General features: G+C 36.7%; 5 protein-coding genes, 1 long non-coding RNA gene and 1 pseudogene across 11 annotated transcripts; 1 reads left to right on the top strand and 6 right to left on the bottom strand.

Annotated features, from left to right (window-relative positions):
• Nucleotides 1–1,744: 1,744 nt before the first annotated feature.
• LOC137720180 (uncharacterized) lies at nucleotides 1,745–3,470 on the bottom strand. Its single transcript, XM_068459200.2, has 3 exons — nucleotides 3,084–3,470; nucleotides 2,815–2,944; nucleotides 1,745–2,704 (listed from the first exon to the last, which is right to left on the bottom strand). Exons 1-3 carry the CDS (start codon nucleotides 3,217–3,219, stop codon nucleotides 1,831–1,833), a joined length of 1,140 nt encoding a protein of 379 aa, XP_068315301.2. The 5' UTR covers nucleotides 3,220–3,470; the 3' UTR covers nucleotides 1,745–1,830.
• An 11,089-nt stretch (nucleotides 3,471–14,559) lies between these two features.
• On the bottom strand, nucleotides 14,560–20,228 carry LOC137734721 (branched-chain amino acid aminotransferase 2, chloroplastic). Of its 2 annotated transcripts, none has more exons than XM_068474001.2 (10): nucleotides 19,744–20,228; nucleotides 19,543–19,631; nucleotides 19,085–19,259; nucleotides 17,949–18,125; nucleotides 17,728–17,859; nucleotides 17,077–17,175; nucleotides 16,491–16,607; nucleotides 15,671–15,766; nucleotides 15,346–15,458; nucleotides 14,560–14,957 (listed from the first exon to the last, which is right to left on the bottom strand). In XM_068474001.2, exons 1-10 carry the CDS (start codon nucleotides 19,870–19,872, stop codon nucleotides 14,843–14,845), a joined length of 1,242 nt encoding a protein of 413 aa, XP_068330102.2. In that variant the 5' UTR covers nucleotides 19,873–20,228; the 3' UTR covers nucleotides 14,560–14,842. The 2 variants fall into 2 exon arrangements, with proteins under 2 accessions (XP_068330102.2, XP_068330093.2); XM_068473992.2 differs by having other exon boundaries at nucleotides 19,085–19,262; nucleotides 19,744–20,095.
• Nucleotides 20,229–28,687: 8,459 nt separating this feature from the next.
• LOC137736444 (protein CROWDED NUCLEI 4) lies at nucleotides 28,688–35,379 on the bottom strand. Its single transcript, XM_068475713.2, has 8 exons — nucleotides 34,860–35,379; nucleotides 33,907–34,116; nucleotides 33,570–33,823; nucleotides 32,929–33,199; nucleotides 32,757–32,840; nucleotides 30,781–32,657; nucleotides 30,345–30,650; nucleotides 28,688–29,258 (listed from the first exon to the last, which is right to left on the bottom strand). Exons 1-7 carry the CDS (start codon nucleotides 35,070–35,072, stop codon nucleotides 30,401–30,403), a joined length of 3,159 nt encoding a protein of 1,052 aa, XP_068331814.2. The 5' UTR covers nucleotides 35,073–35,379; the 3' UTR covers nucleotides 28,688–29,258; nucleotides 30,345–30,400.
• A 9,725-nt stretch (nucleotides 35,380–45,104) lies between these two features.
• LOC148690668 (uncharacterized) lies at nucleotides 45,105–46,102 on the top strand (annotated as a pseudogene).
• A 932-nt stretch (nucleotides 46,103–47,034) lies between these two features.
• LOC137732576 (uncharacterized) lies at nucleotides 47,035–48,753 on the bottom strand. Of its 2 annotated transcripts, XR_015956463.1 has the most exons (5): nucleotides 48,577–48,753; nucleotides 48,120–48,399; nucleotides 47,880–47,966; nucleotides 47,339–47,450; nucleotides 47,035–47,230 (listed from the first exon to the last, which is right to left on the bottom strand). It is a non-coding gene; the product is annotated as an uncharacterized LOC137732576 (long non-coding RNA). The 2 variants fall into 2 exon arrangements; XR_015956464.1 differs by lacking the exon at nucleotides 47,880–47,966 and having other exon boundaries at nucleotides 48,577–48,750.
• Nucleotides 48,754–50,052: 1,299 nt separating this feature from the next.
• LOC137743060 (Serine carboxypeptidase S28 family protein) lies at nucleotides 50,053–55,784 on the bottom strand. 4 transcript variants are annotated; one of them, XR_015956721.1, is made up of 11 exons: nucleotides 54,805–55,393; nucleotides 54,545–54,731; nucleotides 54,325–54,458; nucleotides 54,111–54,223; nucleotides 53,884–54,007; nucleotides 53,078–53,230; nucleotides 52,813–52,968; nucleotides 52,083–52,162; nucleotides 51,945–51,994; nucleotides 51,570–51,812; nucleotides 50,053–50,783 (listed from the first exon to the last, which is right to left on the bottom strand). XR_015956721.1 is itself a non-coding variant. In XM_068482981.2 (10 exons), exons 1-10 carry the CDS (start codon nucleotides 55,234–55,236, stop codon nucleotides 51,673–51,675), a joined length of 1,569 nt encoding a protein of 522 aa, XP_068339082.2. In that variant the 5' UTR covers nucleotides 55,237–55,784; the 3' UTR covers nucleotides 51,405–51,672. The 4 variants fall into 4 exon arrangements, 2 of the variants coding, with proteins under 2 accessions (XP_068339082.2, XP_068339086.2); XR_015956722.1 differs by having other exon boundaries at nucleotides 51,584–51,812; XM_068482981.2 differs by lacking the exon at nucleotides 50,053–50,783 and having other exon boundaries at nucleotides 51,405–51,812; nucleotides 54,805–55,784.
• LOC137743073 (pathogenesis-related protein PRMS-like) lies at nucleotides 50,179–50,478 on the bottom strand. Its single transcript, XM_088684982.1, has one exon. It carries the CDS (start codon nucleotides 50,476–50,478, stop codon nucleotides 50,179–50,181), a length of 300 nt encoding a protein of 99 aa, XP_088541108.1.
• Nucleotides 55,785–71,411: the final 15,627 nt, after the last annotated feature.

The raw sequence follows: 71,411 nt of genomic DNA, 5'->3' as shown, positions 1-71,411 counted from the left end.
AAGAAGAACGCCCATAATGGGTTTGGGCTTAGAAAAAAGGGCCCCAACAGTAGCCAAGCGTCGGCCGAGTGAGCAACAAGCCCAATAGGGTTGCAGGTTACTTGAGAGAAAGCCCATCAAAGATGGGTGTGGGTTTAGCTGAAGAAGATCAATGGCACTGCCTCTAGTGACAGTATTCTTAAACAGAAGTGGCATATGCAGGTGCGGCCCATTGGCCTCGAAGGTCAGCAATGTCTTGAAAGACGGCATCGAGGGTTAGTTCGTGACGGATGGGTCCAAAACCTATGATATTTGAAGTGAATCCCACAAATCACGATGAGATTTGAGTTGAATCTCAATGTATGTCGTCGAAGACGATGATGTTTCATAAAGGAGGTCGTGGATTGACTACAGGCGAGCCCAAATGGGCGATGATAGAGATGACGCAAAACGACGTCGTTTTTTATTTTTGGAACAGGAGTGGCTTGGTTCTGTGTGCGGCACAGCTTGGCGGCTTGACACTTCACCCTAGCAATATTGAATAATACAATATAATATTACATATGCATGAACAACATATATTAAAAAAAAAATATTGTGTATTCATGAACAAAATATATAATAGAGCAATATAAGCATTATATAAAGCAAAATAAATTTGGAGTTCATGAATCATGGTAAATATTTTCATGCTATCAAGGCTTATAAAATATTGATTATGTGTTTGGGAAGTTACTTGATTGAATGGAAACGATAGAAGCTTTGGGTTGTAGAAGATCCTTCTCCAAAATCCTTCCATTCCTTAGAGCAGCAACATGAGCGTGCTAATATCATATTGTAAGTCTATTTTACTGAACGAAAGAGAAAGAGAGGGCTGGCGGCGGGGAGAGAGAATAAAGAGAGTCTAGGAATTTTGTGGTGTCTTCTTTGTGCCTTTGTTTAAAGTGATAAGGAAGAGAGAATCTTACTCTTCAAGTAATACAAATACAACAAGGAAAGATCTCATAGAATCCTATACATAATTTAGTAAGATTTACAAAATTACAGTCCTAATGAAATTAGAACTGCAACAAAATATGTATATATTTCCACTTTCTAGTTGGAAATACACATAAAATGGACTAGAAAATGTGTTTTTACAGCTCGTCACCATTGAAGACATGAAGAAAATTATAAAGGAATGCAGCCACATTGTGATTCCCTGCATGCTAGAGTCGAACCAGTCATGGCCAAAATGTCAAAAGCACTGACTTTATTGTGAAGGAGGGTTCCGATGTACTTTCTGCCACATGGAATTCAACCAATGTGACTGGAATGAAGAGAAGGGAAGAGAAGTACTAGTAGTCTAGTCTAGTACATTTTTACCATGTAAAAGTTGTAACTAAGAATTAAATCATAAAGTTGCTCAAACTGCACCTGCATATCAGACTAGTCAATAGAATATACATGGTATCCCAACTGATCTCATTGCCATGCAGGTGAACAGTACCATATTGATCTATGTTCAAGACTTCAAGTTCCTAAATTAGTTAAACACAACAAGCAACATCGTCCACAAGTATTTCAAATTTGAACTGGGAGAGAAATTGAAGCTTATAAGTCATAAATAAAAAATTTGAGAAATAGATCGTCGATCCCCTTGTAACTTGTTGGCTTAGTGGTACAACCAGAGGTCAATAGGCATTGGGTTCCACTAGCACCCAGTTGGATCATCGTTGAATTACCAAAAAAATAATAATAACTAAGAGAGAGGTGGATCAAAGTATGACTGCAAAGGGAAGAAATTCTACTGAATTCAGACACCAAATCAATGTACAACCCGTTAACCCCAATTACCATGCATTATTGGTGTTATTTGAGGCCAAAGTAGTTTGCCTCTGCAAAAAAAGAATGTTGATCTTGTGGTACTACAACTGCTTGTTGGCAGCAGGTTTCATAGTCTGCAACCATTTGAGTACTATAAACCAGTGAGTTTATGTCTCCCCAACTAATTTCACTCTCTGCAGAAGCAGTACTGGTCCCTGCACTGCTACCGTTGTTCAACGTCTCCTCGGAGGCTTGATAGTAAAAACCACCCAGTTGCTGATGCTGATGAGCAAAACTGTTGTCGTAAACCTCCAATTCAGTTAGCTGGTGAAGATGATCAGCCTGTAGATTGTTATTCTGATTGTCGAGCCCATGAAATATGGTTGGACTACTTGAACCCCCAGTACCGTTACTAGCATCAAAGTTTGTGCTTGGAAATTGAGAATAGTTATTACTGTTGGCTGCTGAAGTAGAAGCAAGAACATCAATGGAGCTCTGATAGAATTGGTGATCTGATGACGAGGTGGATGAAATATCAACCGGGTACTGAAAACTTGTGGTGCTAGTGTCAGAATCATGGGAAAATCTTCCTCCAAGATTGATGAGCATGGTCTTAATGGAAGCCTCATCCTGCATGAGTTGAAGGTCATGTGTTTGATAATTAGCCACTGGCACTACTGGTAGCTCTGGCCAGTTATAAGGGTTTTGGTTGAAAAACCCAGCTGAGATATTAATAAAATTTGCGTTATTTTCTGATCTTTTGATCATCTCTTGCTTAAAGATGGCAGCGCGGCGACTCTGCTGAGCCTCCTGTTGTTTACGCTGCTTGCCCAAGAGCTTTTTCTTCAGCCTTGTGTTCCAGTAGTTCTTAATATCGTTGTCCGTTCGCCCTGGTAACTGGGCTGCAATGACAGACCACCTGTCCAAAAAAAAAAAAAGTACTACTTAAAATTCATAAAGTGATAAACTTCAAAATTTGAAGAGCATTAAAAACTAAGAGATATAGCCTTGAAATTGTTAAAAATATACCTGCTTCCAATACTCATGTAGAGGCTGCAAATGATGTTATCTTCTTCCTCTGAGAACCCACCGTGCTTGATATTCGGCCGAAGATAATTCAACCATCTAAGTCGACAGCTTTTGCCGCACCTTCTAAGGCCTGTCGTTGATCATGAAAAGTAGTACAATAGTATTGATGAAAAGTGATCAGCTTATAATTAAACACATAGGTTGGATCATGATCAATAATTTTGTTAATTAACTGGGATGAGGAGGATCTGAAGTGATTAATTACTGACCTATCTTCTGAGGCAAGGTAATCCAGTTGCCGCCGGTGCCATGCTTCTCGATATAAGCCTTGAGTGTAGCATCTTCTTCAGGTGACCAAGGGCCTTTCTTAACGTTGGCTTTGTCACAGCAAGGAGCTCTGCCCATGGCTTTTGCTTTAACCTGGTTTTTTTTTTTTTTTTTTTCCGGATGTGTGGTTATGTTGTGATGAGCCTTGGTTTAGCTATATATGTATCAGCTAGCTCCCCCTTTATGATTACCAATTGATGATAATTTCAGAAAGTTTATGATAATGTTAATATAATATATGTAAGAGAGAAAGAGAGAGAGAGTATAATAGCTGGAGAGCTGAGGAGATGGCTGGGGACATGGAAGGGGTCACAGAAATTCAAAAAGTTGAATTGAAAAAAGGGTGAGCCTTTACCTATAGAATATTAGAGAATTGGAAATGCCAGAACAGGAGACCAGAGTTTCATCTCATTGTCTCTCCCCCCCCCCCCCTCTCTCTCTCTCTCTCTCTCTCTCTCTCTCTCTCGAAGAAACGTAAGATAGTGGATGATGATGAAGATCAAAAAATAAGTGACGCAACTAGAAGCTTTAAAGAGTTGAAGCAAACATCAGCTTGGTTTGAACTCTTCCACTGGTTTATGACCGAAAATGGTTCCTCAAGCCTTTAGTAAGAAGTTAAGAATAATTCGTCCAGGCAGCCATTATCATGGTCTTGGTATGCAACACAAGGAACGTGTGAAATGAAAACACCATTTGACAGTGTTTCATGCACACATAAAAATTCTATAGCTAGTCAGGATCTTATTTTAAGCATGAGTTAAGGTATTTTTCCATTATTTAAACTTTTGTTTTGAAGATAAAAAAGGTTTATCTATATAAGTAGAGTCTATGACTTATATAGCAAAAATGCTATTCTTACCATATTTTTACACTACAATTTCACTTCTAATAGAAATGAAACCCACATATGTTAGTGGCCCTACCTCTATTAGAAAGGTGATACAAATGTATTATGTAAAATATAGTAAGTGTAGAATTACTGCTTAAATTATATATTTACTTAGATGACTATTGCAAGTCCCTTTCTCTGGTTTTGGAGTCGTTGGGGTTGGTTTTCGATGAAAATACCAAGAGGGTTTTGAGGTGTTAATTAGGGACAATTTCTTGTGAAGGAACACACCACTATATGTCAGCCCGCCATGGTGGATGAAGCAGTAACAGTCGCTATATACTTGACATAAGAAAATTGTGTCCTCCATCTAATATGGGAACAAACAACCAAAATATATTTTATTTACTTGAAAAGGGAAAACTCTGTATGAAGTATTATGTATTCGGTTCACCTGGATAACATAGAAGGTAAAGAAATGGGACGAGTCCTGTAAGATGAGAGAGCAGAGGTTACTCCTTGGATTAGACTACATGACATTCTCAATTGGACTACTGGCGGCTTCTAGTGTAACACAAGTGGGGAATTCTTTCTTGGCTAGCATTATTTATTGGCACTCTTTTCTAACTTCTTACATCCTGTATATAATATTTCTTTTCATATTTACACGTTAGCATCAAATAAATATTTCTAGACCGTAAGTTCGTAAGTATGGATAACATATGCATGAAAAAACGAAGTGTGATCAATGATTTAAATTTATAATTTAACAAAATAAACATCTTATATTCTTAAAGTCTGGAAAAAAAAATCAAACTATTTAGCTATAATTTATTTGACACATAGATTATTGCACCAATTATTGTTACTACATGTTAAAAAATAAATCAACTGAAACGTGTTGCTAATGTTGTCATAAAATATGATAACCTTTTCTTATAAACTTTGTAGTAGTAAGAGGTTAAGAAATTAAAAGTGTATTATACTCGACTCATTTTTCCATTATGTACACTAGCCTTCATGCACACGGGTGAGCGCGTGCAAAAGGCATTTTTTGAATCATGGCGTGTTACGCATAATTTACACGTTTTAAATGTATTTAGCGTAAATTGACAAAAGGAAAGTCAAATATTGAAATAAATGAATAATCTTAGATCATGCTAAAAGTGTCACATCCCGGCCCTGGACGGATCATTTCCCGGGCCCGCTCCACCACCGTAGCACGATATTGTCCACTTTGGGCTTACCATTCCCTCACGGTTTTGTTTTTGGGAACTTACGAGCAACTTCCCAATGGGTCACCCATCATGGGATTGCTCTAGCCCCCTTCTCGCTTAACTTCGGAGTTCCTACGGAACCCGAAGCCAGTGAGCTCCCAAAAGGCCTCGTGCTAGGTAGAGATGGGAATATCCATATAAGGATCACTCCCCTGGGCGGCGATGTGGGATGTCACAATCCACCCCCCTTAGGGGCCCGACGTCCTCGTTGGCACATACGCGACCAGGGTTAGGCTCTAATACCAAATTGTCACATCCCGGCCCTGGGCGAATCATTTCCCGGGCCCCCTCCACCACCGTAGCACGATATTGTCCGTTTTGGGCTTACCATTCCCTCACGGTTTTGTTTTTGGGACCCATCATGGGATTGCTCTAGCCCCCTTCTCGCTTAACTTCGGAGTTCCTACGGAACCCGAAGCCAGTGAGCTCCCAAAAGGCCTCGTGCTAGGTAGAGATGAGAATATACATATAAGGATCGCTCCTCTGGGCGATGTGGGATGTCACAAAAAGAAAGCCCTCATAACCAATTAAAGCAGTTGAATTCACATAATAAAATCGGTCTCTATAGAATTTACATTAAGAATAGAGAAAATAATATTTAATAAACAATTGATTGAATCACATTATTACTAGCCCATTGTGAGGCTAAGTCTATCCCCCTCCCCCTTAGTGTAGATAATATCGTTTATTAAAAAAAAAAAAAAAAAAATCATTTGATAACTAATTTAATCACATTATTATCCGCGAAAAACCTTTTTTTATAACCAGCATTACACGCATCTTCAGATGTTTTGAACGTGTTTTAAAATAGAGAAATTGAATCATATTATTGCTAGTCTATTGTGAGGCACTAATTAAAAAACAAAAGCACAAAAAAAATTAATTATTAAAAAAATACTGTTAAAATGATGAAAATACCTCTGCCTTATTTGATGCATTATTTTGGGATGCCTTTGAAGTTTTTTGTCTTAGGTGCATTTTTGTCCAAATTTTGTTGTTGAAGCTTGGTGACACCAAAATCACTATTCACTTTTCCATTCTCTTTATATATAGATATTGACAATTAATTTAATCACATTATTATCCACGAAAGACCTTTTTTTATAACCGGCATTACAAGCCTCTTCAGATGTTTTGAACGTGTTTAAAAATAGAGAAATTGAATCACATTATTGTTAGCATATTGTGATGCATTAATTAAAAAAAAAGCACAAAAAAATTAATTATTAAAGAAATAATATTAAAATGATGAAAATGCTCATGCCTTATTTGATGCATTATTTTGAGATGCCTTTGAATTTTTTGTCTTTGGGGGCATTTTTGTCCAAATTTTGTTATTGAAGCTTGGTGACACTAAAATCACTATTCACTTTTCCATTCTCTTTATATATAAATATTTTGAAAGATCAAAATGTCCGGGCCGCCACAGGTACTACCATTGTGTGGAATATAATGGAAAGATTTTTCGTTACGGTAGGTGAACGAAAAACACCACCAATAGAAGAACTAAATCACCGTGAAATTACCATTACCATGAGATTAAATCAGAAACTGTGATGTGATAGTAAGATATGACAACGGGGTTATATATCAGTCGAGTGACAATATTGCCTACAAAGATTTCAAGAAGAATAGTGTTATTCATACATTTATTTTTATCTTCTACACACTTTTGTTAATTTTTTATCGTTAATGTACTTCAATTTGTTCAATCTGATAGTTAAAAATTGAAAAAAACATGTGAAAAGTAAAAATAGGTATATAAATAGCACTACACTTTCAAAAACTTCTCACACACACCACAGAGAACAAACTTGGCACCAATAATGGGTAGCTTTTTATAGATGACAAAACAAGATATAACAAGGGTTTAATTAATTAATTGAACACTGATGGACCATTGTAGTTTATAAAGCAGCCAATTATGCTAATGACACATGCCATTTTTGGACCCAATTGGCATAATAAATATGATCAAAGACTTTACAAGACAAGCGTACTTGTTTATATTAGCATTCAGCCACCAGTCACATACAGGAATTCCACTGTCAATTTTATTATATCACATATAGACCTTCTTGTATGTCGTTTATCGTTCTGATTATAATTTATTGTGGAGTCTTTTTTTTTCATGATTTTGATAAAGTGAGTTAAATATAATAATTTAATATCAAATTCACCAACTATAAGAGTCGAATCTAAAACCTCTAACTTTTAAATGAAGATTAGGAATACGGCAAGATTATAGTACTAAGTGAAAATTCATTATGATGTAGCATCAAATTTGAGTTATTTTAGATGCAATAAAATTAAAATGAGGAAGCAAGGTCTAATGAAAAAAAGTGATTGAAAAATTAAAAATTCGAATACTATTTGTTGTTGTCATGTCTTGAAAGTTAATGTTCTAGACTTTTTGGTAGCTCCACAAGAGGAAAAAAAAAAAAAAAAGAACAAGGTTCGGTGTTAACAAATGTCTGAGACTTTAGTCCCAAGACTTGTTTCCAAAAACTTGCACTAAGTTTCTGGATTATAGGTCTTGTGACCATTCCACTATAAACACTTATGCCGTATTTATTATATTTTAGGAAGTGTTTATAATTTTATTATTTCATCTTTTAATTTTCTTTTGGAGCCAAGACTATATAAAGGTTGTATTTCAACATTCATTCATATTTATTATCAATTAAACTTTATAGAGATTTTAGTATTTTTTGTTGTATTCCGGCAGTATGCTCTTCCGCTTATGTTTTAGGATTTGATGATGATCGATCCTATCTATCTCATTTCTCGTTGTATCCATTATAGAGTTTTTTTATTTCTCGTAATCGATATTTTACACTAATTTACATATATATATATAAGGGAGAGAGTTTAAATTTATTATGCAATAAATTGAAAGATTTTTTTTTTTTTTTTTTTTTTGTTGAATCTGAAAGAAAATTCACATCACGACAATCGATCATTATCATTCTTTTGATTATAAAATTATCTTTAATGTTCTTCATGAGAGGGCCAGCTTAATTATTGAAGGGAAAGAACATAGAAAATGAGAAAATGGACACCAAGGAAGAAAGTATTGGCTGAATTGACTCAGTATGAAAGGGTAAAAGTCAAAGGTGGGCTTGTACAAAACGGTGGTTGATTTTTTATGATGCTAAGATTTGCCTTGATTTTCCTTTTTTTGTGATTTGTTGTCGGTATATACGTAGTTTAGAATTACTCATGTGGTCCCAACAAGTCCATGAAAGTTTTTGGAAGGAAAATAATACATAAAGTTTAGGAATCGTGTTTATAATGAAAGAAAAAGGTAGCTAGTAATAAAGTAAGGTTGAATTTGAAGGAAGAACATTTTGATAAAATGAAGGAAACGGTCTTCATGTTAGGCCAAGTAAACTGACTCTCTCTCTCTCTCTCTCTGTGGAAAGTGGAAACGGTCTTCTTGTTAGGCCAAGTAAACTGACTCTCTCTCTCTCTCTCTCTCTCTCACTCTCTCTCATGGTGTCTTATTCAACTTTTTGATATCTTCTTTTTTCTGTGTCTGATCGTAGACCTACTAGCGTGAAAGGGTTATTTTGACAGGGTTCAAAGCGCAATACAGCTCAAGGCCACTTCCTTCTCGAGGAATTTTTCTAACCAAACCAAAGCAATACAGCACAAATACATTCAAGAAATGGAAACAAAACTGTTCTTCATGTGTGAGCTAACTTTCATGAATTGCTGCAATATAATCAACTAATTTGACAACCACAAATTAGAAACTTAATTATTTGCCACCAACAATCGAGTGGAATTAACCTTATTTCCCGAACAAGTAGTAAGGTTAGGATATGCACTACATATGGATGACTAAATGCTTCAATTGATTATGTACAAATATGATATTTGAATGGCGAAAAAGAAAATAAATTATTATAATTAGTGTCACATCTCGGCCTGGACTCCCACCACATCCCGGGCTCAACTCCACCATAGCACGATATTGTTCGCTTTGAGCCCCGATCACGCCCTCACGGTTTTGTTTCTGGGACCTCACGCGAGCAGAACTTCCCAGTGGGTCACCCATCCTGGGAATGCTCTCGTGTGCTACTCGCTTAACTTTGTAGTTCCCATGGAACCCAAAGCCGGTGAGCTCCCAAAAGGCCTCGTGCTAGGTAGAGATGAGAATATACATACAAGGCTTACAGAATCCACTCCCCTAGACGATGTGGGATGTTACAGTTAGGACCTTACTATATGATTTGAATACAGTATTCATTTTAGTTGGTCTACAACGAGGTGCACCTATATATGCAAGAACACAAGTATTGCTGGAAAAGTTAATTAGTTAGGTTTTTTTAGTTTATTATTATTTGGGAGTTTATTTGTAGGATGAGGGTTTGGGTTCCTTGCCTATTAGAATTGGGGTTAGTAAATAAGATGTACGTAACTCATGTAGAAATAAGTCTAGAAAGATGTAATCTCTTCAGATTATGTTGCTTTCTTAGAAATTTTGTAACATTTCTTTATTTTTAGTTAGTTAAATAATATTCATAATTTTGTAGTCCGTTTGCTCGTATGTTTAGCATACTCTGATTTTTAGCTAGTATTGTTTTAAAACACCTTGTTTTCTCCTTGGACGACTGAAGGGGATTTTAATTTGTGTTCTAATACTGCTTTGAAATTGGTTTGCTTCTAATGGAAGTGAATGCATATAAGGTTCCCACCATTGGACTTTGCACTGAGAGAGAGAATTCTATATATATAGGAGAATATCAATTTAGTCTGAGAATAAATTCTAGGGTCATTTTGGTTCTGGTCCCTGATCAATCTAATTGTTAGACTGAAACCTTGTTTAGTTACATATATTGATCGAGGTCCTTAACATCATTTAAAGAACTTTACTTATGCATTTATGCATTTAATGTCCCACAATTATGAAATTTAAAAAAAATTCAAATAATATTTTTAAAATATAATAAATACTTAAAAATAAATATTGGAGTAATATTGTTCTTCACAAAATTATAGCAAAAAAATAATGTACCCACATAATTATTAACACATTTTACAAAATAACTAATGACAGATTTTAAAACATAAAATAAATACATATAATTAGCATGGGTGCATTTAGCAAAAATAAAAATGGGTACAAATAATACAAATAAAGCTTTAAAAAATATGGGCATAAAAAGAAATTAATATATGGGTACAAATTAGAGATGAAAAGAAAATTGGTACAAATTTAAAAAGGGTTGCAATTAAAAATGGGTACAAACTAAAAAAATATATATGAAAAAAAATTTAGTCATAAATATAAATATTTCAAATGTAACATTTCTAACACTAAATAAATATATTTAGAAATAAAAATTATTTTATTTATTGAAATAATTAATGACATTTATTAAAACCTAAGGACCTTGATAAAAAATTGAAATGGAATAAGATTTTAATCAATGAAATAGTAAAAAGAGGGATGAAAATCTAATTTCTCCTAAATTATATTATAAACACGGATTGTCCTGTTTTTTCTCGTTTAATTTGTTTCTAGAAGTATTGTCTACTGTAGTCCACTAAAAATTTAATTTGGAGTTTAGACGCCATGCATGCATCTTCTTGCCTCTAAACCAAAGTATTATTCTTTTTTTTTCATATAATTAAACCATATTGTAAATAAAACGACGAATAGAAGTGGAAGAAGATATGAATATCTAAAAATTAACCTACAAATCCTCAATTCAGTAGTTGGAGCAGTGGCGAAGCCAGGATTTGCCGAGGAAAGGGGCGAAATTCAAAAGAGTATAAGGTTCAATCGAAGCAGTTGTTTTCACATTGAAGAGTGCAAAGTTTTGAGTCAATATTCATAATAGAAAATAATATCTCCATCAAAACGGTTGTAAGCAATAATATCAAAGCCAATGTAAGAAGCTTAAATTGGCTAGGATATCCTAAAAAATGTTAGGCGATAGTCAAACAGCGGACTGGGACCTAGCAGCTTACCTGCCTAGGCGAAATCTAGGCAGGAGCCTAGATGGATTTAAATTATCGTAAAATAAGCGTTAAACAATATTTACATTGTTTTTAAAAAGTAATACAATATTTATAAATAATATGAGAGTTTAAGATAAATACAGTAGGAGTCTTAAAAGAGAAAATAAATATAAAAAAAAAAAAGGAAAAAAACAAGAAGAGAAATGGGTTAATAAACCACAAAAAAAGGTGGGGTTAGAAGAGATAAAAAAGAGGGGAAATGGGTAAACAAAGAAGTGGGGAAGAAAGATAAAGACCTGAAGAGAAGGGTGGGTCAATACTTAGGTAATACTTGGGTAAGGTGTTAGTACCTAATTTTTACTGACTTATTAGGTGGTCCAATAATTGTTTAACACCTGTCTTTAAAACTCACATCTAAATAGATAAGACTTGGGTACTCATCCAATGAAGTGTCTATAAAACTTTGGATTCTGAAGACCGACAGTCTTAGACTGCACTGATCACACTTTGACCCTGCAAATTACCCATGCATGGAAAGTTAACCTAAAAAATGGACTTCCAGAAGTTGAACTTTCTATATATGCAAGGATTTTATCACTTCAAAGGAAGGATGAATACTGATCCGCACAAGGGGTTAGAAACAGATTTAATTTTTTTGAAACACGAAAACTACAGTTTAACTATTACATATGATTTTATGATATGCGTTACACTGTTACTAAGCTTGGGAACTGTATATTTTTAGGGACAGCATCCCTAGTTAATTATATCCGAAAGTTTTCTTATAATTTAATAAAATAAAAAAAGTGTAAAGGGCTTGTAACTCAAATGGTGAAGAGTATTTACGATCCACTTTGTATAAAAAAGAAATTCAAAAGTAGTTCCCCCCTTGTGCTTTGTGAAAATTTCCAACGCATGACACCGGCTTTGTTGCAGTCTACTTATAAATAGCATCTTCTAAATACAAACTTGAACAGTAAAAATAGAAAAAAATTTGAGAAAAAATCTGTGCAATCATAATTTCTGTAATGACGACAACGCCGGACAGCGACAGATCTCGAATGCTTTGTGAGTGTTGTGACAAGGGGGTCGGAGGAGGGAAGCATTCCCCATAATTGACTGCAACAAAAAACTTTCTAAGAAGAAAGCAATTGAACCTTTCTCTTACGAAACTCATTGGTCTGCTCAACTTTGCCTTGCTTTACTTTCCATTAAAAAAACGAAGGCGGCAACGCGGTTTCTTCCTTGTTCTTTCGGGGAGGAGGAAGAGAGGGTGCAGAGGCATTGAAAAAATAGATAAGACAAAGATGCAGATAAACTTTACATATATTTTAGCATTTACTTTTGAAGGTTAGTGTTTTAGCTTTTGCATGTTGATAACCCGGAGATTGTGTTTAGGTCTGGGGACGCTAAAATCTTCCATTCAGTGGAAACTAGAAAGCAATTTGACTCGTGCAAAAACGACAAATACAGCAGATTGCTGGAGTTGAAAAGGACTCCAATATATGGTGTTTTCCAAAATAACAAATTTTGCAGAAGCCATCGTTTTGAGTAATTGAGTCGCATTTCCCCTGTAACGGGACTGATTTATGAAAATCCTTTTTAACATCGTCCACGTTCTTTCTTTTTAGTCATTGGATCGAACAAATCAAAAGAATATTAAAAGCTAGAATTAAAAAGAGGAGAAGAAGGTGAATATATGTGGAAAAATCACTTCCTAGTAATTTAGGAAGAAGGATGGTCAATAATCACGAGGAAACTCATTTACACTACGCTTTTGATCTTGGCATGTCACATGCAATAATATTGCACAATCCTTGGTTTAACCTTAACTTTAGAGATTAAGAACCATCTTATGATGCAACGGCAATAGAGCATATGATATGAATAGCTCAAGGTAGAGCACTCAATGGGCTACGGTAGCACATTTTGCTTTACCAACCTTAAGAAAACTCCAATCTAGGATGCTAAGATCCAAAGTCAAGGAAAAGGAGCTAGCTCCATTTGTTCTTGTAGTGCATAGCATGACGGAACACGTAAAGTGTTAATTGTGGACACTCCTGAGAATTGGCTTCGATTGAATGGGGCGACATGAAAATACACAAATAATATCTATTGAGAGTTCTATTGATAGTTAGAGGGATGTTATCTTTTTAGACGATCACAGTCACAACTTAGACAACGAGGCCACAACAGGTGGCCGGAGCTACACAACCCCGCTATGCGGCACAAACACAAAACATAAATAAAGCTTAAAATTTGGAAAGAATAAAAAATAAAAAAACTACCTAATCCGAGAAAGGACCACCAATCAACTCGTCTCCTTCACAAGGACAACAAAGCTACAGATTTGGCCAAGTAAGGCGGGACAACCACGGGTTGGCTGATTAGCGCTCAAACACCATGGAAATTGGGTCATAAGAGGTAGATCCGACCAACCACAACCGCAAATCTGACCCACAGCCATGGATCTAGTCCAGTTCTAAGGCACAGGAGCGTTTGAGAAGATTACTCCGTCCAACTTAGAAGGTTGTTCGCAAAATGGTGGAAAAGAGAATAGGAACGGGCAGACGCAGGTTACGATTAGAGGGCCTCGTAGGCGCAGCCATGGAGAAGGGAGGAGGAAGGGAGGTGAGGTGTGAAGGGGTTAAGGGGTGGAGAGACGAGCCACACGAGTGAGAGGGGAGCAAGAGACTGGCGGGAGAAAGAGTAGGAAAGGGGCTACCACCGGCCCCAAGCTAGAGCAAGGTGTCCGCGACTGCAAAATGTTAGGGCTCTGTCAAATTATATCTAAAGAATCTTAGACATTGAACGTGTCCTGAAAAAAAACCAATGTCAACACAGAAAAGAATTAGGATCCAGTTTGGATACACTAAGACAATCATCCGAAGCAAAGGTTTAAAAGGCAGTCGTTGTTCTGAAGTTCAGACAAAGTTGCAAAGAGCTCGTAACTCAAGTAATTAGAGCATTAATTCTTCATCCAAAATCATGAGATCGATTCCCGTCTCAAATACTCGCTTGTTAAAAAGGAAAATTTTGGTCACTATGAGAGTTCTGGTTTTATGGTTTTGGCAAATGCTCATTAATTTATACCACTGAATAAGACCTGGGGTAGAAACTTTTAGAGAAGCCCTCTAGTTTCCTACCCCTCCGCCTTGCCCTTCCAAGGTGCCGCCAATGCCTTGCGCTTAGAGGCACCATCATGGGACACCTCTACAGCAGAAGCGTTGGTGCCTCAGGTAGCAGCCATTGTTACTTCCGTGACTGGAACTAATTTAGCTCTCACAATTGGAAAAATGAACAACGGAATAATTAAACTAACTTAATGAAAGATAGTAATTGAAGTAATTTCCATGTAGAAATCTAGATTTACCATAATGCGGCAGTTTATTATCTCTCGAGGCTGAATTTACCAGCACACAACAAAAACCAATATGTAGATATTGAGGTTAGTGACGCACACAAAAGAAATTCTAACGAAACGCCAAATACCGGTTCAAGAACCAACTTTCTACAAACTCAGGAAATAAGAAAATAACAGAACCAAGCAAGATATAACTGGGACCGACTGGTTTGCAGCACCTACAGCGAGATTGCTGAGTGGAATTCACTTCAGTATGCTTTACCTTAGCTCAACAGTCCAATCCATCTTGTCCTCAGAAAGACCCATCTGTAATCTGGTAAGCACAGAGTAGAGCTTTTCCGATACAACTCCAAAACCATCTCCATAACAAATCCTGCACAAGAAAAAGGTCACAATTATGTTTCTTTGAATGTGGTATGGATGATCCCACCTAAACCCAATCTTCTATTATTATAAGCAGGAGTGCTACTGAAGACACATTTTACACGGAATCTACTTTTAGCCAGAGTTTAATTTAAAGGGCAATTTTCCACTTATAAGAGGATGACATAATCAAAGATTACGTTAATTTCTTCACCCGCAAACAAGAAAAGGCCAAAGAAGAAATCTCCGCTTCCCATTTTGAGGAAACATTTCAAAATGTTAACACTTTTTTACCGTTTTGTTGATGGACAAAGAAAAACTTGCTTTGCAGGCCAACAAAGAAAATGAAAAAAATTGTTTTCTTTCTCTGAAACTTTTGCTAGACAAACAAAACTTACCTTTTTCCAAGATACGTTATGCTGCCAACAGGTGATACAACCACAGCTGTTCCGGTACAAAAGACTTCATCAGCATCAAGTAAATCCTCCACTTCCACTTGGCGCTCCTCAACCTGCACATTACAAGATGAATTCAGTAATGAAGTTATTGAATAAAACATCAAGCTATTATTTTAGCTCCATAACTAGTAGTGTATGCCTTGCACTATCTAAACACCAAAAATAAAAGGTCAATAACAAATGAACACCAAGAAATGTCTTCCCCATCCCCAACTCTCTGATCATATATTACTATCATACGGATTGATAAGTACCATATACGTACCTGCAATCCTTCACTACGAGCAACATCAATTATACTCTTTCGAGTAATGCCAGGTAAGATTGTCCCTTTTATTGCAGGAGTAGAGATAACATTATCCTAGGAAAACAATAAACATGGACAAATTAGGTGTGACCACCTCAAACGAAAACATAAGACACATATGCTTAATGAAAGTACAAATGACAAGCAAGATGCAGGGGCCTTTGTTGCAACAAACATTAAGTTCCACAAAAAGAATGTACTTGAATATGGGAGAGCAAACAACAGACCATCTACAAATAAGCAAAATCATTAATAATTGGCTAATCTTGAAAGCACTAGGCTGCGTTTAAATTCAAGAAACAATGCTGCTGTTCAAGTACCAAGCAAAATTACACTAGAACTTGTCCCAGAACCTAAAGGGGGTAAAAAATTCTTCTTTGATTATGAGACACAGCAATGACGCAATGCTACAGCATCCATTGTAATGGTAATGGTATTGAGGAAAGGTTGCAATTCTATAAGTCGATTTCAGTGCTTAAGGTTATCAGACATGCCAAGTGATACAGATATTTGGTAAGGTTCTTAAAAGAAAAAGTTCTGGCTTGGATACTGGCATACTGCTGCATTTGTACTAGTGGTGGCATGAGGATCCAGATTGCAGTAAGTGCAGGTGGATGGTTTTATTCAGCATGCCATTTTGTGAACTCACAAACACAATGAAAACATAGCACATAGAGTAGGGAAAATCTAGGCAGCCAATAATCAATAGTAACATATTGTGCAAATAATAATAACAAATAAAATAAGACGTGCACCCACTAAATTCCAGTCACATTACCTTCACAACAAAAATATTGCACGAGGAAACCTCCTCTAGATATCTTTTGTGAACACAGTCGAGGTATAAAACATCTGAATAACCTTTTGCTTTTGCGGCAGACTGTGCCTTCAAAACCTACAGATAAACGATTTAACATTAGAAGTTTAACAGGTCAGCAGCTACATACTCTAGTTTTAACTTTTAAGTTTAACAAAGTAAAATGATAAACATTTAGAAGCACTAAACCCCAGGAAAATGGTTGGAATGACTCTTTATTCAGTCATTTGACTTAATTCACTAAAGAATAAATATTTGATTTTCATTGATGGACACAGCCGGAGCCTCATATTTAAAGAGAGAATAAAAGTGTAAGTGATCACTTTGCAATTAACATCTATGAAAGTAAAAGGGTTGTTGCTTTTAGTTCTTGACGCACTAAAGAAGAACCATATGCACAGGGAAACATTAGGTCACAGTTTTATAACCTCACACCAAGAAAAGCCAGACCATAGTTGTAGAAGCAGACAACTAATAATTTGCAAAGATGAATTTGGCCAAGATTCAGATAATTAAGAACTAAAGAATAAGAGAAGCACTAGCTTACAGCGGCATAATTCCCTATAGTCTTGACCCCTCCAGTACCACCGGGAGTTGCACGATGCAATTCATGTTCGACAATCAAATTTATTGGTGCAACGCCTTCCTGCCACCAGATACATAGATATAAGACACTGAATATTTGTAGGTAGAAATGCAACAAAACTAGCAAAGAATTAGAGGACAAAAAGATTACAAAAGGGTAAAACCACATAACAACTACCATTTACATTAAAAAAATGGAATAAGACAAGAACGTTGAAGCTAAAAGTAATGAGAAAAAACCGCATACCCAATGAAAATAGCAAGAAGTGTTGTCCTATAATTAATTGAATCATACATTCAAGCACCAAACACTACGATAAAAACTTAATATGTAAATTGCAGTATTCACGACCATGACTCACTAAAAAGATTTCAAAACGCTCGTACCAATCATGACTACATCATATTGTACAATCAATCAGCAACATTGAATTTGCTTTAAATTCAAATAAATCGTTAGTTAGCAAATTATACAAGACTGCATTAAGTGTGAAAATAGAATGCCAATATTAAACTTGGTATAACAAAATCAATTAGAATAAAATTCCTGAAAACCAAGGGCAGTGACATGGCATTTTCCACCTTGTAGCAATATGCAAGTACAACAACAAACCTTAAAATAGTTTCCAACGGGTGAAACATAAATAAGAAATGTGTACTCAGGAGCAGGTGCAAGACCAAGAACAGCACCACTTCCCATTAGCAATGGCCTGATATATAGGGAACCTTTGCCTGGAGGGGGAACCTGAAACGAGAGATTGACAACTCATGAACAACTTTACATATACTATCATTCAAAATGAAATTTTCTTACCACAGGAGTGCTTATATTACCCAACGTTTATTTGCTAAAACAGTAGCCTTTACAGCTTCGACAAACTGTTCGACGGTTGGTGATGGCATACACATCCGCTCTGCGCCCAACCTCATCCGCAATGCATTTTCCTCGGGACGAAACAAGAGTATTGTACCATCTTCTTTCCTGTAGGCTTTCAAACCTTCAAAAAGTCCCTAAAGAGATAAACAAAAGAAAGATTAAAGTGAGATTAGTCAATATTCAAGAAGTCCGACTAAATTATTTCCCTAACTTTTCTTTCAGTTTAACTGCATTCCTCAAGTTTCTGGGATCACCACCTATTTGAGGTGGGTGTGCCCTCAACATGAGGTGATAACGAATCTCACCCCCTTGACTTATCCTCCATATATGAAACCAATCACTTTAATGCCCTGCTTAGCTACAAGACTGCTACAAGGCTCAGCATGTTCATGGTAATACCTTAAGATTTAAACCTGATACCTTAAGATTCAGACTCCTATATATCTCAAACTCCAAAATAATTAAGAGAACATCTAAACTGGTGCAGAATATGATACTTGTTCAAAGTTTGCTGTATAGCAAACAAGCTATATTTAATTCATTTTAATAGCTCATCCAACTCTATATGCAAAGCGTCAAAAATAAAAATTAAAACAGGAAACATCACACCATATGGCGCAGTTCAAACACTGAACACACAAAAAATGTGCATATTTAGGGCTTAGGTGTAAGGGTATAACTCTCGAACTTTGGGCTAACATCCAAATAAGAGAGTGAAACCCTAAAACATAAATCCTACATGGAATTTCTACAGCCTAGGGTTATAAACCCTGTCATAAACGAATAAAACTACATGAGGAAACGCTAGATCGCCACGCCAGTATACGATTAAACAGAGAATGTATACATAATCATATATGCTCCAAATCAGAAAAAAAAAAAGAAACAAAAAAACAAAAACAAAAAACAAACAATGTTTAGACATCGCACACAGATCTCATGCAATAGTAGGCACATCAATGGACTATTATAAACTCCGATACCCCCATTGAAGTTTTGCACCCATAATTTACTATGAAAGTAAGAATCCAAAAGTACAAAACTTTATATTGAATAAAAATAGCATTAGGGTGCAAAGTTTGAAGTATTTAACCTGCCCATAATTCAACACTCCAGCTGAGGGGCTCAATTCGATGTTCCCAAAACGCTGTAATTCACCCTTGGAAAAGCTTCCGCCTTGAGCACATTTCATAACGTACATGTAGTCGGTAGAAAGAAACGCAAAGCCGAGGTTGTCCCATTCGATGCCAGCTAATTCGCTTGTTTCACTGCTGAGCCCAACAATAACATGTAAACATAGCAAATCTAATCACATAAACCCGAAAAACGAATTGGACAACGAAATCAAAGCTAAGTAAAACAGAACACATTAACCAAATCAAAACTACGTAAAAGGATCAAATCAAATCTAAAAGCAGGGATTAACTAATGTAAAGTTTGATACAACAACATAATCAAAGCAAACAACGAGTTAAAAATCAATCAAATTCACCATTTTCACAACGATATCAAAATTTAAAAGAAACCCAAATGGAAATGAAGAGGACTTACACGAATGTATCGGACAATGTGGCATATGGGCGAATGGGAGAGAAGGCGGCGGAAGCTCCATGAGAAGTCAAAGGAAGCTGCTTCTGGAGCTGCAAAACAAACAGTGAGCAAAACCCAATTTGAAAACAAAATCAAAATTAAAATAAAAACAATGTATGTATATATATTTGAGATTAAAAAGTGGAGGATGAAGGAGGGTACCTTGAGGGAGAGAGGACAGGAATGGGAGGTGAAGAAGAAGGGGCGGATGGGAAGAGAGGAAGAAGGATTGCGGGAGGGGCAAAGAAGGTAATTTAGCTGAAGACCTCCAAGGACGGCGCTGCTCTCCATCTCTCTCTCTCTCTCAACCTCTAAAGCTCTCTCTCTCCTTCTCTCTCTCTGAACAAACACTAGAACCCTCGCTCTCTCTCTTCCTTTTCTCTCTCTATCTCTCTCCTCCGTATCCGTCGATTTGAATGTAATATACTAGAGAGAGAGCGGAAGCTGAGTCAGAGTGTGAGGTTTTTCCTCAATAGAAAACGTGATATAAATCTAATTTCGTGAGTCAGCGATTATTAGGTATAGTCAAATAACTTGATTATTAATTGGTTTAAAATTTCTATTAAAAATTCATAAACTATAATAAACTTATTTATAAAATTTTATCTATCCTTAATATTTTTCGGATGAAAATTTTATCTCTTATAAGTGTTATTTCTCATTGCTTTGCATTTTCTTTGAGAGAGAGGGATGCTTGGGAGTGGCGAGGAAAATCAACTTGAGGTGGATATTGGGGTTGGAGCTGATGCCCATGAAAAATAAATTTGAAGAAATGGGTGGAGAGCAGAGAGAGGTGTCGACCGCTTTATGTTTTCCTTAAAAGTAATATGTAAAATTCTTTTTTTATGAGTTTTTTTACTCTTAAATATATAAAATAAAATAATAAGAATGAAAGTTCTTTTAAAATAAAAATATTGGAATAATTAAAATTCTAAAAAAAGGTTTTAATGTACATTGTAGTATTTTTAATATTGGTAGAAAAGTGTATTTGATTTTTTTTTATATTAATTAGTAAATAAAATTGTTAATTTAGGGTGAGTATTTTAGTAAGCATATTAGTTTCAGTTCTCATTCAAGTAGATTAGTAAAAACTTATATGAAATTAATTACGATTCATTCTCTGAATCCAAAACACTTTAGCAAACAACTTTAATAGGAAAACAATTCTGACTCATTCGAATTACAACTCATCCTCAATTCAATTCATTTCATTCTAATTATGTATTAGTAAACTAGTCATAATATAAATAATCAAAATAAGCTGATAAATTGCTCCACCAACTCATACTCATGATTCAGTCACTTGCACTATGATTTAGCAAAAAATTTCACCACTTGTAAGTAAAACGTTATAAGTTCGTTTCAAATCAATATAAATGGCTCTTCGACCAAAACAATCATTATAAATAGTTATTATACAAATTAGCTTAAATCCTCAAGAATGACTTTACATCTCTCTCTCTCTCTTTCTCTCATCACACGAGTAAACTAAACTAGATAACTATGACTTTAGCCCTAAATTCTAAAAATAGTAAGAGCCAAAATCTAAGGAACCCTAAGACCATCTCCAATCCTTGGGTTAAAAGCCAAATTTTTTAGCCCAGAAACAGTTTTTTTTCTCCAATCCTTCTGGTCTAAAATTTTAGCCCAGGATTATTAAAAAATGAACTTGGGCTAATTTTTTTCTTAAATTACTTTTAAAAAAAATAAAATATGTAACTATCGTAAATTAATTTTATTAACATTTTAATCTAATAATATTTAAATTCAGATAAATATTGAAAAATCACTAAATCGATATATGAAATGACACACCCCGACCCAGAAAGTCCACTTGGACCCTGAATCGAGCTGTGCTGGCCGACACCTGGAAGGTGACGAAGCCATAAAATGTGATAGTGTATAAAAAGTGAATAAATTTGAATCTAAAAGTGTCTAAGTACCAGAGTGCGCTGCGAGTGGGAGCGAACCCATTTCACACGCGATGTCAGAGCATAGGTAAGGTACAGTAGTGCGGGTAAGAATCATACCCTCAGAAATATCCATCAATACTAAGATTCGCCACAGATTCTTGTCGATACAAACTCAGCAGCTAAAACCTGGAGGGCACCAAACAGAAGGTGTGAGTAAGCAATAAAACCAAGCTTCCCAAAGTTATTACCTCTCTAAAAGTAATGTCCCTAAATGTAAGTCAGAGTCATCTAAAATGACATGTACACCTATAGTGACATGTACTCCCAAAGTTAGAGTCATCTAAAATGACATGTACACCTATAGTGACATGTACTCCCAAAGTTATTCGCTCAATCTCATCAATCATGGCTAGCATATAAGTCGGAGTCACCTATAGTGACCTGTACGACTTATCCATATCTTAATCTCATCAATCATGGCTAGCCAATAGCTCAATAAGTATACCTGCACACGAGTCGGAACCACCTAAAGTGGTCTGTACGACAGGACTGGGTGTAAATAAATACGCTCAAGTGTTACGATCACGTGAAGACTGGGCGAATAATCGCGGGTCACCTATGAGTCGGAACCACCTAAAGTGGTCTCTACGACAGGACTGTGCACCTACCTTGAATCCAAGGTGAGCGTAAGGTGCGGGAGGTGAACATCACGTGAAGGACTGTGCCCTGGCCACGGGCGGGAGCACTAACACCGGGGTGTAGGTTTATGAGCTATACTATATCTCAACACAATCGTACTCACTACCATCACTAACATCAACATGTACTCACCTGAAGCTTACCTGGGTGTCCTGCGTCCACCTTTGCACTTGAAAGCATTCCCAATAATTATATGCAAGTAATATACATATGGATATACCATGATGCAATCTAATACTCAACAATGTCGTAGCATTTTCAATTATACACAATACAGTGAGAAGTGTACAATCAATAACGCCTTACACCCAAACTACTTATTTGCAGGGATAATTATCCATAACAACCCAGTTAACACTAATTAACCAACTAATTCACAAAACTAAAACTTGCCTTTACCAAATTTCCTTCGCATTACTCAATTTCCCAAATAAGGCTTTTGTCTCCAATATATTATGGTTGCATCTAACGTCTCGTTAGACTGCCTACGTACCCTAAACAAGGATCAAGCCATTCGTAGTTCATATAGTACTTCGAGCATTCACAATAATTATATATGAAAGTAATATGCCTAATCAATTTAAAAGTGTCGATAGAACTCTCAACAATATGTACGATAAAAAGGAAAAGATCCACTCACCTGAAGTCCACGCTATGATTCTCTAGCGCACACATCGAGGCGTCCTGAATGATTGGTCCCTGTGACCAATTATCAAATCACATCTCAGAACTCTTATCCAAAGAATACGTAATTCATATAAAACACAACCTCAACGACATTCTAAAATAGTTTGAGATTCATTGAACACAAGTCAACCGTCGATCAAAGATCGACGGTAGGGTTTACAACCCTGTATAACTTGACCCGGAAGATCCGCATATCAGATTTCCAATCCGCAACTCCTAACGATCTACAATATGTTTCTAGAATAACATATTAAAATTTCATTACGATCCAACGGTCAAATCTCCGCCAATTGCCCAAAACAAGTGGCCGTGAACATTTATTTTACTAACTTACAAATCCAATTCAGGAAGATCCGTAAGTCAGATTCCCGATCCATAAATTCCTATGATCTTTAAATATTACATATTATAATGTATCCAATTTTGTTGACAATCCAACAGTCGGATCATCGATTCACATTTTTATCAAGTAACGTATCGTAACGAATTTAGGTTCCAACTATCAACCTACGTCATTCAAATGACAAAAATGAATTCAAGACATTTGACATAGCCTAAAAATAGCATTGGCGGCCCACTGGCCACGCGCCGCCGCGGGTGGCGGTCGGCCGCCCCGACTCGCGGGAAAATCCAACTATTTCCAAAAATTCTCAAACTTCACAAAAATGAAGATCTCAGTGAGTGGAGCAACTTTCATACCTGTCACGAAGTCCAAAAGTGGACGAAAGATGGTCAATTTTTCCCACAAAGCCGGCGGGTGCCTAAAACTTCCCGATGTCGATTCGTCGTCTACGGTGGTCCAACGGGGTCAAGGTTGGTTGGGTTTTTCTCCTGGGATGATGGGATACAAAGCCCAAGTGGTGACATCAGCCATTGCTTTGCGAATTTGCCGGAAAATCGAAAAGGGTGGCCGGAGCACCATTGATTTTCGTCAACTTTCGTGGCCTCAAACCGCCCCATACCATGGTTAATCAAGGTGGTTCTTGGGTGGGTTTTGTAGAGGGGAATGAGAGCTTCAAGATGGTGGTGGTGGCATCCAAAAACTCCACCGGAGTTGGCCGGAATCGGCCTTGGGAGATGGACCCGCGGTGGGTGCAGGTGGACGGAAACCACCTCCGTTTCTTCTTTTTTTTTTTTTTTTTTTTTTTTTTTTTTTTTTTTCCTCCCTCCATTTCTGATTTTGGGCTTCCCCCACAAAGTGGGGATTTAATTTAAATAAACACTAAACCTTGAATAACCAATTTCGAACGTCCGTAATTATATCGTTATAATCCGGACTCGCAAACGGCTTTCGCCTATACGTTCGTACCAAAGAGTACTACAAGGGTATGCTTAAAGAATAAGTCCCACATCTCTCAAGTCGATGGTCAACGGAAGTCAAAGTCCTTACCTCTAGGGCAATTTCGTAAATTCACGCTTTTAAAATAAAATAAAAACGTAAAATTTGGAACGGGTTGTCACAATCTACCCACCTTAAGAAAATTTCGTCCTCGAAATTTAAAATCATCAGTCCAAAGTAGAATACTCAAAATTAAAGAGATATATGTATGTAAATACATACACGAGAACGACACAAAATGATAGCGACTACATAAAAGAGGATGACATTCCGTCATGATCGGAGTGTAGTGACTCTTCTTTCATGCCTCCAAATTCCTACTATCCTCTCATAAACGTGTTCGCACTTCGAAATTAAGCATGTAATATTTTTGGGTCAAGCCCAAACAACCATTAATGAATTAAATAAGTAAATACGAATATTAACGTAGAATAATCTACTTGTTTACTTGCTTAACAACCCAACGAATAAGTTATTAATATTACGGTCTGCACCCCGCAAAACCGACAATTCACTGTTGTCTTGATAAGCAAGTAACAATTCCCGAGGGTGCAATATTACTATCTTGCCCTTCAATGGGAAATACACATACCAGCCTCGATCGTACTCATTCACTACCTTCTGAGGCAACATCGTCAATAACATAAATTTTCTACATCACAATCTCAATCAAATATTTGTTCGCAATAATCTGCTGTAAATCACAAGCTGCACATACAATATTTGTATTATATTTCGAAGGATACCATACTCCTAAGTGTTATTTGTAAATCACCAATCTTTCAACTTTCAAAGTGTTATTGTTTCCTAAAAATCCTCAATATCTCATCAATGGGTTATAGAACAAGGTGTAGTAGTGCAATGCAGATGACACAATACCAAGCAAGCCTTGACATTGAGGATGCAGAAATGATCAACGCAGAAGCTAAACTTACAAACTCGTTTATGCAATATGAGCACCATGCCGAATCTAACTATCGTGGTTCTGTCACGGAGCGTTCATTTGTGCAGCATGATAGAGAAGAGTGTCTTGACTGAATGATGAAAGATTATTTCATCAAGCGTCCAAGATTTCCTGCTCATGATTTTCGAAGGCGGTTTCGGATGAGAAGAGAGCTTTTTTTAAAGCATCTTGAACGCAGTTGTCAATCATGACCATTACTTTGCAAGGAAGATAGATGTCGTTGGCCGAAAAAAGTCTATCACCTCATCAGAAGCTCACATCTGCTTTTCGGATGCTAGCTAATGGGTGCTCTAAAAACTCAACTGACGAGTATTGCTGATTTGCAAAGACTACTGCTATTGAGAACCTGAAGCGCTTATGTAAGGCAATTGAAGTCATGTATGGAGCCACATACCTTCGCAAACCAAATCGTGAAGACTTGAAAAGGCTTCTATGCAAGGCAGACAAAAAAGTTTTCCCTGGCATGATAGGAAGTCTCAATTGTATGCATTGGGAGTGGAAGAATTGTCCTACTACTTGGGCTAGCCAATTCAAGGGCCGTCATAACATGCCAATCATCGTGCTCGAGGCTGTGGCGTTTTATGACACTTAGATTTGGCATGCATTCTTTGGCTGTCCTGGATCAAACAACGATATTAACGTTCTTTGGTCTGCTCCTCTGTTCAATGATGTTGTCAATGGATGGGCAGTAGAATTTTGGTACAAGATAAATGGTAATAAGTATGAGCTAGGTTACTACCTAACTGATGGTATTTATCCTAGTTGGTCTTCCTATGTCAAAAGTTTTTCTCATCTCAATAATGCAAAGAAGAAATTATTTTCGCAGAGGCAAAAGTCTTATAGGAAGAATGTGGAGAGAGCGTTCGGGATCCTACAAGCTCGATGGACCATTGTTAGAGGGCATGCACGACTTTGGCGTACCAAATACCTCCATTCAATCATGATGACGTGCATAATTTTGCACAACATGATTGTGGAAAATGAGTACATCGAAATTGAAGAAGATTCAGATGAAGATGTGGATGATGACTAACCAACACATGTAAGAGCTATGACAAGAGATGTTGAATATCTCGCTGCAACCACATATGAGACTCGACAGGATAGGGTCACATTGAGTGAGTCTATGAGACATTTAAATAGAAATCAAGCTCCTCAAGGTCATGACACACTCCGCAGGGATTTGATTGAGCATGTATGGCGCCGAGAAGGTGAACGCTGATGATGTTGGTATTTTAATGTGTTCTTGTGTTAAGTTGAAGTGTGCTATGTTGTTATTTTATGTAATAATTTTAAGTGTACTATGTTGGTATTTTCTAGTAATAAATTTAAGTGTCTTCTTGTGCAAAGTCTTTTGTTTAGTACGTTGGATAAATTATTGAATGGAAGTTGAATTATTGAAGGCATCTATTCTACATCAAAGTGTGGAATAATAAGTACAACAATTATTGAAGGAATCTAGATTAATAGAAACAATAATTAATAGGCCATAAATTTAATACACACGATAATTAATAAAGTACATAAATTTAATACAAACGACAATTAATAAACCACATAAACCACATAAACTTATTACAATCGATAATTCATACACTACATAAACTTGATAATGATATCCACCATCTTGACTTCGTGGTGGACTTGGTGGTGGACTTGGGATATAGGGTTGAGATGATTCATCATCCTGAAATATACTCCTTATGGCATACTTTCGCAATATTTCCTTTTACTTACCACGTAAGAACTTCTTCCTCTCTGGAATGTATTTGTTGAGGTCCTCCATCATGAAATTAATTTCAAACCTATCTTACTCCCTATCCCCTTCTTCCTTCATTTGCAAACGCACTCAGGCTGCTTCTTCTTGGTGAGCGCTATGGGTTTCGCTCAATCTTGCAATTCCGGTAGCAATGTGTCCACTCATCGGATCTTGGGACTTCCCTTTTCTTTTTGCTTCTTTTTGCTTATCTCTTCCCAGGGGCCTTGCAAAAGAAGGAGTTGGGGTCATTTCATTGACACCTTCATCTCCAGCATTTGTCGGTGTGGCTTCACGTTGAAATAATCTTCCCCATTGTTGGTCGGTTCCCCACCTTGGACAATCCGTGAGGACGTCCCAAGCAAGTTGCAACTTAAAAACTTGATTTTTTGGTGTTACTCTTGTCTTGTAAATTTCCATTGCTTTGTCACCCTATGCAAAAAATACATAAAAAACAATTAGTTGCAAAATAATATTATGTACATAGACAAATAAAATATCAACAAAAACACTCACAATTTATGCGGCGCTCCTTCCACTAGCCACGCCAACCACGACTCACTCCAAGCTTCCCTTCCATAAAGTGCATGCTTTGTTGATAGTCTTCCACCGATCGTAAACACCATCACCGTCCTTCCTGCAGCCGTTGCAATTTTCATGAAACTTTTCAATGATTTTATCCCACAAAACCTTTTTATTTTGATTTGTGCCAACTGCACCATCTTCGCTAACAAAAACCCATGCTAAGCATAAAGCAACATCTTCTTTACAAGTCCAATTACGACCTCTAATATGCTCTCTTGGCATGTTGAACAATTTGGAAATGGAAAGAAATGGTAGAAAGAAAAATTGAAAGAATTGTAGGAGAAATTTTAGTTGTGTGGATGTTTGAACAAATACATAGGTATTTGTAGAGTTTTTGGGTGAATTTTGAGTTAAATAATTTTTTATTATTATTTTAGCCATTGGATTTAAATTTGGGCCGTTAGATCTTTTTTTTTTACCATTAGATTTGATTATATTCGATCTCAGCCGTTGGATTCAATGTATTTTAAAATTACATTTAAAAAAAAAAATTGACTCTGGACTGTTGGAATCCAACGGTCCAAAAAACCCAATCATCGAATGATAAAACGAGCTGTTGGGCTCATGATGGTGGCCGACAGTGGCCCTAATAGTGGGTCCCACCCTATCGGGCGCTGAAGGCCTCAGCCCACGTGGGGCGAGTTGGGTGCGTGATCGGGCTGAGAGTGGGCTCCCTTTGGGCGAGTCCACGCATTTCTGGGCTATTTCTTGCAGGGTATTTGGCCTTGGTTTGGCATTTGGCTTTTAGTCCAAAAATTTGGCTTGGGTTGGATTGGATTGGGTTTGGAAGGGGAATAAGTGGAGAAATTTGGCAAATAGGCCGGTTGGCTTTGGTCTAAATTCAATAAGAATAATGGGTAAATGGAAACAGGGGTCCAAAATGGTTGTTGGGCGTTGTAAACCATTTTTCATGTTTAATGAAACGTCTATGTTGGTTAACTCCATCTCTAAAGCATAGTTGCCTTGTCAATTTGCGTCCTCTTATCCTTTTCAATCATTCAATAAAAAACGATCAAAAATTTAAAAAGTGTATAGAAAATAAAAATGTGTTTGTGGATAATTCTAGGGCCGTTCCGTCCTTATCCAAACCATGAAAATAAACTCCAAAACTAAACCCTAGTCATAAACCAAGTAATTAAATACAGATAATCGGCACAATTAGCTGCTACGATAATTAACTTACTCAACTAAGATTAATTAACGCTTGGCAAATCACATACTGTTTACAAATGGTACTGCAACTTAAAATATAGTTGCCCTCTCGAAGTGTAGCAGCAACAACCAGACAAATCCCTAGATCATCAAACAAAATAAGGTACTATATCTTACAAATGACATGCCACACTAAACTCCACGTTTCCCCTGAAGCACCAACTCCAAAAGGAAAACAAAAGGGAAACGAATATCATACCGGACGAACCAAACATTCACAAATTGTCCCACTCCAAACTAGATCCAATCAGCAAGAACGACTTCGCATTACTTACACGCACCTTAATGAAATTCAAAAAGCGATATCCAGTAGGGGTGGCACGAAAAGTACGCTGTTTGCATCTATTTCACCATCCAGGAAACAAACTACAGTACACTATCAACAACCAAAGTTCTACCACTACTCTTTTTTTACTATGTAAGCCTTCTGATTTGTCTCTTCATATCTAAGCTTCTGTACACACTTTTCCAATATCATCTCACTCGGACTGCAAATTCTTTTTGGTTATCTTCCTCTTGAATCTGCATATCAACGCATTCATTAGTTTCAAAGCCATAACCGCGAGTAAATAAAGAGTACAGAAGCAGCGGTACAATTTCATAAATAGAAGATGCATGGTATGCACAGGTCGCCTGGAACTGCACAGTTCCAAAGATTTTTGTCTAAAACTATTTTAGCCAACTCATAAACTATCATGAATTTGACTCCAGTACAACTAGACTAAATTTTAGAGGGTTGGGAAACAACCATTCAATGCAGGGCATAATATCTCCGCAAATAATGGTATGGAACAAAAATTGCAGCTCTGCTCAGATTCCAATAGAATTTATAAAATCAAAATTTATAGAAAATAGATTTTCCTTCCGCCATAACAAAAGTGATTAAACATCACAAGCAATAATTGACATCAAGCAAAACGGGTAACCGACAAACTTTATTGGGGAAATGGGGTCTGGAATGACAATCACAGAGAAATTAAAACTAACTATTCCTTCCAGTAAGATAGTCTTCTGAGAGATATCCGCACACTCCATCAGATCCCATAATTTATGCATACTTTTCACAGCAAATTTATAGGAACCATTGAAGAATCCAAATATGTCTCAAACAATAATAACCGCATAGAATGAAAAAAAGTTATCTGGATATCAAGCAACTCCAAAGCATTACCAGAACAAAATACCTTTTTATAAACCTAAATCCGGTTTTATATCAATCCTATTCAACAACTGACATCGCCCCACAGCCAACAAAAGCACAAACGATTAATTTATATAATCCAAATAAAAAATTATTGATGTTAAACAATCAAAAGCACAACTTCAAAAAATAATAAGAAACACATAATCATGATTTTAGTAGAGGCCTTCAAGAAAGTTCAAATCAGTGGGGGCAACAAAATCCTGCTTATTGTTAACTTAACTGACACAATCAATTCCATGTCCTTTCTGTTGATGCTAGCAACGTAAACACTTCAAATTGCAATATATGCAAACATAATTATCACACAAAGCATCCCATGCAAAGACATTATATGATTAAGAAGCAGAATTTAATGTTTTACATCCGCAAGGAAAAACATCAGAGCAGGCATAATTAAATAATACCTGGCAGTGGTCAACAACTTGTCCAGCATCCCCCAAGTTCAATTCTTGTATCTCTTTTACTGAGCCTTAGTGTCACAAGGCAAGACACCATTCTTTACATGGTGTGTTTCCACAACAGAATTCTGTGCCTCGAATTTGTCTTCATTGGAAAGAGTGCCAGTTACACTCTCCTCAAAAATCACTTCAGTAACCTTTGTGACTTTATCTACTATTAAAACACTACCCTCTTCAGCACCTTCACGAAATTGATCAGATAGCACTGATACATGCTGATCCTCTAGCACTTTTTCCTGAGTTGATGCAACACTGAAGCCAAAATACATACATGACTCAGTTTAAATTTGCTCAAACAATTGAAGTAGATGAATTGATGAATTATTAAGGTACTTTTACCAGAGATACTGGCAAAAGACAGTAAAGAGTTTAAGTGTTATACCAGTGGCTAATGGCATGTTCTGAGGAGTTCACAATGGCATCCTGCTGTTGCCTCCTTTTCTTAACATTCTGCCTAGGCTCAAGTACTGGATCAAAACAGCCATTGGATGATGATTTGTCCACTCTTCTTTTTCTTCCTCCCTTGAAGACTTGTTCAGAGACTACAGGGTCACAACTTTCACCATCAACTTCCTTAATTTCAGAATCCTTTGTTCCATTTGCAATGTCACCAACAAAGGGAACTTCAACAATAACCGTTGGTCCACCCAATGCACTCGGTCTCTTGCTGGAAAATGCAGGTGAACTGCCATTTCCCATGTGCCCATGCCCATCATATTTACTTGATGTTTCTACCTGTTCAGTTACCGTCAAGTTTGTTTTTCCCTGAGAAATCTCATGGCTTTCTTCAAATTCCAATTGTTGCTTCTCAGAAGAGTTTTTAGAGAACAATTCTGTGCAACGTCTTAACCACGAGAAACGAGCAGAACTGGAAGGAGACAACCCTGTCTTTAGCATGGATGGGTTGCTAATGTTGGCAGCATTTACTTCATTATGTGAATTAACATCGGTGTCTCGTACAGAAGTTGTCTGCTTCAAATATCGTCTAGAAGTTTTCCGGCTGCGAGGCCCCAAATTAGATTGTTGCATCTCAGCCACAGATGCACTATCTAAAGCAGCCTTCAAATGTTCCAGTTCCTTCAGGTGTTGGATATGACCAAGAATCTCTTCTCTATCAGCATGCAATAATTCCCTCTGTTCTTTTAGTTTCTCCCTCTGAACCTTCAGTTCCTCAATCGAATTATTTAGCTCTGCCCATTCATGATCCCTTCGCTCACGATCCAAATTTATCTCTATTCTCTCAGACTTGAGCTTTTTCCTTTCTAGAGCAACCTGCTCTCTCTCTTTTGCTGCTTCTTCCTTAAGGGAGCTGATATTTTGAACTTCATTTTTCTTTTCTTGCTCAAAGACAATCTCCTTTTCCTTCAATGAACATTCCAACTCTTCATGTTTTTTATCTATACAGTTTTCCAACTCTCCCTTCCGTATCTCAATTTCCAGTAAGAAATCTTCACGCTCCTTCTGCATCTTACTGAACCACTCAGTACGCTCATGGACCATCTTACTCATGAAGTCCTCCCGCTCACTAACAAGTGATTCCACATCCCGTTTGTGCTGATCTCGCATTTCATCCTTCTCCCGCCTCAGGTTGTCATGCTCATCCTTAATAAATTTTGAGAACGCCATCCTCTCCTCTGATACACGCTCCGCTTCCCTACGCAGTTCTTCTCTCTTTTCATCAATCAATTCCCACTCAGATTCAAACTTGGCTTTCTCTATAGCCAATTCATCTGCCTCCGCCATCAACTCTAGCTTTTGAGCCCTGATTAAATCTATTTCTTCTTTAAGCTTCATCTCAAGATCCGATAGCTCACTTGTTTCAGATTTCAAACGCTCAAACCTCTCCCTAGCACAATCAAGTTGTTTCCTTTTTTCTTCAAGTGAATCCAAGGACCTTTGAAGTTCTAGCTTCATTTTGATAATTTCTTCCTTTTCTCTTTGCAAAATACCACTATTCATCTCAAACTCCTTCTCAGCCTCTCTTAAAGTTTTTTCTTTCTCGCCAACAAGACTTGACATGCCTGTCACTTCTTTCTCCCTATCCACCAATGCCCTCAATTGAACTTCCAATTCATGCTCCCTTTCATGCAGTAGGTCATCCCGTTGATTGAGATCCACCTCCCTCAACTCCCAAGCCCGTCTCTTGGCCTCAATTTCATCTTCAAATGATTTCCACTTGATGTCCAGCTCCTTTTCAAATTCAGATTTCTTTTTCCTCAAATCAGCTTCGTGACTTGCTATGGCTTTCTTAATCACATCCTGGACCATCCATATAAGACTGAGGTTAAGAAAGAATTAACAGATATTAAGTCAACATCAGAACAAATTTAACAGGAAATAGACTATTAAATTACTCACAGATTCCTTGCTCACAAGTTTTTCCTGCAAAGCAAGTATCTCTTGCTCTTTTTTGTTCAAAAGAGCTTCTCTTCCAGTCAAAGCCTGCAATCAATCAAAACAGAATCACATTAGTGAAGATTTCAATAAACAAATAACATTCGGATTGGGAAAAGAATTTAAAAATGTGAACCTCCTCTCTATTAACAAGGGAAGCCTCAGTCAGATCCAGATTCAATTTCCCATCATTTAGGGCTCTACGCTCCTTCTCAATATTTGCTTTTACGTCTTCTAACTCTTTTTCAAGTCGATTCAGTTCCTGAGATCGACCAAATATGAAATCCTCCCTTTGGTTAAGCAGAGCTTGTGCATCAAGTAATCTGTCTTGTTCTTGCTGCACGGATTTCTGCCTTTCACTTAAAGATTGTCTCTCAAGGCTTATCTCTTTCTCTTTTGTTTCGCAACTACAAAATCAAAAGAAAATCAAAATCAATAAAGTCCCAAAAAAAAATTTCTACTGATGTTATGCATAGAATACACAGAAATCGTGTATTGAGCTAGCCTGCCTTGAACAGCAGTCACCTAAAGGACCTACATTGAGGGATAGGTGGGGGACAATGCATTTAATGGCAAGATTTAATACAACTACTGAATTAATAATTCATTTTAAGTGAATCCATCCCTTGATGCATTTTTCCTCACTTGTCCCTCATTCAAGCCCCGCAAATGAGAATTTGTCTGAAGTGTATTTATCTGACAGGTGATGGTAAAGCTGACAGATTCTAAGATTGAGAACAAGTTAATCATTATTTTAAAAATAACTTAAACACATACTCCGTCTTGAAGGCCAGAATGTTCCTCCTAAGATCATCTTCACGAGCTTCGACTTCTTGCATCTTTCTTTCAGCTATCTGGTGAAAACGACAAGCTTCTGCTTGCAAAGATTCCGCTGCATGCAGCTTTCCCTCAGCATCAGTGAATTTCTTCTGAGCCTCCTCCACCATATTTCGTGCTTCAGCCAATTTACAGTCAGCTGCAACCTTTGTTTCAGCAGATTCTGCACGCAGCTCATGCATTGCCTTCTCAATCTACATTTCCATGCAAGAACATGTTATCATCACAGGCAAATGAAGGAGATGGTTACCATAAAGATTCTCAGTCGAAAGCTTACACTAGCTATGCACTCTTCCTTGACCCCTACTGTCTTTTTTAGGCACTCCTCCCGTTTCCTTGCATCAGCCAAAGCAGATAAATGTGCAGCTTGATCACGCTTATGCAGAAGTTCAGCTGTCTCGGCAGAGGCTTTAATTTGATCATAATTGGATGCCAACTCCTTTCTTTCCAATATGAGAAGGCCCATGTGGTGTTGGTGGTCGAAAATCTAAATTAAACTGGTCAGCAAAACAACAAAAAGAAAATTTTCTACCACACAAAAAAATATATGAACAACATATTCAAGTTTCTCTCTTCAAAAAATAAAAAAAAAATTAAAGAACATCCCCACCACTAAAAGTAATACCACAAAAAAGACTCAATGTAGAATACATACTTTCCTAGGAAAAATAAAAAAAAAATTCTGATCCATTCATTATAATGGTTTTCTGTGGTCCAAGTAGAAAATGATAGAAATTGATATCGATAGAAGCCACGGACTTATGTCATTTCTTCTTCGGATCAAATAGAATAGTTTTCTTATCAGGACTCATTGTATACATACCAACATGTCCGAGCACATTCTATTACGATATTCATTTTCTGAGACAAATCAAAACTCACTAGAAAGGATATAAGTTTTTTTTTTTTTACTATTTCATTTATCTATCTCCAACCTCTACCAGCCATAGAATCAAATCGAATCAAACAGAGAAACTAACAAGAAATTCATCTATATAAAAAATTGAACTCAACCTCCTATTTGGGCAAATTGTATTCCTTATTTAAAATTAAAAAAATTTGAATTCCGTTAAGTTCCAAATCCTACATTCGGCCAATACACACCTCCCACAAACTTTATCCAAAAAATTCAACTAAACAAAATACCCACGGTTGGAATTAGAGAGTAGAATTCAAAAATTCAAGTTTCAAAACACAAAATTCAAAATTTTACAGAGTTGAGAAAGCAACCTCGGCTTCAAGCTTCGCAATATACGTGATGAGCGCCGCCTTGTCCCTCCGCTTAATCGATTCTTCGTCAAAGCCGGCTTCTTTAAGGTGCTTCCAGATCGTTTCATCACTTACGGGGCCAGGGCTCTGCAAAATCCTAGAGCCCGGAGTTATTGAGAGAGCTCTGCCGGAACTCGGCGTCCTCCCGAAGGGTTCCGACTGTGGAGACGCCATTACGACGTCGGATCACCGGTTCAGTACCACGAAACGAAACCCTAGATTCTCTCTCAGCACCTTTTGATCTCCCACTCCTCGGCTTTTTCTTGAACTTTCTCTCTCCTCACTCACTCTCTCTCTCGCTTTCTCGAAGTTCTTTCTTCTTCCTCTCTCTTTATCTCTCTCTCCTCTCTGTGCTTTTTGGATGCCTTTGTCCTGTGCGTTGGGTGAGCTTTTTACTCGTTGGACTGAGTTGGGTGAGCTTTTGTATGATAGGAGAGGCGACGTCGTTTAAGAGGGTATGGTAATTAAGCCGCCTTTTAATTCTCGGATTAGCGGCACAAATTGTGAATTAAAATTCAATTTAGTTTTGGGATTGCGACGTGCGAGACGGGATCCCACTCTTCCATAAAAGCTAACTGGAGTCAACTTTCCACGTCATCAATTTGGTAAAATCTTATTTAATTTGGATTTTCAACAATTTTTTTTTAACTATCTACATTAGCTTCGCAATGAACTAGCACTAATGTGGTTCAAATTCGTTTTTAGTGAGAAATCGAACCTAAAACCTATAACTTACAAGTGAATAAGAATATCACTTAATTGTAGTACTAAGTGGCTAGATTTTCAACATTTTGTAGAAAAGGACAAAAAATGAATCGAAAATCAAATTGACAAATTTAATATAGAAGGTATTCCGCCACTCAGTACTACAGTCTGGTGGTATTCCTCTTCACTTGGAAGTAAGAGGTCTTAGATTCGAATCACATGAATGACGAATTCAATACCAAATTAGGCTGCCTATTATGTGGTTTAGCCGAACTTTCCCTTTCCTTAGTATAAAAATATTGATGTACTCAAAAAAAATATATATATATATGAAGATATTTCACCACAATTGATGACAGACTAATTCTTCTTTCTATGTAACCCTACACCACTTGAGACTGCAACATATTTTTAGCACTCATATCAACTTCTAAAATAGTGTCGATAAACCAATAAATAAATGCGTAGAAGGTAAAACTCAAATTGAATGTCTAAATCTTTGTTTGCTTTCTAATATACTAACCCCTCGAGTTCACGAATTTAATATGTAATGTCAATAGAAAGAATGTGGGGCTCTAGGGTTTATGCGTAAGATTGATCGGGAAAGGAAATAAATTAGGAGTATTTAGAGAAAACTAGCCTCTCCACATGCGCGAGAGGCTTTTTTTCTTAATTACGAGCGATACGCGCTTCTAAAAATATGTTGAGTTAGTTGATACTTGATAATAAACTCTGCTACATGTTAAACTTCTTGATTATCAATCTCTTTGTTTCTTTAGCTAACATGTCTTCCTAAATGAAAGAAGGTGAATGATAATAAAAGTTATGGAATTTATCCCCATATTTGTTTGAGGTTATCTCGTTGAATATTTCTTTGTAATGCAAAGCTTGTATAAGTATATACTGAATTTATCTTTGTGAATGAATTTGATTTTAATTGTAACAAATTCAAGCTACAATGAACAACTTTTGTCATTAAATAGTCTACAAAGATAAATTTATGCCCAAAATGAAATTATGAAATGAGATTCACTACTTTCCTAGGAATACATTGAAGTAATACTTCCAGAGTCTCATGTGATCCCTCAGCGCCTCAATCCTTCTTCGTAAATATGCAAAGGAAAAAGCATAAGCCGCATAACCATATTAGTGAAAACAATAATAGAATAAATATGTTATTGTATTACAACATTACATAATTACATGTTTTGGGAGAGAAATCGAGTAATAGGAATCAGAGGTAGCAAAAAAACATACGACAATAAATATGAGCAGCAATTACAGTTACAACAGACCTCTTGTCTAATTTTCATACTTTTGTCCTTGAAAAAACATGATGCATGTACAGAAAAATAGTTTAGTGAACATCAGCGAAGTTGTGAAATGAATACCAAACATGTATGACAATCCTATTTTCATCATTGAATAACAACTGAACAAAAAATTTAAAGGAATGAAACCCGAACAAAACAAAAGATGTTCTACAAAGTCTGTAAATAAAAGCATGATTGATATTATCATTAAGACTTTGAGGATGTCACGTCCTGCGAACCAAAAGTGAAAAGTTATTAAGAAATGAAAATTAAACCAAAGAATTAGCAAGAAAATTAAGGAAAATTAAGCATGCACTATTCAAATTAAGGAAAATTAAGGAATATTACGCATGTCACTTTTGGCTTGGAAGTTGGTGATTGGGTACGCTTGAAGAAAGTATCACTCACCAGCAGGTATTCTTCATTCCATTACTCGTGATGGTAATGTAGCCGTGGGATTTATAGGGTTGGAAACTCTTTGGAAGGGGAATTATTCACAGTTTCAGATGGCAGAGTCCTATTGCCAGGCTGAAAGCTAATGTATTGAGCCCTCGATTTGAATGTCCTCGTAAGAGGAGAGGGACGTGGGCTACCGAGGAAGTATAATGGATCCTGCCACATAGGTGTCTTGGTGTCAAGTTCCCAGGAATGCTGACCTTTGTGGAAGAGAACTTTACCTTTGTAGATGATCCTGCTGAAGTGGAATTGGTTACGTTTGATGCTTGTCTAGGATTTGTGAAGAAGTACCAACATTTTGAGGATTTTCATTGGGCAGTGAGAGAGACTGAAAACAATTAGCAACTTAGAAAGAGAAAAGACTTGCCAAAATCTGAATGAAAAGTTAAACATCAAAATCACCTTCCCAATTCAATCCCAAAAGGAAAATCGCCCGTTGACTAACCATGACTGGCCTGCTTCTTTTTGTCCAATAATCGAAAATTTCAAGAAATATCGGAAGGAAAATTTGAGATATATATGTAGGAATTACCCATCGCAATTCTTTCAATTCCATCTTCTCCTCGCAAAATTGCTCATTTCTTTTCTGATGTTGTGTTTGAGAATAGTATGAATATCAAAAGTACATAAAACATAGAGAAATAATACATGTAAACTAGTAGTTATAAAAAAAAAATAGAGAGAAACAATATCTCCAAACAGAATTAGCTAAATCGTTTAAAACGCAAAATTAGCCAAAAGCAATAAAGAATTAAAACATAATCAAAACCTATTGATGATTGTCCGTGCATGTTTGCTTTGCGTTCCAACCAAAATCTGCATTGAACAACAGTAAAAAAAAAAAAAAAAAAAACATAGAGAGTTGCATTATGATTGATTATTCCAACATCAAAGCCAAACAATGAAGGAGTGGGAAGGAGAGAGAAATATAAGAGTAAAAATCCAAAATAAATAACTTAAGAAACCAACGGTATAGATTTAAAAATTTAAAGCCTTTGTTCTCTTCATGAGTTCGTATTCCTGTGTGGTAGTCTGGTAGATGAATATGAGGGGCAATTATGAGTAACAACCATTTATGAAAAATTGAGTTGGAAATAAATCCAAACTTATGCAATATTGCTTTGCAAAGGGACAAACATGGAGTTTATTTGTTTACATATGAATACTAACCTGCAATTTTGAGTGTGACAAACCTTGTTATGCTGAATCCGGTGACAACATACAAAATATTCCAAAATAATAACACAAAAGAATATATGATAAAAAAGACAGCAACAATAGAAACGAAAATACCACTCAAACACCCAATAGCATTGGGATCCTTTGTAAATGGGTTGAAAGCCTCATCACCTCTTTATGCTGCAATTCAAAAAAGCACGATCAAATCTCGGAATTGAGTAGCAATAGAAGAATCTAGTGGGTTAAAAAAAAAATTCCCAAATAAATTAAAAAAAAAAGTAAACAAAAATAATATTTGAATACGTGAGATGATTAAAGAACTAATGGAGGAAGAAAATGGATGAGCTTTATGCTGGCCACAGGTTAAGAAGGATGAGTGAAGTTTGATTCAAACTGTAACTGGCACGGGCAGTTGTGAAAGAGTGGGAACGTGTTGTAGTAGCTGTGAAAGAGTGAGAACGTGTTATAGTGTGTTTCAGATTATATCTCAACTCAACTCGATAATTGCTTTTATTAAACTACCCTTTGGGATGATGCGTTTTGGTTTTTTTTACCAGTTTGTCCTTATTTTCTGGATTTTTTTTTTTTTTTTTTTGGGGTTTGATTGTGAAGAAAACAAAGGGGCTTTTTTGGCATTTTGAAATGCTTCACCTAGTTGGGTTTCTCCCTTTATCTATCTATACTATTAAGATAATCTCTACTAATTAATAAAACACTCATTTGTCAACAAAAATCCTATGAAATTACCAGTTTAACCCTTTAATTAAAACAGAACATGAATAAGAAATATGGGGCAGAAATGTAACTTCACACAATCAAATTTTACTGTTTTTTTTTCAAAGCCTCAACTACATGTAATCCTAACATATCTCTAATTAAAAAAAAAAAAAAAATTCCCACTCCCACATTTTCTATCACTCTCTTCCTCTCTCCTTTTATTTCAAAAACAAAAATAAAAAAAAATTTCTCACACACTTTGTGTGTGCCCGTATGCTAGTCTATGCTATTAAGAGAACCCTCATTGTCAACTTTTTCCCCCTTTTTCCCTATTTTGCCCTCACTTTTGATAAACACTATTGACAAAAGAAGGGCAAAATAGTAATTTTGTACCTTTTGACAAAATGACAATCATATCCCTATTTTTCCTATTTTACTTCTTTTTTTTTTTTTTTTTTCCATAAAATGACAATCATATACTTATTTTTTCAATTTTACCCTCACTTTTGATACACAATATTTACATAGGGAGGACAAAACAATAATTATGTAATATTAGAAAAAAATATGCACTTATTAAGAGAAATTGTTCATACACACAAAGTGTGTGCTCCTATATATAGATAAAGACTTTGTTCAATAAAGGGATTAAATGGTCTCCGATCATAAGTTCGAAGAGGATTATTCATGAACCTACCATTGAACCTTCGAAAATCGTCGGCAATGAGCCATTTCAGTTGGATTTGCAGGTTATTTAGATGTCTGCAATCTACTTGTGCAAAAGTCTTTCAATTTGACTGATTGTGGGAGGTGTGTACCTTGTGGTGTTCAGGGTTCTATATGGTTGAGAGTATTAAACGACAATTGAGTAGGGTTATTGGTTTTGATTCAATTGACTGAGGGCTGGAACTTGACTCGCCTGAATATGTTTACTGGTATTTGTATGCTTAATCACCAAAATGTAGTAACTCATGAAGGAAGTACTGGACCTTTTTTGTTTATGTGAAGCTAAAATGAATTTGGATAAGATCCCAAGGAACTTCTATGACAGGGTTTTTGATATGGTGTTTTGTTGTAATCCCACCTAAAGGGCTGGTGGGTTATGCTTATTGGTGATTCCAATAATATTGTGAATGTGTCAAAAAAAAAAAAAGAGGAGGTTGTCAAAATAAGATGACTTACATGAACAATTTTATTAACTTCTTGAATAAGGGAAACCTCATATCGTTGAATGTGATGAGAGTTCCTTATGCTTGGTGTAACGATCACTTCAACGGTACTAGAATCTATGAAAAACTTGATCAAGGTATTGCTAACTTTTACTGGCTAACTAAGTCCTCTGATTACAATCTTCATAATTATCCAATTTATGGTTCTAATCATGGCCACATTTTGTTAACCTACAACATGATTAATGAAATTAAAAATAGCCCTTTTTAAATTAGGAAAACTAATGAAAAGGGCTTCAAAACTTTGATTTTTAACGATAAGAACAAAATAAAGGGTAAAGTGAATAGTACCAAGATTGACTTTTTAGTGTAAAAATGTGGTTTTTTTTGTTAAAGTGAACAGTACCGGAAGCTTTTCGTTAAAGTTCCCTTTTAAATTTGGAGCAATGTGGCTTCTTCTTCCCGAGTTCAAGCATTTTGTTAAAAATGCATGGCGTTGTAATGGGGAGTTTGCCCCCAATTCATAAATTTAGGACATGGGCTAGTATTTTTAAGTATCTTGTGAAAAGCTAGAATAAAATAACGTTTGGTAATTTAAATGAACACAAGAAAAAGATCCTAAGTTCTCTTAGTGAGGTACAAGAAACGATTATGAAGAATCAAATCATTGATAGAGAGCTGCATTTGGAGAAGAAGCTTTAGTGATGAGCTAAAAATACTAAAACAAGAAGAAACCATGTCGGCACAAAAAGTCAAAGCCAATTGGCTACAACTAGGGGTAAAAATACAAGATATTTCCAAACGGGGGCACTATTCGAAAAAAGAAAAGTGAAATGACAAGGGTTAAAGATAGTAGTGGTCTTTTTGTGGAACTATGGGATTGATTAGAACAAGATTTTGTTCAAAATTTCAAATTGTGTTTGTGATAGCCCCCCTACCCCCACCTATAGCAAATATTGCTTCCATGGCTGACATTATCACCCCTTGTATTTACAATCATCACGATGATCAATTACTAAAGACTGTCGAGGATAAGGAAATTTAAGAGGAGGTTAAAAGCATTGGTGCTTTGAAAGCTCTTAGTCTAGATGGAATTAGTGCAAGTTTTTCCATGAATGTTGGGATACAATCAAAGATTCGGTTGTCCCAATGATTAAGGATTTCTTTGAGAAGAATTCAAGCTTAAGGCTTATTAATCACAATAACATTGCTCTTATCCCAAAGTGGAAAACCTTGAACTAGTAAATATTTATAGGCCTATAAGTCTTTGTAATGTTAGTTATAAGATAATTACCAAAGTTATTATTAAGAGATCGAACTTCTTCTTGATCTTTGTATTTCGGGTAATTAAGGGCTTTTGCTCCTAGAGTTCTATTCATGATAATATTCTCATTGCTTATGAGATGTTTTTCAATTTTAAAAGCAAAGAAAGGTAGGATGGGAGAGATAGGGATTAAATTGGATTTGGAGAAAACATATAATTATCGAAATTGGGAGTTCATCGGGTATGTTCATCACGTATGTCCTTCTTAGATTCGGTTTTGAGAAAATGTGGGTGAACCTGATTATGGAATGTATTTCATGTATCTCTTTCTTGATTGTGATAAATGGCTCTACTCACGGTTACTTTTACTTAGTGTTCTAAAAAAAGGCCTAGGCGGCCGCTTAGGCGCTAGGCGGTCACCATCCGAGGCGTTTTCTTCGCAAATCGGTCGGGCTCTAGGCAGCCTAGATGGTGCTAGGCGGTTTTTATTTTTTTTATTTTTTATTTTTTAAGTTTATTCTATTCTAACTTCTAATTCAGATTCTAAGTTTCTTCCCGTGCCCTGCAGCTCCCTAATTTCAAAAACCAAGGACTCTCGTCGACAACCACTTCGTCGTTCGTCCACTTCGTCGTTCATCCACTTCGTCTCTTCTTCCTTAACTGCACTGCGCTCACCTGTGACTTCGAGAGGTTTTCTGGGCCATTGTCATCAATCTTCTCTCCCAGTCCTAGTTTCCATGGTCTCCAGTCCAGTCTCCAGGCTCCACCTGCTCTTGCATTGCATCTTGATTCTCCAATCTCCATAGCTTGGCTGCGACATACGAGCCTGCGACTTCGAGGAGCTCGTTAATTATGAAGAAGAAGAGGAGAAACCCCCTGCCTCTGCAGCTAAAGTCAACAGCGAAGCCCCCAAAAAGTGAGTTTTTGTTCTACAGATTTGCTTGCTTATTTTTTTTCAATTCGTTGTTTGGTTGATCAGAATTAAAAATTCAACCTTTTTGTTATTCTACTCATTGCTTATCATCTGTTGCTTGCATATGAATATGACTGTTGTAATTCAAATTCAACTCATAATGCAGAACTATTCTGATTGCAATTGAATACTATTTACATTTAGGTCAATGTAAATGTTGAATTTGTTAAGGTATTGGAAAATTTACAGAGTTTTGGATTTGAAACTAATTGGATTGAGGGGAATCTGTTATCTGTCTACCGATAATTCTCATAATTTTCTCCGGATGCTTGAAACCAATTTGGTTATGTTTGTCTGTGGATACTGGATATCGAGTAACCTCATTTGCTCTTCTACATCTAATTTTATTTGGTTATGTTTGTCAGTGAATAAAAATATATTAATTATCAAATCCTTCTTTCCAATTCCAAGCATAATTAAAGAATTGTCAACTCTGGAATCTAGATTTGAGCATCCTTCTGAAGGTACTGAGATAAGATGATTCTATGAAACTTTTTCGAAATTCTTATTCGAAATTTCTGTAAAAATTCAGGTCTGTCTCTATGATCCAACAATGTTGAAACACTACATCAGCTATTAAGAGTCTAAGACTAAAATGTTGAAAAATAGTTTGAGTGTTTGACATGATGGCAATTAAGTGGCCGTCCATTTAATTTGATTGGGGAGGTTTTTTTTTACTCTGAGCACATTGGGTGGGGCAAATAATTAATAAGAATTTGACAAGTTTCATTGTCTTGTAGCATTTCCTTTATGTTTAAGCTTCCTTTTCTGACACTAAGGAATGCTTAAGAAGTTGAGTATTTCTTTTTTCTACTCTAATTATACTGTTGCCGAATAGAGATATTGATCTTGACATTGCATGATCCATTTTACTCACTTTAAAATGTTGTGCTTTGACCAAAATAGAAAAACAAAACAATTTGAGTTGGCTTATAAGTTAAAATACTGTGATAGTTTTTTGTGGGAGATTAAGACCTAAAAGTTTGTAATGTTTACTTTATATGAATTTTAGGATTGTTTCTTGTGTGATGATTGGTACTTCATCTTCTGGAGCATCTACTGCAATGTCGTGTTCCTCCCAATCTGAAAATGTGTTGAAGCGTAGCTCGGAAGATGTGGGATGGGAATATGGGATCTTGGCAAATCCTACAAACTCAGATAAGATGAAATGTAAGTTGTGTAACAAAATCATTAGTGGTGGAGTACATAGATTAAAACATGTAGCCAACATAAGGGGAAATGTAGCGGCATGCACAAAGTCTTCGGATGAAGATAAAGCCAAATGCAGAGCTGTATTAGAAGAAGCAAAGAATAAGAAGAAACAAAGGGATAAGCACATTGTGGAAGTGAGGGAAGAGGTGCAACTTCAACAAATTCAAGAAGAAGAAGAAAACATTGAAGCAATTGGGTCAAGGAAAAGGCCTCACACTCTTGGACCTATGGATAAGTTTGCATCCTCCATCAATCCCCAATTCTTCAAATGAGGGAAGTAAGAAGACTCGGCAACAAAACATCCATGATGCAATTTGGAAGGAAATAGCACATCAAGTGGATCAATATGTGGCTCGATGGGTGTATGAAGCTGGTATTCCTTTCCATGCTTGATAATGATAGCTTCAAGTGTATGATGGAAGCGGTTGGTCAATTTAGCACGGGTTAGCTACCTCCAAGTTAATACGAATTAAGGAAGCCATTATTGAAAGAAGAGGTAGAAAGAGTAAAAAAGTCACTCAAGAAACATGAAGAAGAATGGGCTTTGAATGGTTGCTCAATCATGACCGATGCTTGGAATGACCAAAAAAGAAGCATAATGAATTTATGTGTCAATTGCAAGGAATGCACCATGTTTCTTTCTTTTAAGGAATGCTCTAGTGAAGCACACACCGGGGAATATATCTTTGAATATGTTGACAAGTGTGTTGAAGAAATTAGGCCTCAAAATGTGATTTAAGTGGTAACCGATAATTACTTCTAACAATATGGCGGTGGCAAACATGATGAAGAAAAAGAGGCCGAATATGATTTGGACATCATGTGCCACTCATACTTTGAATCTCAAGCTTCAAGGGATTGGTAATCTCCCTAGGTTCAAAGGAGTTATTGACAAGGCAAAGGCTTTCACTATCTTCATTTATGCACATCATCAAATTTTGGCATCGATGAGGAAGCATACCAAGAAAAGGGACATAATAAGGCCCAGAGTCACTAGATTTGCAATTTCTTTCCTCACATTGCAAAGCTTGATGGATAAGAAAAAAGACTTGAAGGTTATGGTTGCTAGTGATGAATGAGAACGATGTAAACATGTCAAGACTACAAAAGGGAAATCGGCATATGCTACCGTAGTGAGTGCATATTTTTGGAGTGGGGTCTCACTTTGCTTGAAAGTGTTTGAACCTTTTATTCAAGCTACTTCAAATTGTGGATGGGGATAAGAAACCATAAATGAGATTTTTGTTGGAGAACTACAAAAAGCAAAGATGGAGATTAAAAAGACATTCAAGAACAGTGAGGCCAACTATCAACCAATTCTTCAAATTATTGATAAAAAGCTCGTGAGCAGCTTGATAGTCCATTGCATTTGGGGGGCTACCTCTTGAACCCTTATTATTTCTTCAAAGATCAAAGCATACAACATGATCCAATTGTCATGGAGGGGATTTTTACTTGTGTTGAGAAGTTCTTCCCCGATAACTATGAGGTTCAAAACCAAGTGATAAATGTTGAGATGCACAAGTATAGAGTAAAAGAAGGTGGATTTGGAAGGCATTTGGCCGAATTTGGATGTGTTGAGAATGATGAAAACTATATTCTGGGTATGAATATTCACATATGCTTATATTTTATTTATTAAATTTGAGTTTACTAATTATTTTTCATTACTAATTGTGTGTTTTTTTCTTCATTAGTTGCATGGTGGTATAATTATGGAAATGTGGAGCCTAATTTGCAAGGGATGGCTATAAAGATACTTTCATTGACTACAAGTTCATCCGGTTATGAAAGAAATTGGAGTTCTTTTGAAGGTATACATACAAAGAAAAGGAATAAATAGATACAACAAGGTTAAATAATTTAGTCTATATCCAATTTAATGCAAGGATTATGAATAAGAAGAAAAGAGAGAAGGAGAAGAAAATGGACATACTACTTGCAAGTGAAGCTAGTATGGCGCAAGGATGGATTGTGGAAGGTGGTAATGAAGAACTTGAGCTTGGCTCGGGAATTGGAGAGACATCGGAGGTAGGTAGTTCCCTAGAGCCTAGGAGGAGTTCTAAAAATGTTGAAGTAAGAGAACTTCATGAAGAAGATTTTATATCGGATGAAGACACAGAAGAAAAAGAGGGAGATGATGAAGAAATTGAGTTCGAGTCTGACACGGAGAGAGTCTTGGAAGGATATGGTGAAGAAGAGTTTGATGCCTAGTAACTTTCATAGCTCGATTTTCTTTTCTGTCAATGTCTGCATGTGTAGCATTCGTACTCATTGATGTTAATTCTGTGAAATGTTTGTGCATCATTTATACATTTGACTCATCGATAGTAGATTCTGTGAGATGTATGTGTGTCATAGACTCATAGTAATGTACTAATGTTGGACTTGAATGTTTCCATAGTTCTAGTCTTCCATACTTACAAGCAGTGTCTAATTTTGAGAATGCTCATTGGACATAAGATTGGAAATCACATTTCAGTGGTTGCAAGCACTGCCTTGTTCTCAAGTATACCATATGATTATGAATTACTTTATTTGTTGAAAGACATATTTCTTTAGTACATTTTCTACCTGTTTTGAAAGGGTTAATATGCACTTATTCACAGGATATACAAAAAATTTACTTAAATCTACCTAGGCCGCCAAGGTGCCCGCCTAGCCACCTAGGTGCTAGGAGCTAGCCCGCCGCCCGACTAGCGCCTAGCGTTTTTTAGAACATTACTTTTACCCCAAGAAAGGAATACGTCAAGGTGATCCCCTCTCACCTTATATTTTCACTACAAAAAAAAAAAAAGGCCTTTTGGGACGTTCAAAACATGTTGCAAAAATAGCAAAAAGTGTTGCAACAACCCTTTTTAAGATGGGCTTGCGACAGCCAATGACACGTCGCAATACATAGGCGTCGTAAATGTTGGTCAATTATGTGCGACATTTTCAGCGCGTCGCAAATACTATTTGCTACGGGTTTGCACCGGCAAGTAACGCATCGCAAATAATTGGCACCAGGTATAAAAAAAAAAATATTGAGCGTCAAATGGGATGCCACAATCACATTATTTTTAATAGCTTCACCATAATTGTTTCATGTGAAATGTTACTACATATTTCAAACTAAAATAAAATCCAATACCAATACAATTCATAATTCACAAAATGAGAAACACTTAGATATCAAAGAATGTATTTCACTTACATTAATGAAACATATATACATGGTCCAAACGTTTATAAGTTCTATATTCCTACGTCAAAGTCCTCATGATAATACAAACCATGTAGAATTGTCTTCAAACTTCTGCTTCCACCTCTTGTCACAAACCTCCTTAAATATGTACTTAAACCTGGGGCAGTCAGATAACTCAACATTTGTAATAATTTCCTTATAGAACTAAATGATATAGAATTGATAGTTGAATGTTGAATAATTCTTCCAACAAAGGTAAATTTACCTGCCATCGTACTTCACTATTTCTTCATAATAGTTTTCTTGATGCTTAAGTATAATGGTCACTTCTTGGAAAGAGCCAACGACATTGACAAATTGGCAAACGCTTGAATAGACTACCAAAAAACCAGGGTTTTGTTAGTAGAGTTTATCAGCACATTTGCCTAAACGAACAAAAAGGTATGCGATGCCCATTGTCGTAACATAAACCTCATCAGCATTATACACAGAAAGGGCCACACCAGGCCCTTTGAAATTGTAAACATCAAGTGCAACATGGGAGCCTCCTTTTGGGACTTAGCATTACAAACAAATAGATGCGTAGCAGAAAACCATATTCAAGGGGAAATTACTTCACCAACATAATCATATGATCTAGAATGTTGAGGTTTACTTATCAAAAACCATTTCAAGTTTTCATGGCCTTTTGACAACTGTATCAGGCTCGATACTAATCGCCAAAGGCATGCCTACAAATACACATGGCTTTCTTCCAACCTGTAAATTGGACACGTATTGAGCACTTCCCACATCATTTTACTTACATTCAAGATTAGAAATGACTTCGAGCCATTACCAGGAACTATTCTAGGGATGTTTTTACATAGAATAGGTTCATGAAAAAATAGCACCTGTAAAATAAAGCATTACATTTCAATTAGAGATTGTTCAAACAGTTAGGTAATCTTTTAGATGCTAACTTAAGTCGTAACTTATTAACGAAAACGAGTAAATCACAACATTGACAACAAATGACATAAACCAAGAATTTACAAATTACTTACTTTCTTGGACTACTTATTTACTTTTCTTTCTTCCTGCTTCGTATGATCCTTTATGGCCCCAAGAAAATAACCTACTCTCTTGCTTCTTCGCAAACCTTTCCTTGTATTGATGTCATCAGAATGCCCCACTTCATCTTCTACCTTTAAACTACACCCCATTCTCACTTTTCTTAGAGACCTGCTTTCCATTTTCTCCTGCGTCTTGCTCTGACTTCTACTCATCATTCACTATTCCTTTCCAAACGGTTCTTTCTCTTTCCTCTACAAATCTTACCTTTTTCTGACCAAGAAAAAAACAAATTAGAAGATAATTCCTCAAATAATCCTACCGAATGAGAAGGGATGAGGTTGAATTTGAATTTCTAGCAGCAAAAAGAAAAAACTAAGAGATGATAAAAAATATTAGGGTTAGGGAAATGGGAGATTTGAGAGAGGAACAAGAAAAGTAAATCCTTACCTGGTTCAATTGTGTGTCAGCATTAGTGGTTGTGGCAAGAGTGGCAAAGAAGGATCTATGCTTTGAAGAGAGGGAGATAGGTGGAGAGCGAGAATGAGAGAGGCGGAGAGCGAGAAGGAGATGAGAGCGTGCAGTTGTGTTTTTTTTCTTCTACTTATTCACAACAGAGGTGTGTGCGACGAAACTTATTCTTGTCGCAAACAACATAGTGCCAAAATTTAGCGTGCATAAAATAATGAAATTTAATAGTTACTGTGAGAGCCGCACCACGCGTCGTAAAAAAGGTGTCGTAATTACCATATTTTCTTGTAGTGATTCTTTGCATGGAATCATTAATTAGACATTTTAATATTTTGGCAAGCAATCCTAAATCGCATGTAGGAACTCTGTTATCCCCTAGTGGATTTAGAATTTCAAATCTAGTGTTTGCAGATGATTGTTTATTGTTTGCTAAGACAACCACAAAGAGAACGAGGAATGTTCTGAACACATTAAATATGTTTGCTAAGCCTCAGGACAAGAAGTAAATTTTCATAAGCCTTATCTTTATTTTTCAAGTAATACCAATGCTCATACGACTGCCATTGCGGACATTCTTCATATTCAGCACAAAACAACTATTATTCTTGTTCAAAATAGAAGTGATTATTTTATTTGGAGACGTTCGGCTAACGGTGAGTTCTCAATAAAGTTGGCAACTTGGATCCAGAACCATAACCATCATGATGTAAGTAGACATAAGTTGCAGAAGAAAATTGTGGAAGTTGATGATTCCCCCAAAGGTAAACTTTTTGCATGGCTCCTTATACATGGAAAATTACATATAGAATTCGGCTGAGTAAATTTTGTTAGGAATATTGATAAAATGTGCCCTCTATGTGGCAATGGTGGTGAGAATCAAGATAAAATTTAGAATGACAGAAATAATAAGGTGTTTAGGAGTATAAATCTTATCCCTGCTCGGAGTACATTGCAGCAAATGTAGGATTGTCCTATTCCAAGGTCAATTGTAAGCAGGATTCTGGGGGTGGAACCAGTACCCTGCATCTCATTAGATGGCATCCCCTCCTCCTGGTTTTATTAAACTAACTTTGATGGTTTGGTCATTTGGAGATGGCGACTGCTGCTTTTGTTCTAAGGAATGAGGAGGGGAAACCGGTTGGTGCGGATGCTTTTATTCTTGATGGCACTACTATCTCAGTTGTGGAGGCCATTGCTTTAAATGTTTACTAAAACATTTGTGGTTATCGCACTTATGTATATTTTTTATTTTTCAATTAAAACAAATCAAATGAGAATCAAAAAACGAAATTACAAAGACAAAAAATGTGTAAAATTTCCGTTTTGTAAAGTGTGGGGTTAACGGGCAACAAGGATTCATAATTTTCTTACTTAGTATTTTTCTCGTTTAGTTTTACAAGCAGTGCAAGTACAAACATTCTCATATATGCAATTTGCAAAGCAGAAATAACCCCCTTATAATAATTAATTTACATTAGACCTCTAATAAAGTGATTAGGCTATTGGTAATGATCAATTAATCATCCAAACAATAATCCAATTCCAAGTGCTACGAGTTCATGCATGCACATCCCATAATTTCTAATAGGGTTTCTCTCCAACCCAATTTCCTGGCGGATCATAGTTACATATGATGAGCTCCCCAGCTCCATTTCTGCAAGCCTCTCGTGCACAACCCAGACGCTTCGTGTCCTTCCACACCATTTGCGTATAATGCCCACACATCTGCCCGGTTTTACAACTATCCGTCCGGTAATCATAGAACAACTTCTCGTGAGACCACGACTTTGCCGCAAACCTCGCCCCCCACGGTTGATTCCCGCCGCCCCAGAAGATGTTCTCCCCGTAAGGCCCCGTCGAGTGTACCATCCTGCAGTCCATGCTTGCTCTCTGTTTCGTGTAAATCCTAGCAACCGTTGCTAGGTTTTCATCCCACACCAAGGGCGGTAGGCCAATTTTCCGTCGTAAATTGTTGTGAACCTTCAGAAAATCATGAGGGTTTGCTGTTGGAGCACGGCGAATATGATGACGAGCTTGTGCGGCCTCAAGACAAATGAAAATGCATACGATAGTTGCTAAAATAGTTACTCGGCTTCCCATTGATGTCATTTTTCTTTGGAATTGTACCTACTCTTGGCCTTGATTTGTAAGTTATATAAGTAAGCCGATCAGAAGCCTCTCGGTTTCTGTTACATTGAGAAACAACAGAAAACTGTTAAGTTGTTTTCTGAAGGGGTCTTTCACTGGTTTCCTATATTATATTGGAAAGGTTTAGCTAATTTGTTTATTAACAATACTCGTTAACGTTTTAGTGTGTTATAACTAATTAACATAATTTACGTGTTCTTAGTTTTAGTTAATTAGTGGACTGTTTAAAAGTCATTTTGTTTTTATTTTTCATTATTTTTCTCATCGCCGTACGGATAACATATCTTCATCGTATAGATTTCATAATCAGAACCCTTCAATTTTTTAATTTTGATCTAAAGATTATATTTACAAAATATCATTTGAATCGGCAATTGTTTATGCATCCGAATTTATATAACAAATCAATAGTGACTATCAAGTCACATACTCATAATGAACTGTTCATTTATTTGATGAATTTAGATGACAAAACGATTTCCTATTGATCTTTCGTAAGGATGATATTCAAATAAAAATTAAGAAAATGAAATATTTTTATTATAAAATTTATACGGTAAACATATGATATTCGTATTGCAACAACAATATTCCGAATTGTCTATTTTTAAGGTCGAGCATGAAGAATCACATGGTGTAGCCAAAAAATGCTCTCAATCTAGAAAAGCCAATCCGTTGGACTGTTGAATAAAAAAGGCAATGCATGTGGCGATTCAGTTCCTATGATTATGTTTGTGGTTATTGGTTAAAATGTCTTCAGAAATTATACTCTAATTGCTACGAAAGTACATACGAAATTATTGGAGTACGCATGTTTTACTAACCGTGCACATACAACCTTGTTATTGCAGGAAGTTTATCTGCGGTAATCATGTCTCCATGGACATGATCAAACCAAACTCGTTCAAGGACGTTGAATTGGCGGTGCTACATGTCAAAATCTGCTTTCCGTTCTTGGTAGAATTTTTCGATCCAGCCTTCTATCAGCTTAATTTCAGTTTCCCTTTGCTCAATCAACCACTTAGGATCGTCTTTTGTCGAAAAACGCAGATCTAAGTGATGCGCACCTGAGAAACAGAAAACAAAAGAATTGTACTGTTAGTAGAAGCAAGAACAGTTAAGAGGCGTTGAGTAAGCTGTTGTTTTTCTGAGTGCTCAGGTATGGTTTTGTAAAGCCAATTGTCGAGTGTAGAAGATACCTTCTTCAGCAACAAGAGCGACGATAGTTTCCGATACATTTTGCAGGACACTGTAATAGATATCATTCATAGACATTAGAACTCATATATTTAGTGTTCGACGGCTCTAATTGCAAAATTAGATAAAAATACAGTTACCTGCCACCACTCCAAGGATCCAATAAGCCATTGGAGAAAATGATGTTGCTTCCAAACGCTTTCAAGGTGGCCTTAATATCCTTCAAATTCAATAGCCAAGAGTACCAGTATCAAACTATAAAATTTTAAGAAGGAATAAAAATCATCTATTTAAGTAGCTACGGGTACATGCAACAACCCACATTCTTCAGAGATCAGATACGCACATTGCACCGGTATACTAGTGTGAAAGGTAAAATTCAAGGAAGTAGTTGCTTCAAATTTCTAAATTTCTAATATCAAGATTTTCAAAAAATTGTTGTAACAAATGTGAAAACAAGTAATTTAAAAACAGCAGATCAGAAGTTAATCATTGCTCTTGGATAGGTAATATAAATATAATCTAAACTGTACCCGAGGTGTTCAAATTTATGTTGAACCAAATCTATTGCAAGATCGGTACATTGCAGCACCTTTATTAGAAAAGAAAATCACCCTTCATTACTTTTCTAGCCTGGCATCCTTTATCACCACGCATACGAGGTTACACAATAAAAAAACCACAATGTGACGTAAGAGTAGGAAAATATACAATTAATAAGGGAGAAAAACAAGATTGTGATTCAATGAACCAGTACGGCACTATTCACACTATAGTAATTATTATTTAACAGCAACAATGAAATGATCAGATGCTAATAGACTTAAAAGAGGAATAGACAAATAAATTCATAATGAATCATTCTCTTACATGTCCGCCATATTCTGTTGTGATCCATGTAGGCCTTGGTTTCACATTATAATTCTTCAAGCATTCGTCTTCAAAAGAAGAGATATTAAAATCATAGGTTGGAAACATGCTGGCATCCCGACTACTAGACATTGGCATAACCATTTCTGTGCACGCCTGTACATTGGAAATGACATAATAAGAAGAAATTGCATCTGGGAGTACCAAATTTCAACCATTATGTTGATTTGAAAAAGAGCATAATATTCCTGTAACGCTGATAGACCTGCCAATTCCAACCATCTGTGCCAACATCGGAAGTATCCTCCAGCTCAAAACATTCAGCTTGTCCAGTGTAATTATAGAAAATGCTTACTCCTTCAAATACACGCTCCAGTGTGCTAGTCCCATCAGGACAATCGTCAATCTTTCTGCAAACCTACAAGAAGAGCCAAATGACTATTTTGATTTACCACTGAAGAAAAAACCATTCCTGAAGATTCTGCTAGACAAATATTCTTAAGCAACACAGCCCTGAAAGGGAAGACTAAAGAGAAACAGGAAATCACACGGTTAGAACTCCATAGTATTCATGCATATCTAAAAAAAAGCGAAACAGTCTCTGCCACAAATTTATGGTCTTAATTCCTAAGATACGATGTAAATGCCACAGACCGGGAAAAAAAAAAAGATGTAAATACCAATTGCTAGAAATAGATTATTCTAAAAGTGAATGATTCGCAAGCACGGTCATTAGAAATTTTTTTTGTTTCATTGAAGAAATCATAATCCAATGAGAAAGATTACAATGACTGAACTTGCCGTATTATTTGAGACAGATAATTATAAACTCGAAACAGATACACAGAAGACACCCTGGTATAGGGAATTAAGGAACTTGGACACATTGTCTTTTCCTAGATTAATAATTTTCAAGAACATTTCATTTGCACATCCTGGAGAGGCTGGGATATATAGTACATGGTACATTCACATCACACGAGATCAATGGTTAATAATTGGTTTCAAAGCAAACTATAATCATGGGGGTATAATAGCTAACAATGAACAGCGAGAAAATGATCAACTAACCTCTTTTATGGGGTGTCCAGGCAAAGGCATTACAAATTCAGCAGGATATGGGTAGTTAACCATTGCCAAATAGCTATATGCTGAGTCTAACCAGTCTGAAAGATCATCGATCTTCTTTAATTCTCTGAAAAATGGTTTTGATCAGCGGAAACCCAGTGGCAGTTAAGAAGAATTCAAGTATAAACAAGACCATGTCCACTCTCCACTAAAAAACATATGTTCCTTACCGACATAAGCGGAAAGTTTTTGTCAGCTGGACAAGGCCATTATCCTTCTGTCCCTCAGTTACTAGTGCATCCCATGACGCTTTTATGGTGTTAAAGCAGCTACTACTTTCGCGCTACAGGATATAAGATGGAGGTAATATTCCGTCAATATCATAGCACAACACAAAAGCACAAGGCAAAACAAACATACAAGATGCACAATTGCACAAGTTACCCTGAAATCATTAGAAACAATGTTGTAAAACGTTTCTGTTGGCACAATATCTTCGAATTGAAGAATCGGCGCGGAAGAAGCAAGTGCACCAATTGCAATGTGAGGATACTTAAGCCTCATCCAAGCTGCTAACACTGTTTTCAACATCATTAAAAAGCAAAGCATCAAACATTTTCATGGTTTCATCAAATCTAAAACAGGGCATTACTAATTCACATACTTCCTCCATACGATCCACCAAAGAGCACCACCGGGCAACCTTCTGCCGATAAATTTCGCTTGAGCTCCGTGATTAGTACAGCGAAATCAGCCAGGGTTTGCCCGGCGGTAAGAAACGACAGTGTACTAGCATTCTTATACGCCTCTTCCTCACTCCCGTACGGCATAGACTCTCCATAGTACCGGTGCTGCCAACCAATTCCAAAAACCAAATTAACTTTCCTTCCTTTGACCCTTTTTTTGAACCAAACAGAAACTTACTTCGGGAAAGAGAACCATGGCCCCGAAGCGAGGGGCAAGCTCCCAGACGAAGCCTGTGTTTTCGGCGAACCACTCGATGCCGCCTTCGTTGCCGCAGTAGAAGAAGATGGGGCCAAGCCGCTGTGCGCCCACCCAGTGCTCGGTGTTGATCAGGTACCGCTGCTGGAACTTCGGCGTGTCCGTGAAGCTGAAGTGGTCAAGCCGCTGAGCGAAATATCGGGTTTCGTATCGGATTTTCGGTTGCTGTTGTTGGCGGTGCGGCGGTCGAGGTTTTGGCGTAGTAGTTGAGAATTTGCCCAGGAAGCGTGGGGCCCATTTGGAGGAGGAGGGGGCGTTGGACGGTTGCGATGCAAGGGAGGGCGGGAATGAAGTGATGACGACGGCGATGATGACGACGACGATGATCGGGAGAGGAAGTTTGGGGTTTGGCATGTTTTGCTGTTTGAGGGAGTGAACTGGTTTTTTCCAGGAGGCGTTTTCGTTTTTGGAAGGTGAGCTGTGGGGTTCGCTTCAGGACCTCTAGGTGGGTGAGATATTTAGTGAGATATTTTTCAATGCGATAAGAACACAGCCTGCTATACTAATTGTCAGAAGACAACTGTTATATTATGAAACTTAAATAATAAGTTATTCGAGAATCAAATAATTTTATTGACAAGTAATTAATACTCACAATTATGTTTACATTCTTCTACTTGAATATCAATCTTAATTTTAATGTATCAGTACTCTATAATCACATACACACTCAAAATAATAATACATGTTGCTGATGAAGAGAAAGATTGGTGCCCAGCGAATAAACCTTCACTCAGCATTAATTGCATCAACAACGAACAGGAGCACTAGGACAATATCTAGGCGCTTGAAGATAAAAAGGCTTGCATCCCTGCATGGAGGAAGGGAATTTCGATCACCATGAGAGGGAATGTCATCAAGCACCAATAATATCACTAAAAATCCTTGAACAAACTACATGTGGTTTTATTTTTCCTTAGCATATGAAGATATGTAGGCCGTCCATTACGAATTCAACCACAATTGACTTGAAGACTGTTGTCTACTCGTAAACTGGGAGAAACATCTCTAAAGCCTGCCTATGTTAAGGCACATTCGTCAAAGATGGACCTCAATCAATGTAAAACACATTGTTTCATCATTTATTAGAACTACACCAACAATTTGATTCTCCTTTTCTGAGATATGTAGGTAGTCCCATACAAATTCAATCACAATCTCCCATCAAACCCTCATTCTTTTATAATAAGAATTTGGTTTGATTTTCGCGTGACTTTTGTTTGTTTGTTCTTTCTTTTTTTTCTTTTTCTACGATAAGGGAACCCCGATATCACAAATATCACATATCTTTGAAACTTTGCAAAAATGCAAGTCTAAAAGTTTGAAGTATTAGTGTTAAAATAGTATATTACAACTCATTCCATAGTTGATTAGCAGCTTGAGATGCTCGAGTCGTATCCAACGCGGTTACGATAGGCAGACTATGACATAAAGACATAACCTCTTGATCTGGAAGTTTCCAATGCACCATCTAGCCTTCGTAAAGTTTATGCAACCTAAGGGTGATAGGTTTAACATTCAAACCTAGGCTATGGCTATTCGAGAGAATAATCGAAAGGGCGATCCAGAAATCATTCGAGTGGTGGCTCTGAACTCCAACCATAAGTACTTCTATCATGGACTAGCATATTAAATCAAGTACGTTCTGCAATGATCTCGTGCCTAAGCAGGTTTGAAAGAGGCATATAGACTAGGAAATCCTCAAGAGGAATTTTATTCTAGTGGGACTTCGATATGTGGAAATACCTTAGCTAAGTCAGCTAAGTGTAGTCCAATTGAAAATGCTTAGGTCCGATGCACATAGGGTGTGACAAAAGGATTTCAAAGGTGTTTTGGATCCACATGCAAGTGACCAAGTCCCTAACTAACTTTTGTTTAAGATTCATTAGGAATGAACATGCAACTTGGATTGAAAAGGAAGCCCTTTCTTAATGACACGATGCGATTATTAAATCCTCAGACCCAAAATGGGGCAAGGTGAATGAGCAAGTGGACAAAAAGTCATGCTTAAAAGAAGAACTCATCGCATACACTAAACTTAATCTTCCACAAGTGTTAGCAATTACTTTTACTTCACTAACAAGGTAATCTGATATGTCGGTGGGACATTAAGATTATGAGACTATACTAGACACGAATCTCCAGTGTTCATTCATACTTCATTCTCTTACACATTGCTTGAGTCACATATATTTTTCTTACTAACTTGACCATTAGAGAGCCTGTGGCTGGTACCCTACTGTTGCCAAGGTTGTTTTACATGTAATTGTTCTTTTACAGGTTGTCGAGTTTGTGCATCTCCTCCGCACATAATGGTGCATGAATTTGGTTCCAACAAGCTTGGTTTGGGTGATTTACTTAAGCTATGATAAAGTTTGGGTATCGACAAGGGAATACGGATCACACCATGTTTTCCAAACGCAAGGGTAGTAAGGGGACCTTGTTGATTATCTATGTTGATTATATAGTAGTTATTGAAGATGATATGGAGGAGATTGACAAGCTACTAGGGTATTTGAATTTTGAGTTTGAGATGAAGGATTTGGGTGTGCTTAAATACTTTTTGAGGATTAAGGTGGCTCGGTTGAAGGGAGGAATTTACTTGTCCTATCATAAGTATATGCTGGATTTGCTCTCATAAATGTGTAGTTAGGATGTACACCTGCAGAAACTCCCATCCTCCAAAACCATTGTCTAGGTATACATCCTGACCAACTTCCAATGGATAAAGGGGGATATCAAATGTTCGTTGGTCGTTTGATTTACTTGTCTTTTACTCATCTCGAGATTGCATATGCTTTAGTGTTGTAAGTTAATTTATGCATGCTCCTAGTGAGGATCATATGGCAGTTGTGATAAGGATTTTGAGTTACTTGAAGTCTTCTCCTATAAGAGGTTTAAATTTTTGGAAGCACGTGGACATTTGGAGGTTAAAGATGATACTAATGTCGATTAAGTCGACACTATAATTGATAGGCATTCGATATCCAAGTATTTCATTTGGTTGTTGAAATTTTGGTTACTTGGCATAGTAAGAAGCAAAATGTCATTGCTTGGTCCAATGCAAAGGTTGAATTCAGGGGAATGGCTCATGGTAGTTGTGAGCTTTTATGGCTTCGGATTTTAGTTGCAAAAATTGACTTTAAGTTGAAGGGTCCGATGCAACTCTATTGTGATAATCAAGCGGCTAGGGAGATTGCCAATAATCCAGTTCAACATGACCCTATGAACCATGTTGAAGTTGATAGACATTTTACCAAGGAAAAGTTGGACATCGAGTTTGTCGATACTTCGTATGTAAGATCTGAGGAGCAATTAGCGGATCTCTTAATGCATGCGGTGTCCGCATGTTTTTCATGACTTGCTCGACAAGTTACGCTTAGGAGATATTTATGTACTGATGTGATAAAAGATAGCACACAAATTAAACCCTCTTTTTGACAATTGTAGTATAGATATAAGTAGGGATCGTTCTAGGCCGGGGATTAGGAGGGATTGCTAATCTAATGAAAACTAACTCAAAGATACAAAAATATGCTTAAAAACACTTAAACAAACTTAAAGACTCTTAACCAAACTTATATGACTCAAAACAAACTTAAAAGACTCAAAACAACTCAAAACAATAAAAAAAGACTCAATTTAGACTCTAGGACTTAACTTGGACGAAAATACAATTGGTTTTGACTCAAAAGACTCAAAAAACACACTTTTGGACAGATTTGAAACAAGTAAGAAAAGGGGATTTGGTTTTGGACGAATTTAAGAGGAAAACAAGTAATTAAAAGACTTAAAAGAGATTTGGACGAATTTGGAAAAACCAATGGATGATTAGATAGCCAAGGGATACTTCTCCACACATGATACATTCAAACATAAATTGATTTTCAGTTGCTTTTCCGATAAACCATGAACCTCAACACCCCAGATTAACCGTGACATCACTAATTAACCCTCAGATTTTCCTTAAGTTATTGGATTGGATAACATCATACGACAACCCAAAGCATTCTTCAAAAGTTCCCTACATGACATAATAATAGAGATACAATCAAAGATCATTACGTTCAATGAAAATCATAAGTATTGACAAAACACTTGTAACTATGACATCATGATACTCATGCTAGGAATTTACTTAACATGATTGTGAAAACAACCTTAACTACTTGTGAATATAAGTTTGTAACAATTATGTGAAACTCCCTTATATTCTAGCACCAAATTCAAGCATGCAAATTAAGTAGGTCTCCCTAATCAACATACAAGAGTAAGTTATCCATCAAACGGTTAAGTAAATTGCATTCACAATTTATGAAATCACAACTGGACTTAATCAATTCATATCATAAATATAATCATGGTTTCAAAGCATCCCCTAGCTAAAACAAGTTTAGCCTCTCATGTTCACAACAAAACAAAGGAGAATAGAATTAAACATTGAAAACAAAAGATAGATTACACCTAAAAATGCTTCAACACTCCAACTTGAATGCACAAACGTCCAAGGCTTCTTCTTTCTTCTCTTCTTCCTTGCAAAGTCACGGCACAAGAGTCTAGGGTGATTTGTGAATGATTTTCTGGGTTGTGAATGGATTTAGGATGGTAGGGTGGTGCGGCAAAGGTTGGGGATGGTGTGTGGATGTTTGGGTGAAGGTATGGAATTGTATGAATGGTGGAAGGATTGATGGAAGGCTGCGACAAAGACTTGTTTCTGTGTGAGTGAGGGCAGATTGTATGGAAGAATGATTAGCGTGAATGAAAGGTGCGGCCTTGGTATTTATTTGAGAAAAAGAATCCCTAGAGTTTATTACATAGTTTAGGAAAGGATTTAGACCCCAAATCCATCAAGAAAAAGAGTCTAAAAGTCAGAAATTAAAAGGGAAAAGGAAAGGTAGTTGCGGCATTCCATTGTGAGAAGGGGAATGTGGTTTAATTCTGAAATTAGGCAAGGATTTTGGGATAGAAAAGGTATGTGAGATGTGGCTGAGATTTAGGTAAAAAGGGAATGTGTTTTAATGACTTAGAATAGGAAATAAGGACCTCCCTTGCACGACAAGGAAGGGAACCACCTATGGGATGCACGGCAAGGCACTTAGGTTGCAAGGAAGTTTGGTTTATGTCCTAGAATGTATAGAAGTCTTCAATGATGCTGAAACAAGGAGTCTTTAAGGATTAGGAAAGGTTAAACCAAAATAGGAAACCTTGGCTTAACTTTCCTACTTCAAGTAGGAAACCTTCTTTGACTAGGATTCCTCTTGTGATTAGGAATCCTAAGACCTTTAGGTCTTCAATTTCGTCCATTCCTTTTGCTCCAAGCAAATGCTATCCATTCCAAGTCCAATTTTGCTCCAAAATGCACCTTTTTGCTTCCTTAGCCATGTGAACCTAAAAACACACGAAAATAGCTTAAACTACTAAAATAATTATGAATTAACAACATAAATGCACGAAAAAAAGCTAAGTAAGTTGCCTATCATGTACCAACTTAGCCATGTGCTCCTATCATGTACCAACTTGAGAGGGTGTTGAAGTGAGTCAAAAGTCAACTATTGTAATTGTTGTTTAATTGTAACTCCTTATTACTTGAGATTTCCTTGTTGTTAGGTATTTTCTTATATCACTAGTCAATTATGTAATACACACACACACACACACACACACACACACACAGACACACACACACACACAGACACACAATACAATTAAAACTCAAATATGAGTAAATTACACAAAATTACCTCAACTATGGGTCGCACCACAATCTCATACCTCATGTTTTAAATATTGCAATGCCATACCTTAACTTATGAATTCGTTGCAATATCAGACTTCAGTTAGTGATTCCGTCAGATTAGCCATTAAGTGATGATTTGGCAAATGGAGGGCCCATATATTTGCTGATGTGGTAGTCAACTTGTGGCATTAAAAATAAATAAATAGATAAATCATTTAAAAAATAAATTTTTATATAAGAAATTATATAAAAAAGAGTGGGCCCTACCCCCTTCAAATCACAAATCCATCGTCTTCTCCGACCTCCCTAATGTGCGGCGCAAATGCCGCCTTGTATTTCTTCGTTTGTTGCACTTACTGGTACCTCACAATCGCCTCCCTCAGCAGCTTAAACAACCCAGAAAACAAGGTGTTCACGTATGTGAATCCACAAACCCCCAAACCTGAATCCCCAAAACCCATCTCATCCTCCAATTCCTTGAAATGGGTATTAGTGTTTTTTAGGTATTCGAGGATCAACGGCTGCGGCAGGAGGTGGGAGTTAAAGGTCTCGTGAGAAAACCTGATGGAAAGCAGGTAAAAAGGAAGGATCATTTTCAAAAACTTCATGTGGTCGATGGAGAAAGACTACAAATTTGGGTGAATACGAAGAAATTAAACTCTGCAATGGGCTTTTGATGGTTAAGGTTTTTCTTCCACTCTTTTTCAAATGTCAGATTTTGTGTAAGGCAGATTGGTATCTGCAGTGGGGTTTTGGGGAGATTAGCGAGCGCAGAGGGCATCGGAGAAGACGATGGATTTTTGATGGTTCAGGTTTTGCTTCCGCTCTTTTTTATTTAATTTTTATGTAAAAATTTATTTTTAAATGTTTTATCTATTTATTTATTTTTTAATGACACAAGTTGACTGCCACGTCAACAAATATATAGACTCTTCATTTGCCAAATCATCACTTAACGGGTAATTTGACAAAATCACTAACGGAGGTTTGACATTGCAACGAATTCATAAGTTGATGTATGACATTGCAATGTTTAAAACATGAGGTATGAGATTGTGGTGTGATCCATAATTAAGGTAGTTTTGTGTAATTTACCCTAATTTTATCTAGATGCTACATAAAAAACAAAGCAACACTTGCTGCTTTTCAATGTTTTCAATTAAATATCATTTCTTTCATATTCTTATAAATTAATATCATTAATGGCCACTTAGTACTAGTTTAATGATATTTTTCTTTATTTGTAAGAGAGAGGTCTTATGTTCGATTATCACCAAAGACAAATTTGAACCACAATATTGCTAGCCATTGTGAGACTAAGCTTACCCCATTCTTCTTGACGTAAACAATATCGTTTGTTTAAAAAATATCATTAACTTATCTGTTCACTTCGACATTTCAACCATATATCAAGGGCATCTGAGAGAGCATGATTGTGGTTTGACCATAAAATAATATGCCCAGTAATTTAAATGCCATAAAAGATAAATCTATGTTGACATAAAGGAATGAACATTTTGACCTACGCATGTCTTTTTCATTATCTGCAATTCTCTTCATCATCGTTACTTATTCAGACAACTTTTTCTTGGCCAACTTACACCACGGAGATGCTAAGATGCCCAAACCACTTCGAAGCATACATGGGATCTGTAGAGAAGATGTAGACGCTTATAGTTTATTTGTAAACTTTCTGTCATTTCTATAGTGGCTATAAGCCTAAGAGATCAACAAGTATAATTCATTGCTCCCTTAACCTCCCCACATGACGTACTAGCAGAAAAAGGGGCAAAGGCCACATATACTTTTGCCACGGGTCAAATAATTGTAGTCATGGATAAAACAATGGCTATAGGACTTTTAGAAAACTTAAAAACTACTTTTTTTAGTTTTTAAAATTTGGGTTTTAATTTTCAAATTTTTTTACTAAAATGTGAAAATAATTACTAAAGATGTCACATCCCGGCCCAGGGTGGATCACTCCCCTAGGCGATGTGGGATGTCACAATCCACCCCCCTTAGGGGCCTGACGTCCTTGTCGGCACACACGCGGCCAGGGTTAGGCTCTGATACCGATTGTCACATCCCGACCCGGGGCGGATCACTTCCCGGGTCAGCTCCACCACCGTAGCATGATATTATCCGCTTTGGGCTTATCATTCCCTCAAGGTTTTATTTTTAGGAACTCACGAGCAACTTCCCAGGGGGTCACCCATCATGGGATTGCTCTAGCCCTTTTCTCGCTTAACTTCGGAGTTCCTACAGAACCCGAAGCCAGTGAGCTCCCAAAAGGCCTTGTGTTAGGTAGGGACGAGAATATACATATAAGGATCATTCCCCTGGGCGATGTGGGATATCACAATCCACCCCCCTTAGGGTCCCGACATCTTCGTCGGCACACACGCGACCAGGGTTAGGCTCTGATACCATATTGTCACATCCCGGCCCGGGGCGGATCACTTCCAGGGCCCGCTGATAAATTGTCACACCCCGGCCCGAGGCGGATTACTTCCCAGGCCCGCTCCACCACGATAGCACCATATTGTCCGCTTTGGGCTTACCATTCCCTCACTGTTTTGTTTTTGGGAACTCACGAGCAACTTCCTAGTGGGTCACCCATCATGGGATTGCTCTAGCCCCTTTCTCGCTTAACTTTGGAGTTCCTACGGAACCCGAAACCAGTGAGCTCCCAAAAGGCCTCGTGCTAGGTAGGGATGAGAATATACATATAAGGATCATTCCCCTAGGCGATGTGGGATGTCATAATCCACCCCCTTAAGGGCCCGATATCCTCGTCGGCACACAAGCGACTAGGGTTAGGTTCTGATACCAAATTGTCACATCCCGGCCCGGGGATGATCACTTCCTGGGCCCGCTCCACCACCGTAGCACGATATTGTCCGCTTTGGGCTTACCATTCCTTCACAGTTTTGTTTTTGGGAACTCACGAGCAACTTCTCAGTGGGTCACCCATCATGGGATTGCTCTAGCCCCTTTCTCGCTTAACTTCGGAGTTCCTACGGAACCCAAATCCAGTGAGCTCCTAAAAGGCCTCGTGCTAGGTAGGGATGAGAATATACATATAAGGATCATTCCCCTGGACGATGTGAGATGTCACAATCCACCCCCTTTAGGGGCCCGACATCCTCGTCGACACACACGCGACCAGGGTTAGGCTCTGATACCATATTGTTACATCCCGGCCCGGGGTGGATCATTTCCCGGGCCTGCTGATAAATTGTCACATCCCGGCCTGAGGCGGATCACTTCTCGGGCCCACTCCACCACCATAGCACGATATTGTCCTCTTTGGGCTTACCATTCCCTCACGGTTTTGTTTTTGGAAACTCACGAGCAACTTCCCAGTGGGTCACCCATCATGGGATTGCTCTAGCCCCCTTCTCGCTTAACTTCGGAGTTCCTACGGAACTCGAAGCCAGTGAGCTCCCAAAAGGCCTCGTGCTAGGTAGGGATGGGAATATTCATAAATTGTCACATCCCGGTCCGGAGCGGATCACTCCCCTAGGCGATGTGGGATGTCACAAAAGAAGTTTTCAATTTCCTTTTTTTTTCAAAACATGAAACTAAAAATGAAAAATATTATTGTTATGAGCTAATTAAGGGGCTTGCTTAAGTGCATACTTATTATACAAATGCCTTCTGACAAATGGTGCTCATAATAGTATTATTTGTCAATTTCTCAAAAAGCTAATGCATTTTTGAATCTTTTCAGTCCCAAGAAAAATAGACTACTGTGACGAAATACTTAACTGGTCATCTTTTCAAAATAAAATAAAAATAAAATAAACAAATGGGTAAACGACACGCGCAATACTCCATAGGTTTGGCTAACTTGGAAGTGGGCTGCCATATTCAAAAAAACATCCCCAATCCAGTGTTGGAATTCGTTTACTCAGCTCTTTTTTCTTCTTTATAATTAATTATTCAATCCTCAATGATACAAGACAAGATGGACCAAACAATTGGCACAATCATTCAAAGCCCGACTGAGATCTACATCGATTCAACAAAATGAGATCAACATCGGGAAAAGAAGAAATATTGCGTGTGCTTATAGAGAATTGAATTATTTCATATTATCAATTGATTCTATGATAGAAATCATAACTTTGTTCATGGTATTAGAGCAGGGTAAGTCCATAAGTGAAGCCCCAACAGCTAAACGAGCTACACGTCATCTAATTTTCGTTGTTCACGTGTTAGGCTTAAAAATTCGACACTTGATGCATAGTGTTGAGCGTAGGAATCCTACATCAGGAAAAGAAGGGATCTTGTATATGCTTATAAAGACTTGAACGACTTCTCGTATTGCTAATTAGTTTTATAATGAAGCCTCAACTTCTTTTAGTAACTTTTTGATACATTAGATTTGCTTGATTTAAACATGTCAGTTAATATTTACCTCTCACCCACATCAGAGGATTATTCAATACGGAATAGGGATTAGAGTATTCAGTTTCAACATGCATTACCATTTAGCTCTATGGCTTAGATATTTGACACTGTTTCACACCTAAAGGAAGCGAGTTTGTAAAGTCTAGAATTAGTTAGGTTGGCTTTTCTTCATCAAACAATTTATTCATTATGATCCTATTATCACATGAAGCTCAAATTAAGATTAGAACGATGATATGATCGTGATGAAGCTTATGTAGTAGTGAAGATTTAAGTTATCTCACTGAACAAGGTTTGGTTCAAGCATTTGCACCTGAAGACTGCATTTTACACTACTTTACCAGTGTTGTCTACCTAGTCAAGTACGGGCATGTGCATACTTAAACATTGTCATGTGAGTCTGCTCTAAATTTGAATGAGTCATCGTACACTCTTTTATTCATGTCCTATCAGAAGAGAATGCTTCCAAACTTAATTGCATTCATCCTCAAATGTACAATATTTAGGAAATACAAATACATGAATTAAACACAGATACACATCCCTTACTATTTTATACAATGAAACTATGTACGATTTAATAAGGCTAATTGTTCAATGAATCTAACACTTCTCTCAAGGGAGAAAATGATGATCGGGAGAGAAAGATTGGGTTTTGGCATGTTTTGCTGTTTGAGGGAGTGAACTGCTTTTTTCGAGGAGGTGTTTTGGTTTTTGGAAGGCACTGGGGGTTCACTTCAGACCTGGAAGCGTGTGAGATTTTTTTTAGCGTCTGGAAACACAGCCTGCAATATCAACTGTCATATTATGATATTTTGGTGTACACTGAAGAATTTCTTCAGGTGTTTGCTAGAGCAACACAACGTAAAAGCGATGAGGAAATTTAGAGTTTGATCAAGGGTGATTGACAAGTGGGAAGATCTTATTGAGTCTTTTTTTTTTAAATTTTCTAGTTGATTCTGGTGTACACTAAAATGATTAATTTTTTAAAACTTGTTGTATAAATGGATACTTCAAGTGTCATAAAGTAAATAGAGAAATAAAAAATATATCATTTCCTCTACTTGAATTATAACATGTGGAGAATCGTTTAAATACTCGGTACTTCAAAAAATCTCTCTCAAACATTGGCGTTTGACCATTAGATTCTTGTTCAATGGTTCAATCATCAAGATGTAATGGACACAATTCTCTCCGTTTATAGTTTCTCTCAAACTATCTCTAATTTACGCATTGAGCTCTGCAGTGTATGAGGGAATGCTAGGAAGAATGTTGTGGTGTGGAACTCTTTGATAAGTGGGTATTCAATTAACGGGTTTACAAAGGAAGCAATTGTATCTTTTCAAGAAATTTGTTGTTTGAATGTTAAGCCCGACAATTTTACGATTTCAGGCTTGTTGCCCACTTGTGCTCAAATGGGTTTGAGAATCTCAGAGAAGAACGGACTTTGGGATGTGTTTATAGGCGCATCTTCGATAGACCTGTATGCAAAATGTATAAATAAAATATATTCTAAAATCACAAGAATAATAAGACATTAGGATAAAAAAATTCAATAAACCAATTACATTTAACTTCTATAGAATAGAAATCAAAATTCAATAAACCAATTAGATTTGACTTATCTGTAAAATAGAAATCATTGCATGCATAAAAATGTCTTCTACTCGCTCCAAACTAAATGTTCTTGATATGAATAGAGGTTAAGACTCTACTATTCTAACCATATTAGGCCATAAGATCCATTCGAAAATCAACTTACTTAAATAATAAGTTACTCGAGAATCAGATGATTTAATTGACAAGTAATTAATACTCACAATTATGTTTACATTCTCCCACTTCAATGTCAAGCTCAGTTTTACTTTATAAATACTCTATAATCACATACACACTCAAAATAATAATATATGTTGCCGATGAAGAGAATGATTGGTACCCAACGAATAAACCTACACTTAACATTAATTGCATCTATGGAGGACATGAATGCCTAGACAATATCAAGGTGCTTGAAGACAAAAAGGCTTGCAACCTTGCACAAAGGAAGGGAACTTCGATCACCATGAGATAGAACGTTAACAAGCACCAATAATATCACCAAAAATCCTCGAACGAACTACATGTGCTTCTATTCTTCCTCAGCATAAGAAGATACACAAGCCGTCCATTATGAATTCAACCAAGATTGACCTTAACACTATTGTCTACGCGTAAACTAGGAGAATCATCTCTAAAGCCTACCTAAGTTAAGGCACATTCATCAAAGATGGACCTTAATGTAAAACACATTGTTTCATCATTTATTAGAACTACACCAGTGATTTGATTATTCTTCTTGGAGATATGTAGGTAGTCCTATACAGATTCAATCACAATCACAATCTCCCTCGAACCTCATTTTTTTAAAATAAGAATTTAGTTTGATTTTCGTGTGACTTTTGTTTTTTTGTTCTTTTTTTGTTCTTTTTTTATCTACAATTATGGAACCCCCAATATCTCAAATATCACACATCTTTGAAACTCTGCAAAAGTGCAAGTCTAAAAGTATAAAGTATTAGTGTCAAAGGAGTATGTTACAACCCATTCCATAGTCCGATTAGCAGTTTGAGATGCTTGAGTCGCATCAATTACAGATACTATAGGCGGACTATGGACATAAGGACATGGTTTCCTGATCTGGAAGTTTCCAATGCACCATCTAGCCTCTGTAAAGTTTATGCAACCTAAGGGTGATAGATTCAACATTCAAACCTAGGTTATGGCTATTCGAGAGAATAATCGAAAGGGCGATCCATAATCATCCGAGTGTTGGCTCTGAACTCCAACCTAACTATTTTTATCCTAGACTAGTGTACTAAGTCAAGTATGTTTTACGACGATCTTGTTCCTAAGTAGGTCCGAATAAGGCATCTAAACTAGGAATTCTCATGAGGAATTTTATTCTAGTGGAACTTCGATATGCGGAAATACCTTAGTTAAGTCAGCTACGTGTAGTCCAATTGAAAATGATCATGTCCAATGCACACAGGGTTTGATAAAAGAATTTCAAGGGTGTTTCCGATCCACATGCAAGTGACCAAGTCTTTAACTAGCTTTTGTTTAAGATTCACTAGGAACGAACATGTAATTTAGATTGAAAAGGAGGCCTCTTCTTGGTGGCACATTGTGATTATTAAAAGCTTTAGACCAAAAATGAGGCAAGGTGAAAGAACAAGTGGACAAAAAGTCATGCTTAAAAGAAGAACTTATCACAAACACTAAACTTAATCTTCCACAAGTGTTAGCAATTACTTTTATTTAGCCAACAAGGCAGTCTAAAATGTCGATCTGACATTAAGATATGGAGACTATACCAGACACGAATCTCCATTTTTCATTCATACTCCATTCTCTTACACGCTGCTTGAGTCTCATCTATTGCTTCCTAACTTGACCATCCAGTGGCTAGTACCCCCATTGTTGCCAAGGTTGTTTTACATGTACTTGCTTTTTTACAGGTTATTGAGTTTGTGCATCTCCTTCGCACACGATGGTGCGCAAATTTGGTTCGAACAAGCGTGGTTCAGGTGATTTACTCGAGCTATGAAAAAGTTCATGCATCGACAAGTGAATGTGGATCACACCTTGTTTATCAAACGCAAGGGTGGTAAGGTGACATGTTGATTATCTATGTTGATTATACAATAGTTATTGGAGATGATATGGAGGAGATTGACAAGCTACAAGGGACTTTGAATTTTGAGTTTGAGACGAAGGATTTGGGTGTGCTTAAATACTTTCTGAGGATTGAGGTGGCTTGGTCGAATGGAGGAGTTTATTTGTCCCAGCATAAGTATGTGCTAGATTTTCTTTCAGAAATGGGTAGTTTGGATGTACACCTACATGACTCCCATCATCCAAAACCATCGTCTAGGTATACATCTTGACGAACTTCCAATGGATAAAGGGAGATGTCAAAGGTTGGTTCGTTGTTTGATTTACTTGTCTTTTACTTGTCCCGACATTGCATATGCTTTACTATTGTAAAATAGTTTATGCAAGCTCCTAGTGAGGATCATATGGTAGTTGTGATAAGGATTTTGAGTTACTTGAAGTCTTCGCCTAGAAAAGATTTAATTTTCTGGAAGCATGGACATTTGGAGGTTAAAGGGGATACTAATGCCGATTGAGATGACAATATAGCTGATAGGCATTCGATATCTGAGTATTTCATTTGGTTGGTGGAATTTTGGTTACTTGGCATAGTAACAAGCAACATGTTGTTGCTCGGTCCACGATAGAGGTTGAATTCAGGGGAATGGCTTATGGTAGTTTTGAGTTTTTATGGTTTTGGATTTTACTCGTGGAAATTGACTTAAACCGAAGGGTCCAATGCAACTCTATTGTGATAATCAAGCGGCTAGGGAGATTGCCAGTAATCCAGTTCAACATGACCTTATGAACTATGTTGAAGTTGATGGACATTTTATCAAGGAAAAGATGGACATCGAGTTTGTCGGGCTTTGTATGTAAGATTAGATTTGAGGAGCAATTGGCCGATCTCTTATCGCATGCGGGTGTACGCATGTTTTTCATGAGTCACTTGACAAGTTAGGCTTAGGAAATATCAATGCACTAACTTAAGGGGGGTGTTGAAGTAAGTCAAATGTCAACTATTGTAATTGTTATTTAATTGTAATCCCTTATTACTTGAGATTTCCTTGTTGTTAGGCATTTTCTTATATCACTAATCAATTATTTAGTTTGTGTGTGTGTATATATATATTTGTATATATATTTGCCTCCTTGAGAGAAGAATATACACAATACAGTTAAACCTCGAAGATATAATTTTATCTACATGCTGCATAAAAAACAAAGCAACACCTGCTGCTTTTCAATGTTCTGAATTAAATATCATTTCTTTCATATTCTTTATACCTTAATATCATTAACGGCCACTTAGTACTACGGTCTAATGATATTTTTTTTTTCCACTTGTAAGTAAGAGGTCTTAAGTTCAATTCTCGCCAAAGACGAATTTAAACTAAATCATTGCTAGCCTATTATAAGGCTAAGCCCAACCCTCCCCCTCAATGTGGATAATATCATTTGTTCAAAAAATATCATTAACATATCTATTCCCTTGGACATTTCAACAAGAAAATCAAGGGCATCTGAAAGAGCATGATTGTGGTTTGACCATAAAATAATATGCCCAATAATTAAAATGCCATAAAAGATAATCTATGTTGACATAAAGGCACGAACATTTTGACCTACGCATGTCTTTTTCATTATCTGCAATTCTCTTCATCATTGTTACTCATTCAGACAACTTTTTCTTGGCCAACTTATAACACGGAGATGCTAAGATGCCCAAACCACTTCGAAGCATACATGGGATCTGTAGAGAAGATGTAGACGCTTATAGTTTTTTTTGTTAACTTTCTGTCATTTCTTTAGTGGCTATAAGCCTAAGAGATCAACAAGTGTAATTCATTGCTTCTTTAGAGAGAAATCTTAACGCCCAATTCATTGCTCCCTTAACCTCTACACATGACATACTGCAGAAAAAAAGGAGCAAAGGCCACATATTTTTTGCCACGGATCAATAATTGTAGTCATGGATAAAACAATATCTATATATAGGACTTTTATTTAACTTATAGCCAATTTTTTTGGTTTTTAAAATTTGGGTTTTAATTTTCAAAATTTTTACTGAAACTTGAAAATAATTACTAAATAAGTTTTCAATTTCTATTTTTGAAAAAGTGATACTAAAAATTAACAAAAAAAAAAAAAAAAAAAAGTTATGAAACGGCTCCTTAGTACTTACAATAATGATTTATTAAGACAAATGAGATCAAATTTGTACTTAATATAAATTTGAGAATCCTTTGCATTTCTATGTTGCATACAAAAACAGCTACATGAGAACGCATGAAGATATGAAACCACAATATGAGCTAATTAAGGGGCTTGCTTAAGTGCATACTTATTATACAAATGCCTTCTGACAAATGGTGCTCATAATAGTATTATTTGTCAATTCCTCAAAAAAAACTAATGCATTTGTAAGTTTTCTTGTCCCTTAAAAAGATAAACTACAATGACAAAATCACCATTTAATCTTTTTTTTTTAAAAGAAAAAAAAAAAAAAGGTAAACGACACGCGCAATGCTGCATAGGTTTGGCTAACTTCGAAGTGGGCTGCCAAATTCCAAAAAATATCCCCAATAGTGTTGGAATTTGTTTACTCGGCTCTTTTTTCTTCTTTATAATTAATTAATCAAACCTCAATGATACAAGACAAGATGGACCAGACAAGTGCCACAATCATTCAAAAGCACGATTGATAGACTCAATCATGTGGTTGCAAATTTTTGCATTC

This window comes from Pyrus communis, chromosome 15 (assembly GCF_041283825.1).
Source record: "Pyrus communis isolate YQ-2024b chromosome 15, ASM4128382v1, whole genome shotgun sequence".
Lineage (NCBI taxonomy): Eukaryota > Viridiplantae > Streptophyta > Magnoliopsida > Rosales > Rosaceae > Pyrus > Pyrus communis.
This window is presented reverse-complemented; position numbering and strand designations above follow the sequence as displayed.

Bases quoted from the DNA above. Each gene is read 5' to 3' on its own strand.
- LOC137720180 (XM_068459200.2), bottom strand. From the start codon at position 3,219: ATGGGCAGAGCTCCTTGCTGTGACAAAGCCAACGTTAAGAAAGGCCCT. The intron at 2,945-3,083 runs GTCAGTAATTAA...GATCAACGACAG, and splicing joins TACCTTGCCTCAGAAGATAG to GCCTTAGAAGGTGCGGCAAA. The intron at 2,705-2,814 runs GTATATTTTTAA...TTTTTTGGACAG, and splicing joins TACATGAGTATTGGAAGCAG to GTGGTCTGTCATTGCAGCCC.
- LOC137734721 (XM_068473992.2), bottom strand. From the start codon at position 19,872: ATGGAGAGCAGCGCCGTCCTTGGAGGTCTTCAGCTAAATTACCTTCTT. The intron at 19,263-19,542 runs GTAAGTCCTCTT...TGTTGGGCTCAG, and splicing joins ACATTGTCCGATACATTCGT to CAGTGAAACAAGCGAATTAG. The intron at 18,126-19,084 runs GTTAAATACTTC...TTATCTCTTTAG, and splicing joins GAGTGTTGAATTATGGGCAG to GGACTTTTTGAAGGTTTGAA.
- LOC137736444 (XM_068475713.2), bottom strand. From the start codon at position 35,072: ATGGCGTCTCCACAGTCGGAACCCTTCGGGAGGACGCCGAGTTCCGGC. The intron at 34,117-34,859 runs GTTGCTTTCTCA...AGTTTAATTTAG, and splicing joins TTGCGAAGCTTGAAGCCGAG to ATTTTCGACCACCAACACCA. The intron at 32,841-32,928 runs GTTCACATTTTT...GATTGATTGCAG, and splicing joins CCCTTGTTAATAGAGAGGAG to GCTTTGACTGGAAGAGAAGC.
- LOC137743073 (XM_088684982.1), bottom strand. From the start codon at position 50,478: ATGGACTGCAGGATGGTACACTCGACGGGGCCTTACGGGGAGAACATC.
- LOC137743060 (XM_068482981.2), bottom strand. From the start codon at position 55,236: ATGCCAAACCCCAAACTTCCTCTCCCGATCATCGTCGTCGTCATCATC. The intron at 54,008-54,110 runs GTAAGGAACATA...ACCATTTTTCAG, and splicing joins AAAACTTTCCGCTTATGTCG to AGAATTAAAGAAGATCGATG. The intron at 52,969-53,077 runs GTCTATCAGCGT...TCCAATGTACAG, and splicing joins CAGATGGTTGGAATTGGCAG to GCGTGCACAGAAATGGTTAT.